General features: G+C 46.4%; 6 protein-coding genes and 2 long non-coding RNA genes across 11 annotated transcripts; 4 read left to right on the top strand and 4 right to left on the bottom strand.

Annotated features, from left to right (window-relative positions):
* The first annotated feature begins 10,663 nt into the window (after window positions 1-10,663).
* LOC123426956 (probable inactive ATP-dependent zinc metalloprotease FTSHI 3, chloroplastic) lies at window positions 10,664-18,359 on the top strand. Of its 2 annotated transcripts, none has more exons than XM_045110877.1 (5): window positions 10,664-11,802; window positions 12,930-13,253; window positions 13,334-13,634; window positions 14,037-14,248; window positions 17,915-18,359. In XM_045110877.1, exons 1-4 carry the CDS (start codon window positions 10,897-10,899, stop codon window positions 14,231-14,233), a joined length of 1,728 nt encoding a protein of 575 aa, XP_044966812.1. In that variant the 5' UTR covers window positions 10,664-10,896; the 3' UTR covers window positions 14,234-14,248; window positions 17,915-18,359. The 2 variants fall into 2 exon arrangements, with proteins under 2 accessions (XP_044966812.1, XP_044966811.1); XM_045110876.1 differs by lacking the exon at window positions 17,915-18,359 and adding an exon at window positions 17,237-17,850 and having other exon boundaries at window positions 10,669-11,802.
* On the top strand, window positions 14,255-17,321 carry LOC123426957. Its single transcript, XM_045110878.1, has one exon. The coding sequence runs from the start codon at window positions 15,068-15,070 to the stop codon at window positions 15,296-15,298; it is 231 nt and encodes a 76-aa protein (XP_044966813.1). The 5' UTR covers window positions 14,255-15,067; the 3' UTR covers window positions 15,299-17,321.
* A 5,527-nt stretch (window positions 18,360-23,886) lies between the features above and the next one.
* Window positions 23,887-24,572, bottom strand: LOC123430391. The gene has a single exon (XM_045114258.1). The coding sequence runs from the start codon at window positions 24,398-24,400 to the stop codon at window positions 24,170-24,172; it is 231 nt and encodes a 76-aa protein (XP_044970193.1). The 5' UTR covers window positions 24,401-24,572; the 3' UTR covers window positions 23,887-24,169.
* A 9,622-nt stretch (window positions 24,573-34,194) lies between these two features.
* Window positions 34,195-37,944, bottom strand: LOC123426954. 2 transcript variants are annotated; one of them, XR_006622343.1, is made up of 5 exons: window positions 37,490-37,944; window positions 36,995-37,109; window positions 36,785-36,921; window positions 36,528-36,651; window positions 34,195-34,832 (listed from the first exon to the last, which is right to left on the bottom strand). It is a non-coding gene; the product is annotated as an uncharacterized LOC123426954 (long non-coding RNA). The 2 variants fall into 2 exon arrangements; XR_006622342.1 differs by having other exon boundaries at window positions 36,528-36,921.
* LOC123426952 (putative serine/threonine-protein kinase) lies at window positions 36,683-38,657 on the top strand. The gene is made up of 7 exons (XM_045110873.1): window positions 36,683-36,769; window positions 36,871-36,984; window positions 37,073-37,192; window positions 37,365-37,583; window positions 37,662-37,777; window positions 37,852-38,115; window positions 38,192-38,657. The coding sequence occupies exons 1-7, from the start codon at window positions 36,760-36,762 to the stop codon at window positions 38,426-38,428; spliced, it is 1,080 nt and encodes a 359-aa protein (XP_044966808.1). The 5' UTR covers window positions 36,683-36,759; the 3' UTR covers window positions 38,429-38,657.
* A 98-nt stretch (window positions 38,658-38,755) lies between these two features.
* Window positions 38,756-41,155, bottom strand: LOC123426953. The gene is made up of 4 exons (XM_045110874.1): window positions 40,456-41,155; window positions 39,936-40,016; window positions 39,688-39,827; window positions 38,756-39,207 (listed from the first exon to the last, which is right to left on the bottom strand). The coding sequence occupies exons 1-4, from the start codon at window positions 40,780-40,782 to the stop codon at window positions 38,952-38,954; spliced, it is 804 nt and encodes a 267-aa protein (XP_044966809.1). The 5' UTR covers window positions 40,783-41,155; the 3' UTR covers window positions 38,756-38,951.
* Window positions 41,156-41,521: 366 nt separating this feature from the next.
* On the bottom strand, window positions 41,522-52,093 carry LOC123426951 (probable RNA-dependent RNA polymerase 2). Its single transcript, XM_045110872.1, has 4 exons — window positions 51,456-52,093; window positions 46,234-48,137; window positions 45,847-45,997; window positions 41,522-42,570 (listed from the first exon to the last, which is right to left on the bottom strand). Exons 1-4 carry the CDS (start codon window positions 52,002-52,004, stop codon window positions 41,791-41,793), a joined length of 3,384 nt encoding a protein of 1,127 aa, XP_044966807.1. The 5' UTR covers window positions 52,005-52,093; the 3' UTR covers window positions 41,522-41,790.
* LOC123426955 lies at window positions 42,519-45,837 on the top strand. 2 transcript variants are annotated; one of them, XR_006622345.1, is made up of 3 exons: window positions 42,519-42,604; window positions 43,160-43,389; window positions 43,451-45,837. It is a non-coding gene; the product is annotated as an uncharacterized LOC123426955 (long non-coding RNA). The 2 variants fall into 2 exon arrangements; XR_006622344.1 differs by having other exon boundaries at window positions 42,579-43,389; window positions 43,451-45,317; window positions 45,407-45,837.
* Window positions 52,094-69,895: the final 17,802 nt, after the last annotated feature.

Genomic DNA, 69,895 nt, shown 5'->3' with positions numbered 1-69,895 from the left:
GGTGTGGTGCCCACCTTCTCGTGGAATGACACACTCGTATTCGTGCCTAACCTCCTCCCATGACAAGAGGTGCCCCACGCTGACACCCTTCACCTTCCAAATGTTGGCATCGGTGATCTCCTCCTTCAACAACGACAACCTTGCGCATGAGGACAACCGTGCTGACCAGCGCCGCCATTTCCACCCCGCGCACGACCGAGAGCATCAACAGGGATAGTGTGTTGTGCTGGCCATGGTTGAGGCTCTGTCAGGCCTGTATCAGTATAAGCTAAAGCTGCAGTACCATTTCAGTCATCACATTACTCATCCGTCGATTTTCGATCCTACGGCGCAAGGGAAGCGTACCGATTCGCGCTTAACCAAAGCATCGTCACCTGCCGATCTCTAGATGGACGGTCACGAACGTTCAAACGGATACTCATAAAAGTTACTGTTTTACTTTAGTTCTGAACCTGCAGTTGTCTCCACCTTTATGCATTTAGACATTACTTAAGTCTAGGATCCGCATGTGGAGAGGCATCTACCAAATTGTATCTGGGCTTGGCCCTTAAGCCGCCATGTTCTGGCTGGGAAACCCTTACTGTTCTTACCCAAAGGTACAATGAAACCCTAGAAATCCTTCCCTGAAATTACCAATTTTCCTGTTTTTCTGTGAAGTTCATCGACAGTCTAGTGAGGACCTGTCAATTGGTATTCAGAGCTAGTTGCATTCCTTGGCGGTGGATTGGACCCCAGATCGGATCTGGGCTCAGATCCTGCACAGCGGCGACGTTTGGCGGTGCACGGCGGCGGAGATCATTCGGTAGCAAGATAGGCTGGAGTAGTGGTTTCTGAAGAACACTTCTTCACTACAAAATCCCACCCAACCCACCCATATAGTGATACTTGTCTCTCTGACGGCACGTGGTGTTGCGTCGGCGAGGTGACGACTGGGACAACGAGGTCTGGCTGCTGGGGCTCCGGTGTAAAATCCCTCCCTAACCGAGTACTTCTTCGGATATGTTCACGAGGTGATGACCAACACAGATCCTGAAGACATGACAGGAGGAACGATAGACACTGATGTTTTGGAGCTGGAATCCCTCCAGTTGGACATCAAGACACTAAGGCAGGAAAGGGAAGAAGATAGAAGGGAATTCTATCGATTCACCGACTCTGTCAACAAAAACTTTGCAAGCATTGAGAGAAACTTTTACAAGATACAAGAGAGCTTGCATAAGTTGGTTCCAGGATAGTCGAGAGAAGAAGGGGAGGAAGAAATTGAGGAAGCCCCAAACTTACCTTCTGGCCAAGGCAGCACTGCTATTCCACGGGGACGACCCAAACAATTGCCAAGCAACCAACTTGCACCTGGAAAACAAGATGCTCCAATAATAGGATATGCTATTCTGGTCGATAGAGCAACTATCAGGGAATTGAACTTGGATGGCACTCCCAAAGGACCCTACAGACACCCCAATCATGCTGCTAACAAGCAAGATTTCCTTACTCCACAATAGCAACAGCAACCTGGCCAAGGGGAAAAGCAACTACTCACAATAGAAGACGTGCTTGTGGAAGAATTCATAAGAGAGAAACACATAATTGCTACAAATGATGTGAGAAGAAACCTCCTTCCACTAAAACCTACAAAGTTAAACATAGCTGAATTTGAGGGACTGTATGTTGATTCCTGGATACAGATAATAGAACAATATTTATCTGCTTCCAGAACACCTATTGAGCAGAGAATAGAGATAGCACTTTCTTACCAAAAAGGTGAAGCAATTCAATGGTGGAGAGGAACTGGGTTTATTGTCACCAACACACCTTGGCACAAATTCTGCTCTGCTATCACACAAAGGTTTGTTGTCACTTCAGTGCATGAAAATGTGAAAACCTTCCATAAGCTAACCCAAGCGTAATCTGTGGCCCAATATATCTCTAAATTTGAGCAACAAATGAACCCGATGAGGCGAGACAACCCAGCAATACCTGACAACTACTACATACGCAACTTCATCTCTGGGTTAAATCCATATATATACAGCCACCTGGAATGTCTTGATCCCACACACATGCCAAAAGCTATGTGGCTAGCTAGAAGAATTGCGAAATCTGTCCCTCCAACTATCCCAGCCAAAACTTATGCTCCCAGCTACAAAAGGACAACATATCATGAACCAACCAAAATTCCTGTGCCTAACAACAACACTGCATCCACTGTCATACAACAAGCTAGAGAGAAAGGCATTTGTTATAAATGCAGAGAGCCTTGGTTTCCTGGTCACAAACAAGTATGAAAATGTACCAAAAATCACAAATCCAAGCTCTCCAAGAGCAAGCTGCTACTCCACACATAATTTACATTGAGGATGCACAGGATGAACTGTCAGAAGGGGAAGAAGTATTACCTGATCAACAAGAACTAAAAATATCCATGCATGCTGTCACTGGAATACCTAATAGCAAGCACCAACACACTTTCACACAACATGTGCAAATTGGAAATGTAGTAGTTGTAGCACTTGTGGATAGTGGCAGTACCACCACCTTCATTTCCCCTAACATGGCCTTGCAGTCTGGTTGTCAGATAACTCCAGTAAAGCAGGTCAAGGTCACTGTAGCTAATGGAGGGCAATTAATCAGTGATTTTTCATGTTTTAACTAATATTTGATTTCAAATTACTACAACTAACATGCTATGATGTAATCCTTGGGGCAGATTGGATGTACAAGCACAGTCGTGTTACTTTTGACTTACCCAACATGACTTTCACAGTCAGTATCTCCTTGAGAATTAATCACATTTATTGATGAAAGCTTGCCCACCCAACCATGCACTCCCATCTTACAAGACATGGAACCTATTGCTTTCCTTAGCAAATCATTGGGTCCCAAAACTGCAAGTTGGTCTACTTATGATAAGGGAGCCTTGGCCACTATTGAAGCTATAAAAAAAGTGGAAGCACTACTTTGCATCATCGTCCATAATTATTAGCACACATCAGCAAAGCTTGAAATACATCCAAGAGCGGAAGTTGACTGAAGGGATTCAACACAAACTTTTGATCAAGCTACTGGGTACAAGTTCAAGGTGGAATACAAGAAAGGCAAAAAAACAAAGTGGCTGATGCACTATCGAGAGTTAAGTATGCACTACAAACACTCCCTACATCTGCTGCAGTCCCTCTGTGGATCAAGGAAGTTGTCAACAGCTACAAAAATGATCCTAAGTGCTCTAAATTCCTGGAAAAACTCTCCATTGCACCCATTGGACACTCCCCATGTACATGAACCAGTGGGTGCTATCCCATAGACAACAGCGCCAGAAATTGACACGTTGACAGAGGTTGGGCTTGCGTTGGTTTTTCCCTTGAAGAGGAAAGGGTGATGCAGCATAGGAGCAGTAAGTATTTCCCTCAGTTTGAGAACCAATGTATCGATCCAGAAGGAGGGTCTCGTCAAGTCCAGAGTACCTGCGCAAACACAGACAAGCTTGCACCCAACGCTTCAAAGGGGTTGTCAATCCCTTCAAGATTGTTTGCAAAATGAGATATGAAGGCGGAGAGTGAAACGAAGTAAAAAGTGTAAGGCTGAAAATATGGTGTGGAGTAGACCCTGTGGGCCATAGTGTTCACTAGAGGCTTCTCTCAAAATAGCAAATATTACGGTGGGTGAACAAATTACTGTCGAGCAATTGATAGAACCGCGCAAAGTCATGACGATATCTAAGGCAATGATCATGCATATAGGCATCACGTCAGAGACAAGTAGACCGATACTTTCTGCATCTACTACTATTACTCCACACATCGACCGCTATCCAGCATGCATCTAGTGTATTGAGTTCATGACGAACAGAGTAACGCTTTAAGCAAGATGACATGATGTAGAGGGATAATCTCAAACCAATGATGAAAACCCCATCTTTTTACCCTTGATGGCAACAACACGATGCGTGCCTGGCTACCCCTTCTGTCACTTGGTGAGGTCACCGCATGGTATGAACCCAAAACCAAGCACTTCTCCCATTTCAAGAATCTAGTTGGCCAGACAAAACCCACAACTCGAAGAGAATTACAAGGATATGAAATCATGCATAAGAGAGATCAGAAGAAACTCAAATAAGATTCATAGATAATCTGATCATAAATCCACAATTCATCGGATCTCGATAAACACACCGCAAAAGAAGATTACATCGGATAGATCTCCATGAAGATCATGGAGAACTTTGTATTGAAGATCCAAGAGAGAGAAGAAGCCACCTAGCTACTAGCTATGGACCCGTAGGTCTATGATGAACTACTCACGCATCATCGGAGAGGTCATGGTGTTGATGAAGAAGCCCTCCGTATCTGAATCCCCCCTCCGGTAGGGCACCAGGACGTGCCCCAGATGGGATCTTGCGGAGACAGAAGCTTGCGGCGGCGGAAAAGTACTTTCGATGATCTCCTAATTTTTTGGGATTTTTAGGAAATTTATAGGCGCAACCCCTAGGTCAGGGGACGCTCAGGGGCCCACAAGCCTGGATGGCACGGCCTCCCCCCTGGTCGCGGGGTGGGGGCTTGTGGGGCCCCTGAGGCTCCCCTGCCTTGGCTCCCAAGCTTTCCGATCTTCTTCCGTTCCAGAAAAAATATTTTCTTAGATTTTCTTCCGTTTGGACTCCGTTTCAAAATCTCCTATGAAAGGGGTCAAAACATGGAAAAAACAGGAACTAGCACTTGACACTGAGTTAATAAGTTAGTCCCAAAAAATATATAAAAGGCATGCAAAACATCCAAAGTTTGACAAGATAATAGCATGAAACCATAAAAAATTATAGATACGTTGGAGACGTATGAGTGGGGTATTGAGATATAAAGGAAAAGTCCTCATTGGCAAAAATACGGAACTTAGGCAGTCCCTACTAAACTCCTTTCACACTTCTGAGCTAGGCGGTCACTGAGGGGATAGAGCCACTTACCACATAATTAAGATATTATTCACTTGGCCTGGCCTGAGAGAAGTATTGAAATCTTTTGTCCAACAATGTCCTATATGTCAGATCGACAAATCTCATCACTCCCCCTCTCCTGGGATGCTCCAACCACTCCGAGTACCTGATTTTGCTTGGACCCACATCTCCATGGACTTTGTTGAGGGTGTGCCAGTTTTTGACAACAAGGACCTTATCCTGGTAGTAGTGGACAGGTTCATCAAATATGCTCACTTCATAGCTTTGAAACACCCCATCTCTGGCAAGGTTGTGGCACAAGCTTTTACTGACCATATTTTCAAACTTCATGGTCTCCCAACAGTAATTATGTCTGACAGAGATAGAATTTTCACCGGTCAGCTGTGGCAACAACTTTTCAATAAAATGAGAGTTAAATTACACTTGAGCACATCCTATCATCCATAGACTGATGACCAAACTGAGAGAGTAAACCAATGCCTTGAAAATTACTTGAGGTGCATGGATTTTGTACAACCAAAGAAATGGCAAAAGTGGCTTTCCATGGCAGAGTGGTGGTAAAACACTAGTTTTCACACTTCACTCAAAATGACACCCTTCGAAGCACATTACGTAAAACCACCTCCCTTAATTGGTGAACTCATGCTACCTCTTGCTGAAGAGGAAACAACTGAAGTTGCACTGGACAGAGATACCATTGCTCAGCAAATCAAAGCAAATTTAGTGAAAGCTCAGGAAAAAATGAAATTATTTGCTGACCAGAAAAGATCCGACAAACATTTCCAAGTGGGATATATGGTTTATGTTAAGCTTCGGCCTTACAGACACACCAGTCTTAGCATTCGCACACATCTCAAACTGTACTCCAAGTACTATGATCCTTTAAGAGTTATGCAGAAGATTGGCCAAGTGGCCTACAAACTTCTCTTGGCACCGGTTTGTCAGTTGAACCCCACCTTCCATGTCAGTCAACTCAAAAAGCACCTAGGCCCTGATGCAGTTCCTAACCCAAACCTTCCCTTACTGGACAATGAGGGCAGAATACTCATACTACCCGAAGCTATACTTGAAAGAAAACTGATACCAAGAGTCCAGGGCAACATCAACATTCCAGTGGTAAAGTGGCACATCAAATGGACCAACCTCCCGATTGAGCAAGATACATGGGAATACGCCGCATTAATCCAAAAAGTGTTCCGAGATTTCCATCCTTGAGGGCAAGTCTGTTCTCAGCAAGGGGAAATTGTGAGGCCTGTATCAGTATAAGCTAAAGTTGCAGTACCGTTTCAGTCATCATATTGTAACTCATCTGTCGATCTTCGATCCTACGGTGCAAGGGCAGCATACCGATTCACGCTTAACCGAAGCATCGTCAGCAGCCGATCTCTAGATGGACGGTCTCGAGCGTTCAAACGGATACTTGTAAAAGTTATTGTTTTACTTTAGTTCTGAACTTGCAGTTGTCTCCACCTTTATGCTTTTAGACATTACTTAAGCCTAGGATCCGCGTGTGGAGAGGCATCTACCAAATTGTATCTGGGCTTGGTCCTTAAGCCGCCATGTTCTAGCTGGCAAACCCTAACTGTTCTTCCACAAAGCTGCAATGAAATCCCAGAAATACTTCCCTGAAATTACCAATTTTCTTGTTTTTCTCTGAAGTTCATCGACGGTCTAGTCAAGACCTGTCAGGCTCGGGGTGGTTCGAGGCAGTGCGGGTGGACGGGGTGGCTATCGTCGGCAATTAGAGGTGCCCTAACATTCGATGATACATGAATGGATTGGCCCGAGGCACTACACACTCGACGCACTACTTCTCCTTGCCCATCGCTTGCCATGCACCACACTGCTTGCGCTCTCACATGACTCTCACAGTTCACACTAGCTTGCCTTGGTACTGCCCACCATATTTGTCCCCTCCCTACTTTTCTTCTTCTTTCTCCTCCACCCAAACGAAGGTTACAAATGTGTTACATGTGACTGGAGCCAATCCGACTTTAATGGGACCCGACATAACGAAATTATCGTCGCCAAGAGTGAGGCTTCATAGGTTGTGATGATTCCGCTTACACCCTGTTTGGATGTAGGAAAAACTAGTTCAGAATTGGAAATCTGGAATTTATGGACTAATTCCGTTGTTTGTGGTGGTTACAGAATTGGCCCATGGAAACGAATCGAATTCAAGCCGTCCACCCCGTGCGAAAAGCTTCCGAGCCTCGCACACCCGAATCGCACGGAAACGCTCTCTACCCTCACCCCTGCGTACCCCTTCGCTCACATGCGGGGCCCGAAGCCCTCCCGCCGCCGCCGCCGCCATCCGACCACCTTCGTCGCCGCCGCATCCGGCCACTTTCGCCCCCCCAACACGCCACCTCCGCCCCCGCATCCGGCGACCTCTGCCGCCGCCGCATCCTGCCACCTCCGTCCCCGCATCCGTCCACCTCCGCCCCCGCGTCCGGCTGCTCCACCCCGAGCCGCCACGTTGCTCCGTCCCGAGCCTCGAGCAAGACCCGAAGCCCCGCCGCCTAGGGTTCGCCCGCCGCCATCCGGCCAACTTCGCCCCCGCATCTAGCTGCTCCGTCAGCGATTCCATGGTTGGCACATCCAAACATGATTTGGAATTAGGTGCTAGCCTTTGATTCCAACAACAAATACCAAGCACATCCCAACAACAAAATTTGAATAGAAGGCCATTTCCTTTCCATCTTGGATTTGGTATTCCAGTCCAATTCAATTTCAAGCCAATTTTTCCTACATCCAAACAAGGGGTTGGTGAGTTTTGGGCGACCAATGTGGATTCCTTGCATATGTACGAAAAAGTGCTTATAGTTATAAGTATGTTTGAAATGTTGTAATATTTGTTAACATGTTTTTGACACCGCAAAGAAAACCTATCACAATGCTTTGTAAACTTATAAATAAATGTTACGTGCGGGGTTTTACGTTGCAATGATTGAATTGAGCTACTTTCACACTTAAGTGAAATCCAACAATCAAGGGAGGTGGTCGATCCACGATTCGTCGATCAGCTAACATAAAAAAAACACAGACACACACAGGTGATAGAGACCTCCGTGCCAGGCCGTGGTTAGTCCAATCACAAACACAGACATTTTAATCAATTCTCTTGTTTGGGAGATAGATCGGAATACCCTATCTACTGCTAATAGCGCCATACCCTTATTTTCTAAATCTTCAAAAAAAATATTTTAGAGTTTCATTTTTTTTCAAAAAATCAGGGTAAATTTACACATATTCATGCCGAATCTGGAAATTTTCGTTCAAAAATATTATGATTTGCATGGTGTGCAAAAAAGACAAAATTTAGGCCCAACAACAAAAACAATTTGGCCCATTTTTATTTACATATTTGTTTTTTTTGTGTACGTCACATATTACAGTATATTGTTCTAAAACTTTTTTTTTGCATCGATGTTGTTCTAAAACTTTTCTCAGACGTGTTAAACATGCATTTGTGTACCTACATTTTTTCAAATCTTTTTGCGCCATATAAGTACGTTTTTTTAAAAGCGAGCTCACTGGAGCCCGGCCTTCATTGGTCATTTGCTCAATATTAGGCTTTTCTACCCTCGAGCGTCTTTATAATGGGCTAGCCAATTGCAAGACTTAGGACATAACAGACTTCGTTTATTACAAGCTTCTCGAAGCATTTAGGATTTTTTTCCCTTTACATGTTTTCTTGCTTTAACTTTCATGAACGTTTTCTTAAATAAGTTGTTTTTTCGAATGGATGAAGTTTTTAAAAATTCAAGAATCGTTTTAAAATTAATGAAATTTTTTCCACAAGAAAAATCATAAATATTTTGTAAATCTTTGAACTTTTTCAAACTAGTGTATTTTTTATTTTCATTTTCATTTACCTATATTCCATGAATTGTTTTCAAATCCTTAAGTTTTTTCAAACCTTCTTCAAATTTGTGCGTTTTTTCAAATTCATGAACAATTAGAAAATTCACAAACTCTTTTTTGAATTCGCGAACAAGTTTCATACTCCTAAACTTTTCCAAATATGTGATTATTCTTTTGAATTCGCGAAATTTGTTTTACACACAATTTAAAAAATATATTGAAAAACCGTTAGTTGTTCTTTTAGACAAGTAGTAGTTGCTGCTCTTTCAAAGTAATAAATGTGGCCTAAAACTACGGGAACAACTTGTTACCGAGCGCTCCCTCGGAAGCCTTTCAGCGATCACTCCCGCGCGCCGCCACTTGGCGCGTTTCTACCCGCCGCCACGTGTCGCGTTCAGAGTGTTCCCTTTGGATTTTATTTTTATTTTTCGCACGCGTTTTCGTCTTTTTTGAATGTTTTTTTCATTTTTTTTGGTATTACGGGTTTTCACCGATCTTTCGTAACCTTTGGATGGAAAAACGCGAAAAAAGTGTTTTCTTCTCTTTTACGCGAAAAACTCGTTTTCTGTTTTTTTTGCGAGAGACACGATTTTGCTTCCGCAAGAGGCACGCCTGTGCCTTTCAGAAAGGAAAAAAAAAACACGTTTTTTGATATTTTTTTTTGAAAGAGCCACAATTTTGCTTCCGCGAAAGGCGCGTTTTTGCCTTCACGAGAGGCACGCCCGTTGCGGTGCCTTCTTTTTCTTTTCTGTTTCTTCATTGGTTGTGTTCGGTTTTCTGTTGTTCTTTGTTTTCACCGGTTTTCTTAGTTTCTTTCATGGTTGGCACTCATTTTTTCTTTCTTTTTATTCGTTTTACGTTGTTTTTTGCTCCGTTTCACTGTTTCTTCTTTTTTCTCATTTTTTTGTTTCTTCCTTGATTTTCAGCGGTTTTGCACTTTTTTTGTTTCATTATCGGTTTTCATTCTTTTGCATTGATTTTATGATATTTTTATTTTGAATTTTTATTGGTTTACTTTGTTGATTTTTATCGATTTCCTTTTGTTCAACACATGTCAACTGTTTTTAGAACACGTACAACTTTTTTTGTAGATATCATAAACATATTTTATATACATATTAAATATTTTTGAAATAGAAGATTTACATTTTAAACTAATATTGTTGATGTCTACTTTTTTCATACATGTTTTATATTTGTTGTATATATTTAATACATATTTATGTTTTTCAAATACAATATTTACTTTTTTGAATACAAAGTCAACATTTTTCAATACACATTGAATTTTTTTAATGACAATAAGCGTTTGTCACACATAATGCACATTTTTCACATGCATCAGGAACATTTTATATACTTTTTTAACATTTTACTAAAAATATATCTGAAAAAATATGTTTTTTGATGTATAATTTTATTTAATTTACGTTGGACATTTTTTATATACACCAAGAGTATTTGTTATACACTTGACGATTTTTAAAATACATGATTGGTATTGTTTTTCATTCACATTGTATTTTTTGTATACGTGACACATATTCTCTCTATAATCATTTAAATTTATCAAATGCTTGATTAAATTTTGAAGATACTTTATTTACAATTTTTTGAATACATGTTCAACTTATGTCATACATATTGTATATTTTTCATATACAAAAGAAATATTTTTTATATGCACATTTAATATTTATCTAATGCTTGATTAACATTTTTGAAAATGTTTTATGCAAAGTTTTTCTTGCAATATACATATTTAGAATATTTGAAAGTATAATAGACAAAAATAGAAAAGAAACAGAGAAAAGGAGGGCTCTGTCCAACCTCATCCGGACTGGATCCATAACAAGCAGAGCAGTAGATAGAAAGCCCACGACCAGCAATTTCCCGGATAAAAATAAATAAATCTGTTCGGCTATGGTCCTCTCCGTCTCCGTCCACGAATCATCACCAGGCCAAGCCGGCAACACGCCACTTCTTCTGGGAGAGGAATTCCCTCGAACACCCCGTGCGCGCATCCCGCGCGACCTCTGTCCGATCGAATGGCGGTAACGAACTGAGCTAGGAGGGAGTACGTGGCTCCAATGGCGTCCCTTCCCCCCTTATCCGCTGCCGCCGCCTCTCTCCTGCGGCACCACGTCTGCTTCAGCCACCCCACTTCTTCCCGGAGCTGCTTCGCCGAGAGCGAGAGCTATGGATGCTGCGGCGGAGTGCCTAACGCCGGGCGCTGCACGAGGCTGCGGCTGCGGCGGAGGAGCCCGGTACGTGCCAAGGTCGGCGAGGTGGAGAAGGACAAGGGCGCCGATTTGGGGCTCCGCACGGACCAGCCCAAGAGCCTGCGGCGGCGCCTGCGGCTCAGGCCGCGGCTGCGGGTGCTGCGGTGGCGTCTCCTGCGGCTTCTGTCGCCGCGGGAGCTCGCCGGCGACGCCGTGGCGGCGTTGCGGCGGGCCATCCGTCGCGTGCCGCCGCCTGCGGTCGCGTCGGTCGTCCTGGGGGCCCTCCTGCTCGCCGCGCGGCTCACGCTGCCCAAAAACCCGGCCCAGGAGGTGGCCTACGCGGACCTCCTGGCGGGGCTGCGCGCGGGCGCCGTGACCGCCGTCGCGTTCGAGGAGGACTCGCGCCGCATCTACTTCAGCAAGGCCGAGGACGCCGGCAGCGGCGAGGACGAGCGCGAGACCGGCAGGGGCGCCGCCGTGCCGAAGTGGCCGTACTACGCGAGGAGGGTGCCGCACGACGAGGGCTTCCTGCTAGGGCTGATGCGGGAGGGCGGGGTGGACTACCGGTCTGCTCCACGGCCGGCGGGGAGGCTGCTGGTGGACATGCTGACCACGCTGCTCACGCTGTGGTTCTCATTGCTGCCGATGATGTGGTTCTTGCAGAGGCAGATGTCGTCTGGGGGCAACGCGGACAAGCGCCGCCGGCCCAGGAAGCAGCAGGTGGGGTTTGACGATGTCCAGGGCGTGGATGAAGCCAAGGAGGAGCTTGTCGAGGTGAATATGGCCTCTCTACTTGATTGTTTTCTGTGATGTTGATGACATTCTCACGAGTAGACAATAGACAGAGTGCATTGACATAGCAATTCAGCAAAATGCCAATCAAGTTTAAGAAAGGAATTAACAAAAATTACACCCATATAACAAGCCCCACCCACACATGGATCTTAGAACGAGGTCTTGCTAATCTTGTTGATTCTCATTTATAGAAATCCAGGTGGACCGAGAGTTCACAATTGCATATGTCAATCACAAATGGTATTATTCTTGCCAGATAAACTTTCCCTGACTTGTGGCAATCTATTGAAACTGCAAATACTAAGGGTATGAGGAGGAACTTTGGAAAATAAGAAATGTCACAAGTAAGATCATGCAATGGCACTTAAGCCTGCTTGCCTTATTGACTTGTTGCTGGACTACAATGTGGTTCCTGTAGGAAATCGTATGTTTGCTCCCTTTTATTTGACAAAGCCTTGTTTCAAGAAAAATGGCACGAGCATGTCTGGAATATGAATACATCATTAAATGTTTAGCAAAACGAACTGCAGGATATGGTACATATGTACACCTGACGACCACGAGAAAAAATCTGTGTCTGACTATGCCATTCGACCCGTTCGTGCGTAAGAAAAAAAATCCAGAAGGAAAACCATGCCATGGCACGTTACGTGTACCCAACACCCGGGACATCTAGATGCAGATTTGGAACCTTGAGGGTACCCCCTGACCCTCCTCAGTTCAACTAAATGAACTAAACTTTCAGAATTTACATCACTTTTGAAAATTTAGTTCATTTGGTTGAACTAAGAGCCGGAGGGTGCCCTAAAGGTTCCAAATTTGCATTCCTACAGGGACACACCTCTTCGATATTTTAAAGGGGTAAAAAACAGCAAAACTGATGCTAAATGGAGTAACCCGGATGAAAATCTGCTGACTGGAGTAATTTGTATCTATGGATTCTGTGGTATTGACTGCTGAAGCTTTTTGATGCTAGGAATTATATTTGTTTTAGCCGATGTCTTGTTTTTAGTTCTTCATGCGGGAGTTAGTTATGTACTTCTATTGACTTCATATCAATACAAGGCTCATAAACTGTTATACACTATGATAATTTCTTAATGTAGATAGTGAGCTGTTTGCGTGGTTCACTGAACTACAAGAAGCTAGGAGCGAGATTACCCAGGGGTGTTCTGCTTGCTGGCCCTCCTGGAACCGGGAAAACTTTGCTGGCGAAGGCAGTTGCAGGAGAGGCTGGAATTCCATTCTTCTCTGTTTCTGCAAGTGAATTTGTTGAAATGTTTGTTGGAAGAGGAGCAGCCCGTGTAAGGGATTTGTTCAAGGAAGCCAAAGAAGCTGCTCCGTCAATCATTTTTATTGACGAACTTGATGCTGTTGGTGGAAGCAGAGGTAGAAGTTTTAATGATGAGAGGGACCAAACCCTAAATCAGGTGTGATTTAGCTCTCTTACTACGTTCTATTTTCTTTGTGAAATCTTATTAACTGACGAACATATTATTTCTTTGTCTAGCTGCTTACAGAAATGGATGGTTTTGACTCGGACGTGAAAGTTATTGTCATGGCTGCTACTAATAGACCTAAGGCTCTGGATTCTGCTCTTTGTCGGCCTGGTCGCTTCTCAAGAAAGGTTTTTGTTGGTGTGCCTGATTTGGAGGGCCGCAGAAAGATTTTGGCTGTTCATCTCAGAAAAGTTCCTTTAGAAGAGGATTCCGAAATAATTTGTGATCTGGTTGCTAATGTGACCCCAGGATTGGTTGGTGCAGATCTAGCAAACATTGTTAATGAGGCTGCTCTACTAGCTGCTCGAAGAGGTAAGTTAAAGTCATCTTATATCATCAGATACATAAGACCTAGAGCAAGTCAATTGGTTCCTTATGCTTAAAGTATCATATTTGTTGCAAGGGAATTTCAGTATCGTTTTATTAAGAAATGGTTGTTCCAAAGTGTAAAACCTGCAATTTCGTGGTCCATGTTCAGTGGAACAGGGCAAGATTTGTGATTCCTCTATAACTGCTAGTGCATTCTTTTGTCAGTTTGACTCCACCATGTTCTAATTTATTACTGAGAAATTATAATTACCTGCATTTCTGTTTTGTCTATTTCCCATGTTTTGGAAAGAGAGTTGTCTTGTAAAATGGTTAAGTTGATGAAATGTATGATAATTAAGAAGTTATATTATTGCAAGATTCTGAGGATGATTGTGTTCTGTCAAGGTGGCGATATTGTGGCTCGGGAGGATATAATGGATGCCATTGAGAGGGAAAAATATGGGGTCAATGGTAGACAAAAGGGTCCTGATTCTGCAAGAGAAGGCCTTACCAAGCTATTTCCATGGTTACCTAAATCTGGAAATAAACCATCAAATCCAGATGATTTTCAAGGACTTATGGGGTATCATACGTTAAGCTAACTGGAGTTTGTCAAGGTATCCGCAAATTTGCCCCTTTTGATGATTTTGTTCATCGGACTTTTCCTTTTAAATCCTATAAGTAGCTTGACAAACTGATGACCTTCTATATATATGCTAAAGGAGCCAAAATACAGTGTTAATTCAAAGTTGTTTCATTTTGGTGTCCTGCTGCTGCCTTACACAGAATACAATCGACTTGCCCCGGGTCTATTTCTATGGGGAAAGGGGTTATCATGATCAAACTTTTTGAGAAGATTTTGAAAAAAAAAACTAGTTCTAACTTGTGGTGCATGATCATGATAATTAGCGGAGACACATGGGCAGATTATAAAAATGTTTACACAGAGAGATTCGAACGTACGTAGGTAGTAGAATGGGTCGAGCGATACGTATATTTTCTCTCTAGGAGGGATCGAGCTCAAAACTACTTTTCCTTGCAAAGACTTTCTTAGTGTTTTACCAACCACAATATCGTGTACGACCGTGCTTTAGCATCTTATCACATCCTGTAATCCGGACGGTTCGATCCCTATCTTGATCGGGTCGCAGAAATCCGGTCCGTCCGGTCTCTATCTCCCTGATAGGGCGCCTTTAGTGGTCGAGAACCTGAAGAACCCTAACCACCAGACTAGGGCTAGCTCTTTCCTGCGCTCACACAGACACGCGCAAGCCACCATGCCATGCCATGCAAGGCTTCTCCAGCCTATAAATAGAGGGTGGCCTCTTCTCACATTCCTTGAGCACAAGCCAGACAGCCACTCTCCAACCACTGATTAGCTAGCTAGCTAATCATCACATACACTAAACTTAATTAACAAGAGGTAGCACCAGTATATGGGAAGGAGGTCGTCGTTCTTCTGCGCCATATTCAGCTTCTCACGGAGGTCGAGGCGGTACGCCTACGTCGACGACGAGGATAGCGACTGGGAGCAGCCGCCGGCGCTGGGGCTGCACAAGGTCAGGTCCAGCGACGAGGACTCCGGGTGGTGGGTCGGCGAGCGCGACGTCGACCAGAAGGCTGCCGACTTCATCGCCAGCTTCCACCAGAGGAGCCTCGTGGCCTGAACACCAGCTGCCGCCACCTATACATGTACGCACATGCCCATCTAGGGAGTACGTCCAGGTTATTGCATACAGGAAATAAGATCGATCTGTCGGGAGCTAGCGCGTATGTGCCTAGCTAGCTTCCCGATGAGCTGGTATTAAGTAGACATATCAACTGTGTTGGTATGCTATGTTATATCTTTGGTGTGCACTGTGTGTAACTACGTAGTAGTACGTTCATAAGTGGTGTGTCGAATAATTGCAGCACAAGAGATGATAAGGAATTTAATGAAACCATGTATGTTTCTATAGCACAAGCTGCTCTCGCTTGTATACATATATGGACAACTGGAAATGCGGAAGTCCAGTGGTTGCTCAGTTTCCTTTCACGTATGTGTAGATCGACACACACATACACGTGCGTGCTTGTGCGTGCTGAGGACATGGACACGTGTGTGCTAAATCAGTCATGCATGCCTCCACGGAAGAGAGCAATACAATTGTTGGTTGCAGTCTGCAAAAGTGTATGTTGTAGATTTATCACTGAAAACATGTTAATTCACATACCACACAGCAATTGCCATCTTTGCAGAAGTGTCAACTGCAATGCTATCCGAAAAATAAAGTAATTGTAATGCACTCTTTGCAACGATAAATACGCCATTGTCCCAAGATTTTGTTATCAACAGCTAGGAGAAATATGAATTCACATCCATGTACACTGTAGATTCTTTTTTTGAGAATATATGTACACCGTAGATTATCATGCTTCAGGCGTATGTCAGGGTAAGCAAAAACATAAAATGGTATAGCAAGGGATTTGGCAGCAATACAACGTCCCATTATCCAAAAAAACGGCTATGGAAGCTGTTATTTCGTTTATCTGGAGTCCTGGACTTCAGAGGACCTATTTATTGATGCTTACTTGGGAAATCAACTTTTAAATTAATCCGCGGGTTGTATATATCGACACTTTATCAACAATAAACTTATCCTTTCAATGATCCTTTCTTTATGCGGGCAAATATTACAATGGACTAATTGAAGTATGTGTAGATTATTCACTCATTTGGTTTGTCATGACACCCATGATGATATTGAAATTTAGAGATTCTCATTTTGAAATACGGCTGTCATGTGTTCTGAGGAAATGGTTTTTTTGTGTGTGTGCATTAGAGGTTAGGTATTGTGTAGAGATCTGGAGGTTTCCAGATCCTGTCCAATGCTAAGTGCATGTTGTAGGTTTGGTTGAGCCTATCACTGAGGATGGTATGCACTATGATTCTTGTCTGTACCTAAAGTTTTTGACAGAGTTGGTGCATGCAACACAAACTGATTAAAGAATTGTTTGATATGTCAAAGTTAATTATTCTTTATTCTCATAGTAGTGCACATCTCTTATTTATCTTAAATGTCCACCTGTAATTCTGTTCATATTGAGATATTGTGAGGCATCGCAGATTGCACCATCCTAATATTTTGTCAACCGAGACATTGCAAGTTTGCAACAAATCAAATGTTCCTGCAACTTTTATACTGATAGGGCAACTAATAATGTTTCAGTCTCTTTCCTTAAAAGAAGTCATGATATTTCATCTGATCGAATCCTATTGAAATTAGTGAATTTCACAGAACTACAGGTTTATTGTACAGACCATCCGAAAACTAGAGGTTTTGAGTAGTCTCATAGAACTAGAGACCTACGGACCAATTATATATCACGAATCTACAGATTTAGAGCCATTTCACACTACAATGTTAGGGTCAATAATATTACAAAACCCGGCCCACATGGCATAATTCAATAGTTGCTACTATATCTATAATTCTGTGATATGATTGATCACAAATTCTGTGGTCCTGTGAAAATATCTTTGGTATTGTTGTATTTTGTACATTAAATATCTGCTCTGTTGAAATTGCAATGTAATTGTTGTTCCTTTTGTTTCTCTTTTGCAGATCCACAGAAGAGATAAGCATCAACTGACATGACATCAAAATCGTCCATGAACAAGGGGACCTGCTGGGTACGATTGCAAGGCAGCAAAATATACAATTCAAGTCTATCTGTGAAGGAGACTGCACTGTGCACTCAGTGGGGCAGTGGACTGGTGCACCATTTGGTGAATTTTGATGCGACTCGACAAGCAGAAAACTGTTACGGATGATAATAGATTAGCATGTGAATGTGCAATACACGGTCCATGAATTTTACCAGTGACTGGGATCAATTTTACGCCCCGTAATTTTGATACAGGCACTTGAACCTTTTTCTGTGCCATAGCTGATAATGTCAATAGAATAGTCTGCACTAGATTACAAGATAGGGTCACACCAATTCTGCTGTACACGAACTTGCCATTTGGCTCACTTTGCACCATCTAAGAGTTCTGCCGCAGTTGGATCCACAACAATGTATAGGATTGCAAGTAGACAGATTGCTCATCAGATCAGCCAATCTTTATGCCTTGCCACATTTCTGGTTATGTCATTTTCAGCTTCTGTTACTCTGTAATTGTCTGTTGTGGATAGATTTGTTAGCTCTCAAATATGATAATTTTCAATTTATTGTATCTCATGGTAGTCCCTTTTCTTCAGCATTTGCTTGCTAATCCTGACAGTTTACTTGAGCATCAGGGTTTCCAGGAGCGAGGATTGGGCGAGAAGGGTGCTTGGCGCAGGAGCTAGTGGATTCTCTGGCAGTTGGTCGGAGAACGACGCTGTCTGCTGCTTGACCCAGGAAAGCAGCCTGCTGTCAGGGACACACATCCATCGCGTCGCAACGCTGACATGATCTTAATAATTGGAAAGCCATGCAAGGGCTGCGGAATCAGGACATATACCCTTTGAGGCTTTGAGTGCCATAGGGGAAGTTTCTTCTGCTCTGAGAAGAAAGGCAGAGGGAGCTTTGGTATGTGGATGCCGACCTGTCATAGACAGGAATCAAGGGCGTGGTTTGCCTTTTGGCGTGCCTTCTTCTGGGCTCCTTGTGCTGTTGTGACCATGTTCTACTCTGGTTCTGCCTCGGATCAAACCGCCGGGCTAGAAAGGAATGAAAACGGGATTTTCCGACTGATTTGTAGCTTTCGCTGTTTTGTTCTTGGCATCTGCAGCTCTCACTGAATTTCATCTTACCTTCCATCCAAGGCGGTTTTCTCTCGCCGCTGTTTTGTGGAACTGCCCGAGTCATGTTCATGGCTTCCTGCTGATCGGCGCATCATCAGAAATTAATAAGGCTGGTAGTTAAGAGGATAGAGTCATCTGGTAGTTTAACAGTCTCCAACCATGCCTGCAAATATGCTTCATGTTAATATATTGAAGCATTTCCCTAGTTGTTTCATGTTTGTGCAAGGAGTATAACTCAGGGGAGCACTAGCTACAGGAATGGCTAACTGGAGAGGCGCGTACAAATTGGAGGTGATGGGTGCGTGCCATGTCACTTCTGCACTCCCAAGTTGCAATGTGCTATGGAATTAGGACGTGACATGATGGTGGCATCAGAGATGAGCACGCTGCAGTATTTCTGCTAGAAAATCGATGAAGGGTATACAGCGTATAAACATATTGGCAGGCACAATAATGAAGATCTTGGTTGGGTATGTTTGGCGTAGAATATCTCCAGGCAAGATGATCATATAGCTACGGTTTCGTATACCGACCGCACATGCGCCGACTACGGTTTCGGTTTCGTATCGCATCGATTACACCGGTAAAAAGGTGGGGAGGGATGAGATCGATGAGAATAAGGAAAAGAGAAAGACAAGTAAGATGATGAAGAATATTGTCGAGACAAGACGAGGAAAGCGTTGCGCGCACTGACTTGTGGCTTTCAGTTGCTAGAGACCTAGATCTCTGGGCGGGCCGATGGAATAGTTTTAGCCTTCTAGTTGAGTTGCTTTCCGGACCCAGCTAAAGAAAGGGCTCGTTCTTCCCCTGTAGACGCCGCTTCAGAGTGAACGTCATCAAATCCTGGATCGATCGCTAGTGCGACTGTCAATAGGCATAGTTAATGACTTAGTTAGCTATACCAAGTAGTAGTAGCTCATGTGCTGATTAATCAATGTGTTTAGCCAGACCAATTAAGCATGCACGTCTTTAATAGTAGTAGAGATTATTTTTTCAGTCACAATATGAGCTAGTTATTATATGTCATCAAAAGTATATCACTGGATTCTTAAGAGGATGTAGTTTTTAAACATATATTTTTGTTAAATATAATACATATTTAGCTAGTAAAATTTTCAATCTAGAACAGCACACGTGCCTTATCTATATCTATATCTAATAATAAAGAGGCTATTGCTTCCGTCGGAAAACCCACCACGTTATTTTTGTAAAAAAAAACCTGTAATTTTTGTTATTCAACCCGTGTTCCATCATTATTTTAATAAATTAAAATGATTATAAAAAGATTAAAAGCGTGTGGTTTTTTTTTCTCCCGTTGCAACGCACGGACCCTTTTGCTAGTTAATCAAAAGGGAGGAAGTAGTAGATATTTAATAACTGAATAGATGTTTAACCATATCGGTGGGAAGGGGCGTGTATCGATGTGACGGATGGAAGCAATGGAAACGAAATCAAGAAATCCCTTTAATAATAGAGATTTAACAACTATGGTTAATAAAAAGCTTCTTATAAAACAGAATTTCGTCCTGCTTTATAGATAAAGTCAATACGATCGACGTGTTGAGACAACCCTCTTATAAAGCAAATCAAAGAAACTACTAGGCGACGCTAGCTCGTCGTGCAAAAGCAAAGGAGTAATAAAACAAAACTATAAGTGTATGCGGTAGCCGGCCAAAAGAGAGCCGCATCTCCTAGATGAAATCACTAGACTTTGTCACAATGCCCCCATTGAATTGCCGCTGCAAAGGACCCGACCCTCTCCCCGCTTGTTGTAGAGAGAGGAGCGTCAACCCTGCTGGCAAGCAGCATAATGGACCGAGATAGTTGATGACACATCACGTATTCAAGAGAGATGGCAAATGAGATTGCCAAATGCCGGATCCGAGGATGCTTTGTGTCACGATCCAAGCCCACCCGAAGGCGATGCCGCACCCCAACTAGAAGGGAAATAAGATCTTTGACAACACCCCCAAGAGGGTAACGCCGCTCCGCCGTTGTCGGCTTCCATATAACAACACGAGTCTTCACTTGAAGCACTCGTAGGATGATGGAGGAAAATCACAGTGGTCCCTTAAAAGGGATATGACATCTGCGGGTGTCGTCAACCCTAGCGCTGAAGTGCTGATCTTTCGCTCAATACCCCTGTCCCGCCTCGCCGGGGACCCTGACCGGTGAGCCCACCACAAGGCCATTGTGACTGATCTGGGCCTCTAAATCTAGGTCAGGGCTCAACCATCACCTCGAGCAGCAACCTTGCTAGGACCATCCACCACTGCCCATCTCACCATCCACGTGACCAAGGGTAGCAGCCAACAACGCGGACACGAGGCTCGATGAAGAGCCACTCATCCTACCGACCTTGCAAGGCTGTCACGTAGGCTTCAAGCTCCCTTGCATCGGTACCCTAGAACATGCCAATGTAACACCTTTACAACAAGGAGACCCAACGTTAATCAACAAGCCTTGGGCACCACAGTAACCTAGATTTGGACCAATTCTGGCCTCAAGCGGTCATAACATAGGGGGATAGGGTGACCACCTCTCATCCTACTTCGAGAGAGCCACCGCACCACTACAATGTCCTCTAAGCTGGGGCACCCCATGCGAGCAACTAAGACTACATCCATGGAGGCAACTCCAGGGTGGCATCGCGAGCAAGGATGCTGGACCGCAGCGTTGGCTACCTACCGGTCTACCCCAGCCCACCGTCAAACATAGGTGTACAACTCACCACCATGATGGGAAACACCAAGAGGGCGCTTCTCTACAACTATCGTCGTGTGCCTAACGGGTTTTCCTGGTAGCCACTCAGGCGCCGACAAAGGAGGAGGGAGCGGCGCCGACAAAGGAGGAGGGAGCGGCTTTGAACCATCGATGTTCGGAATGAAAGCGTAGTGTATGTGCTTCCCCGAGTTATCCGTTGAAATTAACTAATGTGGGGTAAATCATGAATTATGAGTACAAAAAAATCGACGGGTATTTGTAGACATGGAATGCATGGATACTTCCAAAAAAACACGCATGCATGTGAGCTAAATTAATTATCTCTTCTTTTCTTTTAGAAAAGAGTCTCGGAATAATTTGGGCACTAGATTAGCAATAGAAAGAATAACAGAAAGCATCATGCTCATTTTTTGTTACTGAATTTTTACGTACTTAGTTTATAACGAGGTGTGCAAAAACAAGTGAAATAAGGAAATGGTGACTGCACATATGGTGAAAACGTGCAAAAGATGGTTATGTAAACAATATAATCATAATCCACCCCAATACCAAACAAAGTCTTAGAGAGGCAAACACCACAATCCACAGGCATAAAGTGCATCTACAAGGCATGATAATTGATAGCAGCTGGCTCTTTGTCTTACCATGTAGGATAATCACTAACGTGGGAGAGCGAAGAGGGGAAGGAGAAAGAATAGAAGTCTCTTGAACAAGAGAATCTTAAGAGTGGGTTTCACTATATTTTGCATCATTGCATTTAATTCTAGTTTTGTTTTATGTAGAGTGTCATCTTAAGACACATAATTGTATTGTAAATTTTAATGTGAAAAAAATCTTAATAGAATGACTCTCTAATAAGATAATCGTAATATGAAAAAAAGAAAACAAAAAAACATGACGATTGCCGTCGTGCTAAGTCTCCTTTTATATGTACATGCCATTTGCTCCATACATCTCTTATTTACGTGTGGATTCCTGTGTAGAGAATGTACACTTTGATAATCTCATTTTTTGTTACTGAATTAACAGAAAGCATCATGCTCATTTTTTGTTACTGAATTTTTACGTACTTAGTTTATAACGAGGTGTGCAAAAACAAGTGAAATAAGGAAATGGTGACTGCACATATGGTGAAAACGTGCAAAAGATGGTTATGTAAACAATATAATCATAATCCACCCCAATACCAAACAAAGTCTTAGAGAGGCAAACACCACAATCCACAAGCATAAAGTGCATCTACAAGGCATGATAATTGATAGCGCCTGGCTCTTTGTCTTACCATGTAGGATAATCACTAACGTGGGAGAGCGAAGAGGGGAAGGAGAAAGAATAGAAGTCTCTTGAACAAGAGAATCTTAAGAGTGGGTTTCACTATATTTTGCATCATTGCATTTAATTCTAGTTTTGTTTTATGTAGAGTGTCATCTTAAGACACATAATTGTATTGTAAATTTTAATGTGAAAAAAATCTTAATAGAATGACTCTCTAATAAGATAATCGTAATATGAAAAAAAGAAAACAAAAAAACATGACGATTGCCGTCGTGCTAAGTCTCCTTTTATATGTACATGCCATTTGCTCCATACATCTCTTATTTACGTGTGGATTCCTGTGTAGAGAATGTACACTTTGATAATCTCATTTTTTGTTACTGAATTAACAGAAAGCATCATGCTCATTTTTTGTTACTGAATTTTTATGTACTTAGTTTACAACGAGGTGTGCAAAAACAAGTGAAATAAGGAAATGGTGACTGCACATATGGTGAAAACGTGCAAAAGATGGTTATGTAAACAATATAATCATAATCCACCCCAATACCAAACAAAGTCTTAGAGAGGCAAACACCACAATCCACAAGCATAAAGTGCATCTACAAGGCATGATAATTGATAGCAGCTGGCTCTTTGTCTTACCATGTAGGATAATCACTAACGTGGGAGAGCGAAGAGGGGAAGGAGAAAGAATAGAAGTCTCTTGAACAAGAGAATCTTAAGAGTGGGTTTCACTATATTTTGCATCATTGCATTTAATTCTAGTTTTGTTTTATGTAGAGTGTCATCTTAAGACACATAATTGTATTGTAAATTTTAATGTGAAAAAAATCTTAATAGAATGACTCTCTAATAAGATAATCGTAATATGAAAAAAAGAAAACAAAAAAACATGACGATTGCCGTCGTGCTAAGTCTCCTTTTATATGTACATGCCATTTGCTCCATACATCTCTTATTTACGTGTGGATTCCTGTGTAAAGAATGTACACTTTGATAATCTACAGTGTACATATGGACGTGACTTCATATATCTCCGGTTGATCACAGAATCTTGGGACAGAAGTCAGTGGCACATCTATCGTTGCAAAGGGTGCATTTGGACATTTACTAGTATCTGGAAAGATGACAACTGATGTGGTTAACATGTTTGCAGTGACAAATCTACAAGGTACACACCTTTGCTTTGCAGATGGCATGCAACAATTGTATTGCCCTCATCTCGCAAAAAAAAAAGATGTATTGCTCTCTTGCGTGGATGCATGTAGTTCATATGCAAGGGTTTGTCCAACTAAGCAACCACCAACCAACTGAACAGCATCTGCATTTCAAGTTATTGGCATATATCATACTCCCGTTCTACCTAAATAATTATAGTTGGGAGAACTATATATACTAGTTCTCCTCCAACTACAAGTATTTAAATATAAATGGAGTATATGTATACGATCGAGCAGCTTGTGCTATAGAAACACACATGATTTCATTAAACCCCTTGCCATGTCTTGGGCGGCATTATTCGACAGAACACTTACAAAACGTAGATAGTAGTACTTACGCACACGTACTGCACACCGAAGATACATAACATATGATCATACCAACACACTTGTTATGTCTACATGAATACTAGCTCGTCGGGAAGCTAGCTAGGCACGTACGTACGCGCCAGCTCCCGGCAGACGTAGTAATAACCTGGACGTACGCCCTTAGCTGCGCACGTACGTACATATATAGGCGGCGGCGGCAGCTGGGTGGATGGGTTCAGGCGACGAGGCTCCGCTGGTGGAAGCTGGCGATGAAGTCGGCGGCCTTCTGGTCGACGTCGCGCTCGCCGACCCACCACCCGGAGTCGTCGTCGCTGGACCTGACCTTGCGCAGCCCCGGCGCCGGCGGCTGCTCCCAGTCGCTATCCTGGTCGTCGACGTAGGCGTACCGCCTCGACCTCCGCGAGAAGCTGAATATGGCGCAGAAGAACGACGACCTCCTTCCCATATACTGGCGCTACCTCCCTTGTTAATTAAGCTTAGTGTATGTATGTGATGATCAGCTAGATAGATAGCTAATTAACCAGTGGTGGTTGGAGAGTGGCTGTCTGGCTTGTGCTCAAGGAAGGTGAGACGAGGCCACCCCTGTATTTATAGGCCAGAAGAGGCCTTGCATGGCATGGCATGGCATGGCGTGTGTGTGTGTTTGTGCAGGAGAGAGCTAGCCATAGTCTGGTGGTTAGGGTTCTTCCGGTCCTCGACCACCAAAGCCGCCCGATCGGGGAGATCGAGGCCGGACGGTTCGGATTGCGTGATGTGAAAAATATGCTAAAGCACGGTCGTACATGCTCCGTCTGTAGCGCACGATATGGTGGTTGGTGAAACACTGAGACAGTCCTTGCTAGGAAAAGTAGATTTGAGTTCGATCCCTCCGAGACAGAAAATATACGTATCGCTCGATCCATTCTACCTACCTACGTACGTCCGGAATCTCTCTCTGTGTAAACACATCTTTTATAATCTGCCCATGTCTCTTCGTTAAGTATCATCATCAGCACCACAAGTTATCGGTGGTAATACGGGCTGAAACCATCCGCATTCGTCAGGACTCTGTCTGCACGTAATAAACCATTCAATGATGTACTGCATTTATTCGCAAACCAGTTCGTGTCTCTGTTTTCCCGCAAACCAAAAACAAGCCACGAAGACTTCACGAACAGTTCAGACACCAACTACGTTGGACACGACAACCCCAGCCCACCCAGAATTCAGAATTCACATTTGGAGTTGGCCGCACTGTTTCTATGACAACCCCTCCCCCTTCTCAACCCTCTTCTCTACCATCCCGCCGCTCTTCACCCCAATTCCCGCCCTTTTTCGCCGTCACCGCATGGAACCGTAAGAAAAGCTGCCGAAGACGACACTGGTGGAGGATCCAGCCATGGCAGCCGCCCAAAAGATCAACTTGGCGACATGACAAGCCACCGCCTCAAACATAAGGCAAAGGAGGTGACACCGCTCAAAAAGAAGGGCGGCAGGTATGGGGGCGGACATGCAGGGGGCGGGTGTGGACGGACGGGCCTAGGACATTTGAATGTTTAGGGGATGTAGTTGGATGACCGGTTCCCGCATTCATATCCACGGATTTGGCCACTCTCCGACATATATCGTGTTTGTTTGGAGGTTGACGTTGAAGATGCCTTAACATCTTATATTGCGAGTCGGAGGGCTATCAACTATAATAATATATTATATTATAGGGCAGAAAGAGTAGTTTTCTTCTTCTGAAAACCTTTTCCAAAGTTTGATTATGATAACACACATTTTCTATAGAAAACCTGGGCACGTCCAGGGGCGTACCCAGGTACAGCTACCAGGGTCACTGGACACCGTGTAAAAAACTATTTCTTTGATATACTTCATGTATGTGTAGTGTGTGACATCCTAAATTAAATCAAATGATGTGTATTATTTATGTGAGGACACTGGCTTAATTTCTTTCTAAGTCTGCCCCTGGCCACGTCGATTGTATTTTGTGTGGAGTGAGGCACGGCTTCTCAATAGCAAGGTTCATTTTTCTTTGAAAAGGTGGATAACCTCTCGCAATCATATACCCCTCATCTCCTATAATATAAAAATATTTTTGACATTGACATTATGGAATGGAGGAAGTATTATTTATTACTAAAACAACGCCTCGACTATGAACTAAGTTCATCATTTAAGCTTATCTTCAAGTAAAAACATGCTCAAATATCAAGCTACGAGATAGTCCAGAGGAAGGCTCCCACAACACGCGTCACGGGAGGAGACCTAACCGCCGCCGCCGAAGACCCCGCGTCCTCCCCCTTCCTTCCCTCGTCGTCGCTCGAGGGTGTGGTCGGGCAAAGCCCGGTCGGCGGCGGTGGTGGTGGGGCTGCTTCTCCTCTTCGCTTGGCGCCTGGTGGCGTGGGACGCCACGTCAAGGCGGGGGAGGGGGTGTGGCGACTCGCCTCCGATCGATGGCGTAGTCGCCTAGTTGTGATGGTTGCGTGGGCGGCTCCGTGTCTGTGAGTGTGGCCAGGGTGGCGCCGGCGGCCAAGGCTGGGCTTGCCCGGATCTAGCTCTTGGTGCCCTTTCGAGAGGCTGGGGCTCGACGGCGGCCGCGCCTGTGGGGCTCACATGGGAGCTCGGCTGGTGGTGGATGTGGTTGTCGCTGCACCTCATAGTCGGTTCTGTGGAAGTGGTGGTGGATGGCGCCGGATCTAACGCGTGGATCGTGGTGGTCGGTGACGGTGCGTGTCGACCGGATCTGGTCTCTTCTGGCGGGCGACGCTGGTTGGGGCACTGGCCCGACGTGGCTACTTCTCTTATCGTGGGCGAAGGCGCGGGGAGGTCTGGTGCACGGGTGGTGGCCTCCCGATGGCGCGGCACTACATAGTAGCTCGGCGGCTCTGCCCGCGGTAAGAGCCGGGCACTCCGGCGTCAGCTCATCTGTGGTCAGACTGTGTCGACCTTGGCTTCATCTCCTCAGCGTCCGAGCTCTACTTCTATCGAAGGTCTGGCCCTCTCCCAGTGTGGAGGTGGTTGTGCTGCGATGCTCTTGGGCAGAGCCCGTGGCTTGATGCTGCCTGGTGGCCATGGCCGTGTGGGTGGCATGGCAGTCGGGGTGTGGCGATCGGTGGCAGTGAGTCTTGGCCGGGGTGAAAACCTGTTTCATCTTCGGACGGACCGGCGGCGACGAAGCTTGTTCCCTTCTTGAAGGTGTCGTCGCGGCTCTCATCGCCCGTCGTGCTGCTCCAGAGGAAACTCCGATCCTCGGATCGGGCGATGGCGGCACTTCGGTGTCGTCTCCTTCCTGAAGGTGCCGCCTTGAAGCCCACAGTTCGTCGTATGCGGCTTCATTTCTTCGCGGTGACATTTTCCCGGTTGAGCCCCTGGTTGCTCTTGTAGATCAGTGCCGATGTATCATGCCTTGGGTGTGTGTGTATATCAGTTTGTATCAGAATGTTGTTGATCATTGCTTTTATATATATAGCGGGGTGAAAGCCTTTTTCGGTAATATCAAACTACTTTTAGTGTGTTCCATAGAATTAGAAAACACACCTTCACTTGGATGTTGGTGTAGTTGTTCGGTTGATCTTCAATATTGTATTTGAAGCTCCATTCCACACGCTTCTTGTTGATGAAGACTTGAGTAAGTCATCATGCTTGGAGTTGAAGCAAAGTCCCTTATAAAAGTTATACTTGGATGCACTTTCAATGTTCACCATGAAACTCTCAAGTACAATTGCTTCTCATGAAAAATTAGTTGTGACGCCCTCGATTTAATCGTACGCTAATCATACACGCAAATGCGTACGATCAAACCCAAGGACTCACGGGGAGATATCACAACACAACTCTAGACACAAATAAAAAAACATCAGCTTCATATTACAAGCCAGGGGCCTCGAGGGCTAGAATACGAAAGCTCGATAAGCACACGAGTCAGCGGAAGCAACAATATCTGAGTACAGACATAAAACATGGGGTGCCTTAGAGAAGGCTAGCACAAAAGATACAACGATCGAACGAGGCGAGGCCTCCTGCCTGGGAACCTCCTAACTACTCCTGATCATCAGCGGCCTCCACGTAGTAGTAGGCACCGTTCGGGGTAGCAGTCGTCGGCGGCGGGGACCTCCATCTCCTGGGCTCCATCATCTGGTCGCAGCAAACGGATCAAGGGGACAAGGGGGGAGCAAAGCAGCGGTGAGTACTCATCCAAAGTACTCGCAAGTCTTACATCAGAACTATTCTATTTATGCATCAGTATCAAAGAAGGGGGTTATATGTGGACTGACTGCAGCAATGCGAGAATAGAGAGAGAAGGCCTAGTCCTATCGAAGACTAGCATCTTCAGGGTCTTGCAGCAATAGACGAGAGTAGAACAGGGGTAACACATTAATAGTCATATTGTTACAGCAAAATTAAAGTGAGGTCACGCCTAAAGATCCTCCCTCGACTCCCTGCGAGGAAGCAATCCCGAGGCAAACTAATTCCAGTTAAGTAACAATTGTAGTTGTAAAAGATCGGGACACAACTCCAAGTCGTCCTGTAACCGTGGACACGGCTATCCGAATAGTTAATTTTCATCCCTGCAGGGGTGCACCACATGTCCCGTCACGCTCGATAACACTCTGGCCGGACATACTTTTCTGGGTCCTGCCCGGCCTCGGAATATCGACACGTCGCAGCCCCACCTAAGACTAATCAGAGAGGCCAGCCCGCCGGTCTAAATCCTAAGCACAAAGGGTTCATGGGCCCAGTTCCCCTTCACGCTCCTGCACGTGGCGTGGGCGGCCGACGTCAGTCCTAACATCCCTTAATCACAAGCGCGATGCATCTCGGGACCACTCGGGCGCGCGCCGCTACATTGCTGGCATCTGAAAAGCTTCGGCTGATACCGCGACGTCGAGTACCCATAATTCTTCCCGCGTAGCCGGTTAGTGCGAAAAGGTCTCCGACCAACCCAGATCAAATACCCAAATCCATTAGCATTTTAATTAGGCCAGCAACACAGTCTCGCGGGAATCCACCCGTCTTACAACTAATCACCGAAGATCCCAGTAACATGGTCGAGTAACTGTGTGGTTGTAACATCGGGGGAATCCGAGGTATCACCCTCGTTGGATCCCAAACGATGTACCCGTCAAGGTGGGCTTAGAGGAATCACCCTCGGGGGTCCCACACTCGCGGGGTTGCACGACAGAGGCGTCATCGGGAATGGTGAAAGAGGAATCACCCTCGATAACCACGACCGACTAGCTATACTACAGAGATATCATCAGGAGTACTTAGCGAGGTGTCACCCTCAGTACCCGATAGTATCTCTGTAGCGTCGTACAACGAAGGGGGTGAATGTGTTGTGTCGGGTCTGGCTCGTCGATCAGAGATCGAGATTTGAAAACAAGCGGGGCAACTGAGCTACGGGGTCAGAGGGGATGACTGCTCCACCTATACTAAGCAGATTAAAGGTACAGGACTGAAAGTAGCAGTTTATCAAAAACAGGCTATGCATCAGATATAGGAGCTAACTACAACAATAGCAAAATACTAATGCAAGCAGTAGGAAGAAAGACATAGGCGATATAGGAATGATCAAGGGGGGGTTTGCTTGCCTTGCTGCTCTGCGGCAAAGGACTGATCGGCAGGGTCGTAGATGTACCCGGCAGCAGCGTCAGTCTCGGGGTCTACCGGTAAGAAGAGGGGGAAGAAACAATAAATAATAGCACCGATGCAACACAAAGCATGACATGGCAAGATGCAGGCTAGACATGAACTAACGCAGCAACATCCGTCATAGACGGGTCGGAAGAATATGTGACGATATTTTCCGGGTCTCGGGCTACTACCGGTTACACTGGAAACGGAGGAAAATTTCCATGTTTGCTATGCTAGGGACGCGTGACAGACGAACGGACCGTGTATCCGGGTTCGTCTCGCTTTGCTGATCAACTTTCATGTTGAAATTATATTGATCTGACTTACAGATTATTTAATATTAATTTTCAAAGTTTTATTAATTATTTAAGAATTAAAAACAGATTTAAAAGATTTAGTAAAATCCTATTATGACATCATCGCGATGTCATGCTGACATCAACATTTGACCGGTCAACTGACCTGCGGGTTCCGAACGTCATAGGCACAAGTTTTTATTAAGATTAATTATTTATTAATCAGATTAATTCAACGAGGGACCCACATGTCATACTCTAATTATGTTGATTAATTATTTTAACTAATATATCTACTTATTTATTTATTTAAGAAAAACATTATTTTTATAATTTATATTAACTCTCGCGTGGGGCCTCCCTGTCATAGAGAGCGGGTGCATTGGCCCCACCGGTAAGTGACCCAAGGTTATTTTCTCATTTTATTATTAGATACCTAACCGTGCAAATACCGTATTTTTTTAAATATCCATATACGCAAATACATACATGGCATCTCATACATACATACATACATACGCATCTAATACATCATTTGTTTTTATTTCTTTTCTCTCAAAACTCTCATCTCTCTCTCTCTCTGTTAACAGACACAGAACTCTCTGCTAACTCCACCTAGAAGAACCGAAAGTTCAAATCCTCCTACCGGAGTCTACCGTCGACGGATCGAGGTCCCGTTTGCCGGAACGGAACCGGGACGGCGAGGAGATCGACATGGTGGGAGGAGCCCGAGGAGGGGCTCACCGACGGTGACGAGACGGCCCGATGAAGCCGGAGTTCGCACGAAGGTGACGGTGGAGACGGCGTGGTTCCGGTGGTGGAGGGGACGGTGATGATGGTGATGACGCGCCGGCGAGGGGGAGCCGGCCGGATCCGGCGAGGCGGAGATGTCTCCCTGCCCGGTCCCTCCCGGACCGAGCGGGAGAAGGCCGACGGGGGCCGGGGCTCGCCGCGGGAAGAAGGAGGCCGAGGGGGGGGCTGCTCGTCGACGCGGTGGAGGGGGTGGCTCGCCGGCCGGGAGAGGGGAGGGGCCGCCGGGGGAGGAGGAGGCCGTGTAGGGGGGCGCCGGGGTAGGAGGAGGCCGTGAGGGGGGGCCGCCGGGGGAGGATAGGCCGTGGGGAGGGTGGCCGCCGGGGGGGAGGAGGAGGCCGTGGGGAGGGCTGCCGGCGGGAGGAGGAGAGGCCGCCGGCGGGATGGGAGAAGGGCTCGGTGGGGGATCTGGCGTGGGGGAGAGGGGTCGTGGGAGAGAGATGGGGGCGAGGGTCACGGGAGAGATGGGGTTCTCTAGTGGGGGTGGTTGTCGGTGGGGTGGGGGGGGAACCGAGAGGGGAGCATGGGGGAGTGGGGCCCGGTTGGTGGGGGGGTGCTGGCGGCGGCGTGGGAGGAGGGAGTAGCGAGGGGGGGGGGGGGTGGCGGCTCCCTCGCCAGGGGCTAGGGTTTGAGCCAGGGAGGGGGCGCGGGGGCCTGGCCAGTTGGGCCCTTTTTGGCCCAGCTCGGCCAGGGGGGTGGGGTTGTTTTTTTTTTTTTTAATTTGTTTCATTTTGTTTTATTTTGCCTTTTCCCTTTTTTATTATTTTTTTCTTTCTAATTTCTTTCCACTAACTGATTTTTCTTTTTAAATACTTTCTTTTATTATACTTTATTTTATCATTATTATTTTTAATACTTTCCTTTTTATATATATTCTTTTGATACTTAACATGAATTTATAAAGTACTTTCCGTTTGTCTTCAAATTTTGAATCCGGACAAAACTCGAATCAACGCGGGTCTGAGATGGGAATTCGATGACGTGGCATCATTAGCGGGTGATCACGGTAGCTTAATTACAATAATTACTGTAGCAAAAGTCGAGGATGTCACATTAGTGCAAAAGCTCAAAACCTGTTTTGTAAGTTAATAACAATAGGGATTGTAAATTTTCCTTACACAGGCATGACAACAAAATCTGTTTGCTCCAAGGTTATGCAAGATTATTTCTTTAGTTTAGCCTATCGTTAGGGTGGTCCTGTGCCATGACCCATTTGGAACAAAAGAATCCAAAAGTGGGGAAATTGTTGTGCCTTGTAGCTTAAATTTCTGCACGAACCAAAAATAGAGGAAACTTTCACAATAACTGTTTATAGAGCTTGAAAACTAAACAATAAAAACATACAATAGAACATTTAGACATAAAGAGGGAAACCCGCCCATTGTACAGGAATCCAGATATGCTATTCCGTTGTTCCAAGTGGCAGGCGGCGCCTTAGAAACTTTTGGTAAAAGGATTCAGTGAAAGTTTTCCTAAAGGGGGCTATTAGGCCTTTGTTCGAGGTCTACTACAAAGCTGTGGTCCTCTAATTTTGCTGTCCCCAAGCAATCATGTATGTGCAATCGTGCATGATATCCGATCCAATACTAACACTGCAGTCCTTCATTCGGAGCCATGCATGTTTAGCTTTTGTATGCTCCTACACAATTGGGTAAACAATCCGATGCTTTTCATTAGCTATTGCCTTGCACACTATAGATGAGTTGATGGATTCACAAAATCGACACCAAATAGCTACTAGCCTAGCAAGTACTCCCTCCATAAAGAAATATAAGAGGAGTGAATTATAAAAAACCACCACATTTCAGGCATGTGTCGCGGAAAACCACCTAGTCACTAATTTGTTGCAAAAATCATCACGCATTCGGTAATCTTTTTGCAAAAAGCATTGATTGACTGACTTAGCCCGTTTGATCACTTTCTGGCAAGTGGGCCAGATTGTAAGGAGACCATTTTGTGAAAAAATTACAAACACCCTTAGACCTTAAATAGAAAAGCAATCAACCCCTCTCCTCCTATCCTGGCCGTCGTGCTTCTCCGGGCGGCCGTGGCAGTGAGCAGGAACGGTGATCAGCAACGGCGCGGCGCGACCATGAGTATCGAGCAGCAACGGCTCGGCGGCGAGCAGTGCAAGCAGCGGCGGCGCCAGCTTGCTCCTACGCATGGCGTCGGCGGGCACGTCGTCGCGGAGGCTGGACTCGAGCAGCAACATGCCGGTGCAGTGCTTGAGCACCTCGAGGCTCATGCACAAGCCGCCTTGCAGGCGTCCCGCAACCCCGGCTGGACGAGCAACGCATCGCGCCCCTCCTCTGTGCGCCTCTTCTCCCCTCCGGCTCCCTCCTTCCTTTCTCTGATCTCTCGCACCGCCGTCGTGGCTCTGTTTCGACGCCGCCCGCATGCCCCTTGTCGGCGTCAAAACCGGCAGATCTCGGGTATGGGGTCCCGAACAGTAGACCTGGGATCGATGGGTTGCAGGAGAGAAGGGGAGACAGTGTTTACCCAGGTTCGGACCCTCGTAAGGAGGTAAAACCCTACGTCATGCTTGATTATATTGATGTGGAACGATGATTACAGAGTTGATCTACCTCGAGATCGTATGAGCTAAACCCTAGATGATATATCCTGCCTCTACGCATAAGAACCTCTGGTTTATATAGACACCATGGCTCCTACGGTTACATGTTACCGACCTTAGTCGGGGATAGATGGGCCGAACTGGTCCTCCTGACTTGGAGTACACACCTAGACTTCGGAGCTTTCCATCTTGTTTCGAAGTTGTCAGATAATCCGGTCTTCAATGATGCAGCCCATATGGTCAGCCCATAAGAGATAACCCGACTGTCCGAGGACCCCTTAATCCGGAACTCCCTCACCCCTCAACCCTAGCTCGCATCCCTAGCGCTGGACGAGCCGGAACCGGTCGCCTCTGCCCGCCATGGCTGGCCCTTGGCTAGCCGCAGCCCTGTCGCCGTCCTCCCCCCTCTCCCGTCTCTTGCAGAAACCTGCGGCTAGCAGCGGCGGCTGTGGGCAGCCACACCGGCTAGGGGCGAGCCGACGGCCAGGGATGAGGGAGGCTGCCCCGCCCCGCTAGCAAGACTAAGGAGGCCGTCTCGCCGGAGCCTTACGATGACCAGGAAGGAGAAGGGAGACGACGGGGTGGGAGGGGGTTGATTGTTTTTTCATTTTTTTGAATAAGGGTGCCTTAGTCAAATCCAGGGAGCAGTATGTCAATTTTTCACCAAATCATCTCCTTACAATCTGGCCCTACTTGCCAGAAAGTGATCAAACGGGCTAAATCACTCAATCAATATTTTTTGCAAAAAAATTACCGAATGTGCGATGATTTTTGTAGCAAATTAGTAACTAGGTGGTTTTCCGTAACACATGCCCGAAATGTGGTGTTTTTTTGCAATTCACTCAATATAAAAGCGTTTAGATAACTACTTTAGTTATCTAAACCCTCTTATATTTCTTTACGGAAGGAGTAATATCGTATTCTAGCTGAAGTAATAACGAAATGAATCCAGAAGTTTCATAGTATATGTGGTACCTTTTTGTTTTAAGCTTGTTTTCTTGTCTGCCTCCAAAGAAGCTGGCAAGCAGACAAGCAGTGACCTGTGGGCAAGAGTTAGAAAAGGAAAAGAAGAAAAGGCAAAGCTTTTCTTTCTCGGGCGTCACAAACGAAGCGTACAAACCTGAGCACACAATACTAGTTTCTAATCTATCCTAAAAAAAAGTTTCTAATCATCCAGGGATTCATCATATCATATTTTTAAAATAAAAAGCCTTTTTGCAGACTACAAGAGATTGAAGTGGTCAATCACCAGCTTATACCATATGTATGTGCTCACCTTCGTTTTTGTAGCAGCAGTGGCACATCCTTAATCTCTAAGCATGATATGCTGCCATCACCTGTTGAGAGCGCTATTGTTGCTACCACATGGTAGGCAGATGTGCTGTTGCATCACAAAAGGCAAAGGGCGTAACAACTTTGGGGGGTATTGTCTTTGTCCATCGAACATCTCCCATTCATTTCATCGGAGGCTTGTAATGCAATCTGAATCTGCACCTTGCTAGTTGATCAGGGAGAATGCTAGTTCTTTCTTGGAGGCTCCAGTCCAGGCTTGGCCCTTGGCTCTCCTGATGGTCGATCTGTCCGAAAGAAATTGTCAGCATGACATGATACGTGAAACTCAATGAGAACTCTTGCGGTGTGCAGCGGTGGGGCACAAGGTTGTATAGGATTTGTGACACAACTGGCTCTGATAAAAGCGTTATGGAATTTACATGGGTCACAAGAGTTATAAAAGTTACAGTGAAGAGAAAACAAATATCTTCTTCATATTAATACATTCCTTTTATCGGAAAGAGAGAGAGAGAATAGATATTCGCTTCCATCGATCTGCTGGCCAAGAAAATTCATATATTGTATTCACTGGTATCATTTTTAAAGAGGAGTGGACCCAGATCAAGAGGTTCTTATTATCTGGGCTTGAAAGGCCTATGATGTAAACTGGTTACATTATAACATATACATAACTCCAAGAAAGCATCTATCAGGCACAAAGATCTAAACCACTTATATATGCTGCACAACTGTGCTAGTTTTGCGTAGTAAATTTGAGACAAGAAAACCAAAGCAAGGATCTTGTCCTTCTATTTTCACGTAGAAATAATGAGATTGACGCAAAAGGACAAGAAAACAATAGGACATTCATATACAGATTAGACAGTTTGTTGATCTGTTCTCTACAAACTATTGAGTTATTCTTTATAGTAACTGATTGAGTTAGGTAACAAATTGATTGTATTGATTTTTTCCTATGCCTACCCCATGAAAGTGATGTTTCAGGCTTCTTAATTAATTAGACACATTTCACAGGATCCATTTTCAAGCCAAATACTTGTAAAACGCAGTTTGTTTGAGCATCTAACTTCATATGCATAACAAGAGGAACTGCTGAGTAATTAATCTCTCATAAGATGCATTCAAAGGTACATACTGCTAAAGCAACATGCTATCAGATCTGTAAAGGTTTAGGCACTGTTGAAGTTAAAATAGCATGGTATCAAATCTAAAGGGCATAAATACAGCTCAAGCAGCATGGTGCTACACTTGGGTCTAGTTTATGCAAATTTGATGACCTCACGTGACATGTCTTACAAAACAGTTAATTCTTTGTTTTGTGGACCTAAGCAGAATATCCATGCAAACTAAGTGCGGATTGTGCTAAGATGCGGACTCTTACAGCTTGGAGCTTTTGGAGCGGTTCTGTTTTTTTTTACAGTAGCTTTTGAGTGTTTCTGTATTACTACTATAATTGGCAAATTTGACTTGATAATCTTAGCATCTACATGCCCAACGAATTAATCAACACAAGAACAGACTGACCAGTAGTAAAAGCAAACTGATCGCAAAGGACAGAAGTTACTTGGAAAGAACAGGGAGAACATAGTAGTTTACCAAGCATTATACCCCAATGCCATATGTCTTGCTCCAGTTGTTGCTCTTTTGGTGGACGCAACCTTATTGTTTTTTAGTTTGGCTCATATGAAGCCGTCAAAGTAGAATATTGTTTTAGCTCATATAGTATCTAATACCGCTTTGCATAGAGTTGACACATTTGTCTGCTTCTCAGGTTGGGACCAAGGATGGGGACTCCGCTATGCCCGAACCCATATTGGACCTCCGCCATCACGACAACCCATTAGCAAAGAAGCAATCCAAATATTCAAGATATATTTTCTGCAGCCGCAGATACTAACTAACTTGGTATGACAGAGCAAGCAACGTCACAGGACTATGACAAATGGATTAGATTATGTAAAGCAATTGAACCAATGTACCTGACATGAGACTCAGTTGATGCTGTATTCTGGTCCAGACCTGGCCCGATTCCTTGGTCCATATTTTTAAGTGCTTTGGCTTCTTCTGTTATGGCCCTTGGCCGGCAATGGCTTTTCATCATTGCTAATAACGACTGGTTAGAGAGTGGCCATGGTATTAATTTGCTTCCGTTGGAACATTCACAGTGACAGAAAAGCGACCTTGTGTTATTCCCAGACGTTCTACAGCTAAATGCATACAGGTGTGTCTATCTTACCTGCCTCCCCCCTTCCTCTCTACCCGTGACTTGAAATTCTTTGCCTTCTGAGGACTTGAAATTCTTTGCCTTCTGAGAGTATGCAGGATATGGAGTACTGCTTGGGTGCCTCGTCGCAGCGGTGATCATCGGGTTTGCTGTCATTTATTGCCACATCAGGAGAAGAACACGCAAGATCAAAGCATCAAAAAGGGATATTGGTAAACTCACAACTCAGCGGTAAAATTGCAGATGCTGGTAGTTTTACTTGCTAATAGCGGTATGCAATTGGACATCTTTATGTTGCAGAGGTTGGTACGGCGTCTGTTGAGTATGAGGAGGTTACCTGCAAGCAGATGTCAGTCAAAGAGATATACAGTGCAACTGAGAACTTACACCTTTCAAACATCATCGGGCAGGGAATTGCAGGTACATAACAATAGTAGCCAATTCAGGATTAAGATCGTTATCCATGAATCAGATAGAGCCACAGAGAGCAGAACTGGGATACAACATGATAAGTAGAAGGTAATTAGTGACCACATTCAGTAGGCTATTGTAGTTCTAAGAGTTGGATGCACCTTCCTAATGTGATTTACAGGGAAAGTGTACAAAGGAATGCTTGCAAATGGCTGGCCTGTAGCCGTGAAGCACATAATTAAGAATGAACATGCAGAAACCTTCGTAAGGGAAGTTACAAGCCTCTCACATGTCAAGCATCCAAACCTTGTGTCATTAAGAGGTTACTGTGACGGGCAGGAAGAGTGCTTTCTTGTGTATGAGCTGTGCGTCAATGGTAACCTATCAGAATGGCTATTTGGTAAGTACATATTTGAGGAGACGACAGGATGTATTATGTAATATTCTCTATGACTTAAAGTAACAAATTTGATGACAGGGAAGGATAAGAGCCTATCATGGACTCAGAGACTTCAGATCGCACTTGGCAGTGCTTGCGGCCTTTGGTTCCTTCACATATTCCCTGAGGGCTGCATTGTTCACCGAGACATCAAGGTTGGTTACATTATCTGAAAGATTCAAGTACACCTGCAAATTCAAGTAATGCCAATTCATACACGTTATTGTAGCCAACAAATATACTTCTTGGGGTTGATATGGAGCCCAAACTTGCGGATTTTGGACTGTCTAGAGTCATTGACATAGGCGTATCGCACGTGAGCTCTGAAGTTAGAGGAACTTTTGGCTACGTCGACCCAGAGTACCGCCACAACCATAGGGTGAATGCTGCAGGGGATGTATACAGCTTTGGTATGGTGCTCCTGCAGCTCCTGTCAGGAGAACGAGCAATCAATATCATGAACACTGCTAAGCCAATGTCACTGGACAAAATGGTAAGACCATAATTTCTGGAACGAAACGATCAATTGTGTTTAAGCTGATATACATATACATACCTTTTGCTCTCAGGCTTCTATGCTCATCAGAGAGGGAAATGTGTTGGAATTTGCCGATCCTAGGCTCAAGGGCGAATACTCGGTAGACGCATTTGATCTCTGCCTGAAGCTTGCTCTGTCATGCACCGGCCACAAGCAGCAGCGACCATCTATGGAGCAAGTTGTGTCAAGGCTAGAGAAGGCTCTAGAGGTCTCAATGAGAGACGATGATAAGTGCAACAACATCAGCATGGTCGAGTCCTTTGCATAGTGTTTTAAGAGAGGGAAGAGAGTCCCTCCTGTAGTTACTATGCAACTCTTAATGTTCCCATGACCATGTTTAAGCACTGTGGTGTGCTGAGGTGAAAACAATCTGATGCAGTTGTGAGTGATCTACACTAGAAATTAAGCTAAACTCGTAAAATTATTTAATGCCTATGAGTAACTACTGGAGGTAATGTCAACACGCTGAATTTGACACCTGACCTCACATTTTTAGTCCATGCAAATATGCTTTCCTTTTTTACAACAGCAACAACGACAACAATGATGATAGTAGTAGGTAGTACCAACATATTTAGTAACAACAACAACAACATTGTACCGACCTTTCCTGACCTCTTTATTTCCTCAATAAACATATTCTAACCTAAAGGTTTACAAGCTTATACATATATGCCTGGCAATTAGCCAATTGGAAATTAAAATATTTACAACATGAAGTGGAGAAGACTGCTGCCAAAATGGTATTCTGCCGAAACGAGTAGCAAAACACACCGCCATATCAGACATTATCAAAGTGGCAGTCCATCCAATGCTTCATTGTAATCTTTTTGGTTCATCGATAAGACACACAAGCCATGTGGGAGAAAAAGGTAAATTGCAAGAAATATTATCACTCCAAGATCAGCCTCTTCACCAATGGCTGGTTGAGGGGGATTTCGCAGGTATATCTGGCTGGCACACCACATACAGTACAGGGTGGCTATCACCAGGATGAGAAAGAAAGATTGATTTGATTTTTCAGTCACTGACTTTCCATGCTTCACTCTGCCAAAATATAGATTTTGAACATTTAGAGAACCACAGGAGGGATTTGTTTTCGACAAAGCACAGAAGGGATTCGTAACATACAGTAACATTTTGAAGCTCAGCTTGAGGCAACAAGTATAGACCAACAAAGTAATCAGGGTTATGCATAGTGTGCCATTACTTTGTACTCCCTCCGTTCACAAATATAAGATGTTTTGGATATTTCAATGTGGATCACATATGGACTGAAATGAATGATCAAACACACTAAAATGTGTCTACATACATTCGATTCACACAAAAATTAGAACATCTTATATTTGTGAATGGGGGGAGTAGTTCATAGAGAGATTCATGGATTTGAAGAATCCAATGTTAGTGAGGACTTTACAATCCAAAGCATCAGGTAGAATCAATGCTTTCTGTACACTAGAAAATATTTAATAGTTATTATTATATATTTTATACACAATAATGAACATAATGCTGAATTATCACCTGTTAATGTACACAAATCCCCCGATGAGGCAAATGCAAAGAAGGCCCACAACAAACACTGCATCTGGATTGATAGGAGCGCGTCCTTTCCACCAACCAGTGCTCAGTATCCAAGTATACATTGTAGAATGGCCATTTTCCTGTAAAAATATACTAGTATGAGACAAATCTAATCTGAATAGGCATGCAACACTTGACACATGGCGAAAACAATCAAATTGCCTCCATCCAGTTACGACATTGCTGACCTCAAACAAGTGATCCAAGAAGAAGTGGGAGAGCGAGCCGGCTGTGATTAGCAAGAAGCACTGTCTTCTGCTTAATGCTACCTGCACCAACACGGGACATTAAACAAATCAGAAAAATGGGAGATGACTAGAGGCATCTGAGCTCTCACTCTGGAAGCAGCCCATTTCTATAATAGTAGTACTACTACTTTGTGATCCTTCTGCAAATGTTGGTCGAGATTTCTACTATTACTACTACTACTACTAAAGCATTTGCTAGTTGGTGCTCACATTTGTACACTACTAGATCGGAGGAAGACAAGAATTGATATGTATGGAACTGTGGAGTACTGACGAGGCAACAGGGTAACAGGCGTCTTGCTGAATTAAGTAACTAGACTAGACTATACTAGACTAGATTAGAATAACAATCCCGAGGTTTGTTCTCGCCCATGACACAGATTCGCAGCATAGATTTGATTAGCCAAGGAAGGAAGGGGAGATGGAGCGAGCAGTTCGTTCGTTCGTTGGTTGTACCGACCCCGGCGGGCGCGTCGAGGAGGCCGGCGCGGAGCAGCCAGCGGGAGAGCCACGCGTAGAGGCACGCGAGCGGGAGGCCGAGGAGGAGCGGGTAGTAGAAGGGGTGGTGGACGGCGGCCATGGCGAGGTTCCCCGCGGCGGCGGCGGCGGCGGGGAGGAAGGACGCGAGCCACTCGGCGAAGGCGCCGAGGTCCGGGCCGAGGAAGGCGTTGAGGGCGTAGACGGCGCAGTGGTGCGGGCCGAAGCGGCGGCCACCGCCCCCGGCGAGCCGCGAGAGCGCCGCCCCGCCGGACAGCGCGTACAGCAGGTGCGCCCCCGGTCCCGGCATCGCGGTGCGTCGAGTCAGGGCAGGGCAGCCGCCGCGGTGGCGGGCGGGTCAGGGAATGAAGGTGGTTGCGGGCGTGGTGGGAGTTCGGTCAGGTTGGAGACGGCGGCGGCGGCTTGGACTGCGGTTGCCGGTTTGGACTGGCAGCTCTGCAGCTGGGTTGTGCTGTTGGCTTCGCTCTGGTGTGGCGTGCTGCGCCTGCTCGGTTCACTTTGTTCGCCGCGGTCACCGCCCAAGCAACGGTGAATGGTCGGGTGCTGTTTGCGTTTGAGCCGGCTAAAGCATCTGCGGAATAGCGTGAGCACGGGTCAAATGATTTACTGTATTTAGTTTTGAATATGCACATTCGTGCGTATTCAAGAAAATGAACGCGCAAAATGCAGGCACACCTTACCTCTGTGAGCCCGGGTCAAGTGATTGATGCATGTATTACCATGGACTGGTGTGTTCCAAAGGTAGTATAGTCCAATGTGGGGGCTACGCTGCCCCTTACGTAACGGCTTAGCTAATCCTGCACTAGCACCAACTCACCGGCAGCTTCTAGAAAGAAAAGAAAAAAATACTGTTGAAACATCTGAAAGCCATCGTTCCATAATGTAGAATAGCTCAACAGTTTATGTCTAAACATGTCACTGGTTCTATTTATTTATTTGTTAAACGGCACCAAAGGTATAGGCACCACAACAGAACAGAATTGCACACAAAGCTCAAGCTATGATGAGACAGTGACGGAGCATGATTGACCTCCCGCAAAGCCCGACCAAGCACGGTTCATTTCCAGTCACACACATCCAGCAAATCTGTCCGTCCACACGAGCAAGGCAGGCACAGCTCTGCCGCTCAGCTCACAATGGTCTGCACTGCAGTCATGCCCCAGAGTTTTACACTACATACAAACTCATAGCAGCGGCGCAATCACCAGACGGGCTTGCCTGTGACACACTGTGCGGTTACAACTTATTATTACATCTTCTTGCCAACTCCCACTTAATTACTTGGCCGGACGATGAGTCACGCCGCCGCACCGTCCACCTGCTGCCGGTGCCGCCTACTGGACTCCTTGATCGTCAGCAGCTCGTCGCAGATGATCCACGGGAAGCTCCAGAACCGCCTCTTTCCCGGCTGGTGGTGGTCCGGGTGATAGGCCATGTGGTACCACGCCGAGGCCCTCCTCGCCGCCTCCGCCTTCGGGCGGCTCGTGAACCAGCCCCGTACCTCCTTGTGCAGGCCCTCCACCGAGTCGATGATGCGGTCCTTCATCTCAAAGTACCTCTTGTTGTCCTTCTTCAGGTACAGGAGCCTGTTCCGGATGTTGCCCGTCAGTATCTCGTCCTCATGCTCCGTGCCGTAGTAGCTCATCAGGGTGCTCAGCTTCTCCGCGTACAGATCGTAGCACTCCTCCGCGGATACCAGGAACTCCTCAAAGCCAGGGACCTCTAGGTCAGGATCGAACGCGGGGATCGGTTGAGCCGAGGACGAGGGGGCAGGAGCACTCTGCATACGGCTCGCAGCCGCTCGGTACAGCTTGCCGAGAGGTCCGTTGGAGATGTACGTTGGTTTGTCCCACCGTTCCATGAAGTCGGGGTACTCCTTTGGTCTCAGTGACCGGGGCATTTCAGCTGGAGCTCCTGATTTGGCAAAGTCGACCGCCATCGAATGCAAAGCAGCTAGCTGGAGGCACTCAGGGCTCCGGGCTTTCATTGGGTGACGATCCGCATGGACCAAGTGAGCAGTTGAGATTGCACCGAGCGAGTCATTTATCATGTAATCCACAAAGTACTTCTGAATTTCCTGCAGTTCATCAGATGTTTTCGTAAGATTACAGGTATAAACATGTCAGGTGAGAAAAATACAATTGCTTGTCGAGGAAACTACATTTTAAAGCCAAGACCACTTTGAAACTCAATCATGCACAACTGTTTTCATTAGAGGATGGCAAAAGATGACCTTTTTCTGAAATAAGTAGCCACATTTCTACAGAATGTTATTAATTGTGCATGGCTAGCATATATTTGGTTCAAAGCACTGAAATTTTTGTGTTGGCTGTCATTCCATCCTGGCTGAGTTTGATGCTCGTAGCCAGTTCTCTCTGGCTGTTGTGCACTTACCATGTTAGGCATGTACCCAGTTTCTGCCAAAGAAATGTTTAGAAAGATGTGAGGTGCAGGTGCCTCAACATAATAAATCTCTAAAGTTACTAAAAGGGCAGATCGGTGCATGTAGCTCCCGCTTGCGCAGGGTCCGGGGAAGGGAAGGGTCCGACCACTTCTCTAAAGTTACTAAGCTCCCAGGAAATAGAACACCCTCAGTGATCTGTTTTTTTATGTTTCTAGTCCCACTGGTCAGCTGGTGTTGACGCAATCTAAACCACTTTGACTAGGTGCCCTGGATCGCTGCGTTTGGGGGAAACATGCCTCTTTTTCGCCTCTTCATGGGCAGCGTGGGGAGGAGAAAAGGCAGTGGGCAGCTTTGTGGCTTCGCTGGATTGATTGTGTGTGGTGGCTCCGAGGGGCGGTGCTGCTCCAACCGGCCACCACATCGACAACCACAGGAACCACTTGGTAGTGTGGTCACCTCATTCGCGTTGACATCAGTTGTTCATCCCTGAAGGTGAAGTTCCTATCCTTTATCTGATGGTTTGCTATATAGCTCTTAATGGAGTTACATATAGGTTTGTTGGCGCGTCTGCATGTGGCCGCTGATGGGCCTTTGGTCATTCGATTTATTGGGGGTAATCAGTGGAAGATGGACTCTAGCTCGGGCTCAAATGCTGCAGCGAATCAGCCTGAGGCACTTAGCACGCAGGGATAGAGAAAACAGAGAAGCAGGAAAGGAGTGGTCAGCCAGACTTAGTGTTGGAGTTTTCAGGTCACTTGCCTTATAAGTTTTTGATGTGTTCAGTTACGCAATTTCAAAATAGGCTAATATTATCACAAAATTTTCAGCGGTGACCGCTTAGAATATTTGTCAGGCTACAAAGAATTGGAAGATAGGATGCACTTTTCACCAAATTTGGAAAGAGCACAGCTCAGTCTGGCGTTATTGCTTATTGATAACGTCCTGGATTTGGCAAGTGGTCATGTTGTTGTTTAACAAAATAACTTTTCATCAGACCTAACAAAGTTATAGATCAGTCAAAAACTAGACCACTGGGACAAGAAAGAGAGAAACATGGAAAGAAAGAGAGAAAATAAAAGATGTGAAGCCTTCTTATCTCTTATCAGTATGCAAATAGATGAACAATAAGGTACTTGCTTAGTATTGGAACTATCATGCTAATTGTTTCAGGTTTGGAAAGAAAAGCACTGGAGTTAGGAATATAGGTTTCACATCAAAAAAATCGGCTGACATGCATTGCAACTTGCCACTGATTGGTAAACATCATCTCCTCTATTTATTGCTCTCAACGGGTGCACCCTACAAATCAAAGCTATAGTGTTGATGTCGCATTCATAATTCATTCCCTGTTTTTATTGTTTCACAAACATAAATGTCAATTGCTAAGAATTACTTGATCAAATTGCTGTAATATGGGTAGATGAGACATATTTCTGGTGGATACTGCATGTTAGTTCTCTTTTGTAGGTCAGAATAAATGTGGTCATATTTGTATTCTCTTCCGTCGGTTTACAGTCCTTGTGATGATTATAACTGATGTTTTCATAGACATTATTTTAATCTTTTTAACAAGGGGATGTGAAGAGCTTTATCTATATCTATACCAATATAAAAAGACCCTAAGGGGCAGATCCAATTAATCTCAGCCATCAAATAAGGTCAATCCAACGACCCAAATTGCTCCAATGATGAGCGCTCAACATGTTTAACATGCAACAAATATCAACGTCAGCGCTAATCACACAATTAACACAAAAATGGTATCTTACACTTTGCTGCTGCCATTGTGTGACTGGAAGCTGACACATCGGTGTGACACTTCTGCGTCCCAGTGCTCCACAGGGCAGCAGTTTGGTTGGGTGTTTATACTTTAAATTTGTAATCAACACCTTCCATTACAATGGTGAGTTGTGCATACGCAAGCAGTCTACTGTGAGATGCATATTAAAAAAAAATTGCAGGTTGATACGAAAAACACACTTTTCATTTCTGTATGTGCCTTCTCTGACATGCGGAGGATTTGTCTCAAAAGTTTATATGATTGGAGATAATAAAATCTCTACTCTCTGGAACGACCTTTCTTTTATTTATATACTTCCATTTGTGTGTCTGAAAGTATGTGCACTGTGCAAGACATAGCCACTGTCCTTTTGGTTTTGAAAGAATGATATTTCATGAATTGCGTGATTATGCTTTGATAAATGCTCTCGAGGAATCAAGCTTGCTTGAAGATGTAAGTTTATTTGATGGTTTTGTGTCACTTCTGAATTTTTATATTATTATACGCTCAGATACTAAAGGTAACTTTGGATAACTTCCTACTAATACAGTGAATGATGATCTGCCTTGACACTAGAATTTATCAGGAGGTTGCCAATGCCATTGGTTCCACTCGTCTCACTGAAGCTCAATTGGTTCAGGTCGCAAACTTGTTTGCATGTTTTGGTTAATTGGTTTCTTTAGTGGCTATCTTATTCAAGATCATCTTTATTCTAATCAATACTTCCAGGAGGCCAGCTTTGTGGTTCAGTCTACTAGGTCCTACACCGCAGTTTTTCCTTCCCATTTTGTCAACTTCAAAACCTAGCTGATATATCTTGTCAGGTTCTCTGGGAGCCCATTAACCAATAGGCAAGCAATAGAAAGAAGTTGTCCAAAATGAATTATGTTAGCCTGTGATTTGTTTGCATCAGAAGTTTTATTTAAAGAATTCCTTCTTTGATGATTTATAACAGGAAACATGGCATGACAATGGAAACGGTGCGGCGAAGCGCACATTTTCTTCAAGTATTATTGAAATGCTACAGATTGTAAAAAACTGATATTTTGATTATATGTGCAATTGCAAGGATAAAAATTGATATTAGTCAAATAAAACAATCTTCGGTAAAAATTAGCAGCAACAACCTAGGAAGAGAAATTTAAATGAATAAACAATAAGGAATATACCTCAAGTGTAACAACATGATCCATTATGCGTGGCCTTGCTGCAGTGTAGTCCATAGGTGAATCAACCTTCTCCGGAATCAGTTTCTCATCCCAAGTGATAAAATAGAGGTCACCGTCCAAATCGCCCCCGGAGCATTCATTAGGATGAGGCCTGATTAACATCAAAAGATTAAAGTCTATATGGACGAGGCCTATTAAACATCAAAGATTAATTGAAGGAGAAAGCAAGCATTGGCAACATCCATCAATAGGTAAAGATTTAAGTATGTAACATGACTGGATATCAATCTAACATAGAAACGAACACGCTGACAAACACTTCAATAGAGATTTGAGCTCCTCTGAAGGCATTGACATAGCAATATAAACTATAACATACGGTATTACCTTTCTCCTCTTTGGGGGAAGACAACACAATCAACCAGGTTCTTAGAGTACAATCCATGGTCATAGACAGCTTCAAGTACTCTGATGTCACCAGGATGGAGACAAGGGTTTTTCGATACTGCAACTTTTCCAACAACAACTGCTGTTTTATCTTTCCCATTATCTTCAGAAAAATACGGTTGACAATTATCCTTCTGCTCTTTGCTGTTCTTTGTAATTCTGATGTACACTTGACCATATTCTAATTCACCTGTTTCATCCAAACAACCAATAAGAACACGGCCTTTCGGAACATGGATCTTACATCTAGTTCTTATGTCAGTCAGCCTATTATCCTGATGGGCCTTAAGAATCATCAACAGGTAAGGCTCTAAACTTGGTTCATAACCTTGCAGTAAAATTTTCGATGCTGTCTTCGTTTCTGCACTACCAATTTTCCCCAGAACAGAGAGAGCAGCTTCTCTGTTGGTCAGCATTTCATCTAATTCACGCATATCATGTTGTTGCATCAACTCAAATATCTCATCTCTTATCCCCAAAGTTGAAAGGAGAGAGATGATTTCACGATTCATATAGCATGGTTGGGATTTGCTGGTACTTGTAATGTTGAACATTCTGCTCTTTGATTCGAATTTCTTCATACTAGGTCGCAGAGAAAGATTACGAAAGGAATCAGGGTCGACAGCAACAACTCCTTTGTAGCCACCATACCTTATTTGAAAAGCTGAAGGAGGGTTAGTATAGTCTAATCCGATTCGGCAAGCCATTTCTTTAGCAAATCTCTCAGAGATCTTCCCGATACCATCAGAAAATATGTATTTAGTGCCATCAGTTGTGACTTCGATATCTGGAATCTCTTCTACATCCCGTGGTAGGATGTCAAGTGTTTGTCTGGAGGAGCTGAACAGCTGGCCCATTCTAGCCGCACACTTAGATACTGAACGAATTTCTTCAAAGTTGCCCATCCACCTTCTTATATCCTCGGCCTTCAGGGAATCATTAGAAGCAAACATCCAAACAGAACTTCCACGAAGTTGACTTGCTGAGAAGGCCAGGAATTCATACTTCTTCGGACCAATGGAAAATCCTTCTTTCAGGATGGATAAAATACGATAATATAGGCCAGTTTTCAAGGGTTGAGAAAAGAACCCTCGTCCAGTTCTAGCTGAGATAGCATCTGGAAAAAGCTTACTCCAGTCTTCGTCGACAAAAGTAACTCTAGCAAAGTCAGAAGCATACTGTTTGTGATGCTTAACCACATAATTTGAAACTTCTTCCTCAGGTCCCAAGCAGTATATTTTGGAAGGAGTAATGTGAATTCTGTAACACATCATTAGCTTGCCTTCACCTTCAGTCTTACTGGAAAGCAAAGCATCGTGGCTCCTCTTCCTGCTATGAGCCTCCTGCTGGATGAATTGCAAAGGTTCATAGCATGTAAACTCCAACTTGCTCATTTTCTCGAAAATCCTCCTTGAAATATGAACTGGTATTTCCTCAAGGGCTTTAAACAGATCAGCATTAACATGTTTGGCAACTAGCTTCCCCATGTGAACAAGGGAATTGAGACGAAAAAGAACTTCATATGACACTGAACAACCACTTGGGCAGTCAACAAGGGGAACGACTTTGGACGACGAACCAAAAAAATCCATTGAAGAAATGACCAATTCCCCTAATTCTCCTGACAAGGGTAAGCTGTTGAGAATAAATGACACTGGTGCACCTTCATCAAGTACGAGGGCAAGAGTTGAACACTTCCCAAAAGAGTGGTTAGGTGTGAAATCTAATGCTCTGACCCAGGTAAACTTCGCATCCTCCTTGCATGCATGAAAGCGATCATCTGAGAACCTTGAATAAACTGCAGGCCCAGAAATTGTTGTGCATATTCTTGGTGCATACATGAGCTGAAACAAATATTAAATTAACATTAGTCAAGATGATATATATTTTACCAACTTCAGAATTATAGAAAGAATTAAAAGCAGGCAAATGCGTCTAACAATTGGAAATTTCTACCTCACCCTGTGACCGCAACGTCTGACTAATATAATGTACAAAGGAGCAGCTCGACTGGTTCTTCACCTCTAACAATTGGACTTCAGTATATCTTAATACCAAGGTTACTGCCATGGCCAACCAATCTTCAGGTTCGAATCATCGCTCCCCGCGAGCAAAATTTTCAGGTTCGAATCTTACTGGGTGCAGCACAGAGGCTTCTTTGATGTGGTGAATACTTCTTGGTCCAAACCAAGTTATTTGCATAATAGTGCAGCCAGGATTTGCCAGAAAATGAAAAGACTAAGGTACACCCTTAAGAACTGGAGTAAAGGCCTCTCACGTCTCAAAGTGCTGATCCAAAACACTGAATGGGCCGTTAACGAGCTGGATGAGATTGAAAACCTGAGAACACTCACAACCCAAGAATCGAACTTCAGGCGAATTCTAAAAGCTCACCTACTGCAGCTTCTGAACTTTCAGAAGCAACACTGGAGAAAAAGATGCACTGTCAGGGTTATTCGTTTTGGAGAGGAAAATACGAAATTTTCCCACCAGATGGCCACGGAGCAATACTGAAATAACTCCATTGCCATGCTGAAATTACCCGATGGCACTGAAGTTGAGAACCACGCAGGCAAGGAAGGGATACTGTTCAATGCGTTTAAAGAACGATTGGGGGAATCTTCGCCTCCAAATCAGAAATTTGACCTAGGCTCTATCATTACCAAGATAGATGGACCAGAAGAACTTTCTGTCCCATTAACTGAGGTGGAAATTGATGAGGTGATTCGAACCATGCCGGACGACAGAGCTCCAGGGCCGGGTGGGTTTAGTGGTCACTTTATCAAATCATGCTGGAGAACTCAATCTTGAAAGCATAAACACTGGGTTCATCACTCTCATTCCGAAGATTCACTCGCCCCAGACAGCAAATGATTTTTTCCCCATCACACTGCTAAACTGTTGTCTGAAGCTAATAACCAAACTGCTTGCTGATCGGTTACAAAAATGGATTCTAAAAATCATTCACAGGAACCAATACAGATTTTTGAAAGGGAGAATGATACAGGACTGCTTGGCGTGGGCGTTCGAGTATATGTACCAATGTCAAGCCTCATGATTTCGGGCGTTTATTCTGAAACTGGACTTTTCCAAGGCCTTCGACACTATAGAACACCCGGCTATGATTGAGGTCATGAGACACATGGGCTTTGACGAGAAATGATTAGGATGGATCAAATGCATCTTTGGTTCGGGGAAATCCTTGGTACTGCTCAATGGGGTCCCGGGCCGTCAGTTTCGATGCCGCCCGGGGGTGCGACAAGGTGACCCGCTATCACCCTTGATCTTCGTCCCCGCGGCCAACCTGCTGCAAGCTGCTGTCAACGATGCACTCCATGGAGGGGTCATCAAACACCCAATCCCCCCAACGCACACAAAGACTTCCCCTCGATGCAATATGCAGATGACACGATAATTGTGATGCAGGCATGTGAAGAACAAGCAAGAGGCATGAAGAAAATTCTGCTTCATTACGCTGACTCAGTTAGACTTCGGATAAACTTCCAGAAGACTACTCTGGTGCCGATCATCCTAGACGCGGCGTCGCCGGCCGGCTTTGCTGCGATCTTTGGATGTACAGTAGGCTCGATGCCGTTCACGTACCTGGGCCTGCCCATGGGGACCACAAAACCCACAGTTGTCAATCTTATGTCCCTGGTTGACACTGTAGAGAGAAGACTGTCTGCAACAATCTGCATAGCCTCTTATGGATCCAAACAGACCTTGGTAAACTCTGTGCTCACTGCGATCACGGTGTATGCGATGTGCTCCATCCGCCTGCCACCTAAAATTCTTGCTCACTTGGACAAGATCAGAAGACTGTGCCTTTGGAGAAGGAAGAATGAGAATGGGGAGACAGCAAACTCACTGGCATCATGGAAGATGGTGTCTAAGCCGAAAGACCCGGGTGGGTGGGTGGGGGGGGGGGGCTCGGTGTGCTGGATACAGAAACATTAAACACAGCCTTTTTTACTCAAGTTTCTAGACAAACTCTATAATAGACACGATCTGCCATGGGTGACCATGATCTGGGACACATACTATGTGGACAGAATCCCGCACGCCACTGGGCCATGCGGGTCATTCTGGTGGAGAGAAGTAATGTCGATGTCGCCTATCTTCGGAGGAATCTCCACGGTTAAAATAGGGGACGGCTCAAGCACACTATTTTGGAAAGATAAATGGTGTGATGTAATCTTCCAAGAAGAATTCCCAAGAGCGCACTCCTATGCTATATTTGAAGATGCGACTGTCCGTGAAATCCTAAGCGCGCAAAGTGCACAAGCGGTCTTCTTTCTGCCTCTGTCTCAACAGGCAACACAAGAAGCGCGGGATTTGCGGCTGGTGACCGCTGAGTGTCAGATAGACCTAGAGCAGAGATATGTTTGGACATACACATGGGGGCCCAAATATTCATCGTCCAGATATTACAAGTTATGCTTTGAAAATGTCACGTCTGATCAGGTTTTTCGGTGGATTTGGCAGTCGAGTTGTACAGTGAAGGTAAGGGTTTTTGCTTGGCTCCTCTTGTCCGACAGATTAAACACCAAGAACATGCTCAAACGTAGACATTATGTAGTGGGCTCATCGACGGTCAGGACGGACTACTGTGTGCTCTGCCAAACCCAACAAGAAGAAACTCTGGAACATTTGTTCTACATAAACCTGCAGTTTCTCCTACACGTGCTGGACTTCAGTTGGATCGACCTGGGCAACAGAAGGAGATAGGTTTGGATGGATGGCAGCGGCTAAACAAACTTGGTCCAAACCCATGTTCATGGAAGTGTTCACCACAGCAGTGTGGTCGATCTGGAAGGAGAGGAATAACCTGATCTTCAGAGGAGTGACGCCTTCCCACAGATCCTGGTTGTCAAGATTCAGAGAAGATTTCTTGTTGTTGCAACACAGGACAAAACCTGAGCTGCTAGGGTCCATTACTGAATTTGCCAGAGATTGCCTAGGGCTAGCCAAACTACTTTAATCCCCTGTAATCACTTATACCTCTGAACCCTAGTACTCTGTGATTGGGGCAAAAGCCCCACCACACCCTTGTACACTATGTAAATCCTTTTTTGACTAATATATGACTGTAGGAGCCTCTCCTGGAGTCTTCAACGTTCAAAAAGACAAAAAGGAAAAAAAAAACACGGTGAGCAGCTCACCTGAAGCAAGATGCCGCCGGCCCCATCGAAGCTGCACTGGTAGCAGTTCCTGATGTCCTCGAAGAACACCTCGAGCTTGAACATCTGAGAATCGTGATTCAGGTACACGTCCATGCGCCGCTTCCCCGGGATGATCTCCACGCGGACGCTGTCCCAGGAGTCAGCCGCCGCGAATTCGCGCTCGGCGACGCGGTTGCCTACAACGAGGCGGGCGTCGGCCACGCGGAGAGAAAGGTCGGGCGCGCGGGGGAGAAGGTCCGCGGGGGCAGGGGAGACGGAGAGGAGGGAGCCGAGGAAGCGGGGTAGGCGACCGGAGGAGGCGAGTTCTCCGGCGAGAGTTGCGGTGGCGGTGGAATCGAACTGGACGCTCCCATTGCCTCGGCTTAGCCAGCCGCGGCGGGTGGCGGCAATCTCGCAGGCGTAGGCTCCGCCGGCAGCGGCGACGGCGGAATCGAAGAACTGTAGGAGCTCTTTAGCGACGGCGGAGGCCGGGATATTGGAGACTCGCACCGTCGCCGTGGAGACGGGCACCGACGCCGCCGTCGCCATCGGAATTTTGGGGGGAACAGAAGGGTTTGGGGCGTGTTACGGCGGGGTTCCGTTACCCAGGGCTCTTGGGGGTTTGTGTAGTCTGAGCGGGTTTATGTGTCTGAGTGTCTCCCCTGGTCTCAGGAAAATCAGGGGGGAGTTTTGATTAGTGGAGAAACATGTGTGCGTGTAGGATTCCTACTTAGGTCTAGCATTTTTTGAATACTTCATATACTTGAGAGGAAAGTGTTCTGCTGTTCCCTTTGAGTTTGAACCTTTTTTAGTCTTTGTTGCACGATTTTGAACTGTAATTTTAATTTACATTTTTTTCTAGTACTCCCTTCGATCCTATTTAGTCTGCGTCTAAAAGCAAACACGGATACCAAAAAAAGCTCCCGTTGTGATGTTTTGGACTACTTTGTCCATGTATTTGGATGGATTGCACGTGGAGATCACAATCGCTATAAATGTTGCATGCAGCTGATTCCCAAGCCATCTCATGCATTGTGTCCACTGATTGGTTGTCCCTTTTTTTCTCCTTGTTCTGGTTTAAAGAAAGGTGTGTGAGTTGGCGTAGTTAATGCGAGAGTTACTCGCCGGAGCAGTAGAGGAGGGCTATAGTTGAAAAGAATGGGCGAAAGATCTCAGCACGCGGACTATTGCGGATTTTGTTCAAAAATTTAAGCGCAAACTAAATAGCATCAGAGGAAGTACACATAGCAAATAGTAGATGTATACTAGTACTACTAACAACAAAAACAAGAAAACCTTGCCTGACAAAGGCACGTTAGTGGCGGGAAGAAAGGTGAAGGCACGGGAGAGAAAGGCGAGGTGAGCAAGAAAATGAGGGTGACTAAGGCGCGTGGATAGCGCGAAGAAAAGTGAAGACATGCGGGAAAGATCGGGTGAGTATGGAAACGGGGTGAAAATGTCGTGTGTTCAGCGGCGAGGGTTGCAATGGTACTCGACGTGAACTAAATACTTTCATTGCATTGGCTTAGCCATCCGCTTTGCCTTGTAGGCATACCTGACGATGAATCAAAAAAGTTGAGAAGCTCGTCAGCATCGAGGGCAAAGTATTAGAGTCTCAAACGATGATTGCAGAGACGACACTATTATCACCATTAGAAAAGAAGGGCAGAGGGCGCTATGAGTTTGATACTCCATGAAATTAAATAAGAGTAGGCGTTTAGTCTTGGTCACCTATTTTTTTTATCGTTCAAAGAAATCCATAGGTAGAGATTCTTTTTTAAGAAATTCCAAATGATAGCTCCATTCAGATTTACATGGGTAATCCTAAAGTATGCTTGTGTTTCTACAGTATTCAATCCATGTTTTTAACAATAACCATAAGTAGCCTAAAATGTTACCAAAGAGCTTGACATTGAAAAGAGAAAGCCTTTTGTTATAAAATGATTGCCCCTTGAAACATGACGGGAAAGTAAAAGGGCTCATGCACTTCATAGTCAATTATCACACACAATCAATTATTATACAGAGTTCTCACAATTTTACTTTTAAATGGTTAATATGCTATATATTGAGCAAGATGATAGTTTTCTTGGAAATATAATTGTTTCACGAAGCAAGATAATGATGAGATAGTTGAATGTTGATACAAAGACTTAGAGAAGTGAAAACTGATGGGAAACAATTTACGTTGTGATGGTATTTTTTTGTGGAAGGTGTAGATGTCTTGTAACAGCCTGAAACCGACGCTCTGAATGCCTTCCAGTTATTCTCATGATCGTCGCGTTATTTGTTTGTGTGTTGCATTCATCATCGCATCATTCGCATCGTCTACATAGCATCAACACTCTGTTGCCATCATCTTTTCAATACATGCATATATTCATAGTTGTCGTTTCTTTATACTGTCTTTGTCGACCGTTTCGAGACCAAACACACTCGCACGCGCCTGCGGCATTATTAGAATATTGTTTTATAAGTGCGAGTAAATTGTTCTCGGAATGGGTTGAAAGTTGTCGTGCGGTCTTGGTATATTGTAGGTAAATCGTCTGTCAAATTTCATCGCATTCGGAGGTCGTAAGATACCCCAAACGTTAAACTACACTGGCACTATAGCCGGTTTAAATCACAGATGTGTTCGATTTCAAATCTTGTTGCTAGGCTTCCCATATTCCCTCTCTTCTCATGGCTAGTGTCTCTGCATATTGCATAAGCCCTCGCGTGCGACCGATAATTTCCTCAAAACGCCCGTCTGCGACCAGTGGGTCTGGATCAACCCCGAAATAATCCAAACAATTTATGTTTGTCAATTGAACTACCCTGCCTATTTTATCCCGACTGTTTGATATAATCATAGGGTCTAAATCTAGTCTAATTTCCCTATATATATAGTCCATCCACATACCAAATTTGTCAAACCCTAACCCTAGTTTACCCATTCCATCAGTGTGCCGCCACTCGTTTACCCCACCAGTCCAACCATTGCCTCCCCCTCGTCTCGTATTATTTTTACTAAATGGACCCTAGAGGATCTTATGTCATGCACTGACCCCCCCCCCAAAAAAATCTTATTTCATCGCGTGACCCCTCCATTCATGCTTGACCGTCCGACAAGTAACGTACACGTACGCACGCCTTCCTCTTAGGCGGCTTTGACCGGTCACGGTCCATGGTCATTGGTCACGCTGGCAGCGTGTAGCTGCCTTGAAGCGCCGGATGAAATGGCGCTATAAGAATTTTTCTGTCACGCCTTGTAGTTAAGCTTTATCGATCCTTGAAATGTCGGGAGGCTCCCACGCAGGAGGCCTTGCATGTTCGATCCATGTTGATGTTTGTGCTAGTCTTCTTAAGGCGAACTTGTTTGTTTATGTTTGTGCTAGTCTTCTTAAGGTTGACTTGTATGTACTCGAGCTTATGTATTCGAGCCCTCAAGGGCCCTGACTTGTAATAGAAAGCATGAATTATTATTATTATGTGTTTAGAGTTGTGTTGTGATATCTTTCTGTGAGTCACTCATATTAATCGTACGCATTTGTGTGTATGATTAGCGTACGATTAAGACGGGTGAGTCATAACAACAAACACGTCCTTGCGAGCCACATGTCCCTCTAACCGGATCCATCGCCATGATGATGACCCCAAGAGAGAACGCGACGCCGGATAGGGTCGTCATCGTGTGATCTAAACTAGATCAATGGTTTCCCTCAGAGCACGGTGGGAAGGCAAGGTAGGAGCAGCTACATCAATGCCTCCAACAAGGAAGCAATGCCTAAAGGTACCGTTATTGATGATTCCGGCCATATCCAGAGTACGACTTTTGTTGACAGTCTCACCTTCCTAGCCCGAACCCAGGACCCGATTGGCCTACACACCAAAACCACTACCCCTGCCTACACGAACGACCACACCTCCACGACAAGCTAGATGTGCTTTCAAACTTGCATCTGCTTCCCCCACTGGATGGAGGATCTGTAAGGCATCTAGTGCCCCTTAGTGACTTTGGTGGTTTCAAGACTTATAGGTTAAGTATCTAATGTGTTCATGAGTGTACACAGGATCTGTAAGTCACTGAGGAGTTTGAAATATTTGATGAATATCAACCCCTAAAAATGTATATCTTCGGTTGAAGAAATTGGTCTGAAGCTGAAGAATTGAATCGCGAAGAATCTGCGATGAAATTGATATTCCTCATGAAGATATTGAAATTGAGGAATTCGGTGTGTCCTGAAGAAAATCATTCTGAAGACTTAGAAGCATGAAGATTTACTCTTTCAGTTTTGTTTTCTTCACACTTGAGTAATAGGAACACCGTACTGTTAAAGGGGTCGAAGTTACACTTTGGAATAAATTTCCTCATGATGCTCAACCCAATCCTAATCCTACCAAAAGCCTCAAGTGAGGAATACAAGTGACATGAGAACTCTCACAGTTGAGGGTTCCGACCGTTTCGATAGCCACGCCACATCATTGGTCTTATCCACACCAACGGTCATATTATTTAAGGGCATTAGTGTCAAATCATGTCGGGATGCTCCCAGGCTATAAATAGCCGCCCCCCACAACCATTAGCTGGTTGGCTGCTCCGTTAGAAACTGACACTTGTCATAAGAGAAACCCAATTCCTCAGAGTCTTCGAGAGTAATTCATCAGTGAGGAAATACCCTAAACACCAAACCACAAACCTAGAACCAAGTGATTGAGCATCACTGAAGAAGTTGTTCCTGTGTGGGACTAAAGCCTTTGACCTTTGAGGACTGTGCGTCCTCCAGACGGTTAGGCGTCATGGTCTAGAGAAATCCAGCAGTCAATTGTGGATCACCGGGTGACCAAGTTTGTGAGGGTTTGGAAGTCTGCCCTGAAGACTTACCACGAGTGTTGGGCGAGGACTATGTGTTCTTAGCCCAAGGAGAATACGGTAGGGACTGTGTGTCTTTTGGTTTCAATACCAAGCCGCTCCAAACCAGATGTACAACTGTCACAGCAGTTGGAACTGGGTCATCAACTACCGTCTTCGCTGTGAAACGGGTTCTAATTCCTCATCTCCTTACATTCCTCAGATTATGTGTTGATGACTTTCACTGTCACTGTTTGAAGAATTTGCTGAAGACTTTCTCTGAAATTCCTCAACCCCAAATTCTTCACGCTAGTTAATCCTCATCTGTTTTCTGCGTGCCTGCTCACTGTGCAATCTGTTTTCACATTCCTCACACTGAAAAACTGTTGTTGTAAAACTTTGCACTCCTGATCCTTTACTGTTTCCGCTGTAAGTTAGTCATCAGTGAGGAATTTCCTCAGTGATGAAATTCTAAAAATCTCCTATTCACCCCCCTCTAGTCGATATAACGCACTTTCAGGATCCAACCCGCAGCGGTGCCATTCTTCTCCCGTAGGAGGGATGCAACCAAGAATGGGCCATTCATCTCATTGAGGATGCAACGCGTGTAGGCTAATCATCTCCCGACGAAGGATGCAACAACCGCAGCGACACCAATCTTCTCCCTCTAGCCACCACCATCTCGTCATCCCATCCAGAACCGCAACGAACTTGCCAAACCACCATCAGGAGGATGCAACACCGACGTTGGGTGCCATTCATCTCCAGATTCAATGCAATCGTTGCTGACCAAACGAGTCATGAAGCCTTTTCGTGATCTCACAGTGGAGCTCTCAATGAAAGCACCAATGTCGGTGTCCAAACCGGCTGATCTCGAGTAGGGGGTCCGAACTATGGATCTAGAGCCGATGGGCAACATGAGACAATGGGGACGGTGTTTTACCCAGGTTCGGACCCTCTTAATGGAGTTGATGGGGTTATAGTCCTAGGGTAGGGTCATAGGCCTGCCCTGTAAGTCCTACCCAAGGACTACCCCTCATAAGAGACAAGGCCCTTAGTCAGTTCCAACTGAATTAAGGAGTCCCCATCGTCCAGTCGGTAACAGGTCCTCGACCATCCAGTCGGAGACTAGCATTCGGAGAGCATCCAACTAACCGACTGGATGCCACTCGGAACATCGTAACCCCCTGGAGGGACACGGTCGTACGTTTCCCGGTGCATTTATTAGCATTTAGGACGTACATTACCTGTAACGTACGCATTCAATCGCCACTACTCCACCCCTGTACCGGAACCGTTGTGGAGGGCAGCACACTCTATATAAGCCACCCTCCCCCACTGGTGCAGGGGTTAGCAAATCATTGTATTCCATATTCCACTCGACAACAAGCTCCCAGAGCACTGAGACGTAGGGCTATTACCTCGACCGTAGAGGGGCCTGAACTCATACAACCTCGCCGTAGCTGGGACTCTGCCCATCCTTTTCGTACCCTACACATCTACTGTCAGGCTTATACCCACGACAGTTGGCGCCCACCATGGGGCAGGCGTCTAAGAGACTTCCAGCGAGTTTGCGACTACTTCCTTTCGTCATGTCGTCCGGTGGAGATTCGAGCATGGGTCACCAGATCTTCTTCGGCGCTCTCTCCTTCATCGTCGACGATTCGGCGTGGCTTCGGGATGCTCCTCTCGACGTCGAGGCGCTTCCCCGTCGTGGGGCTACACACTTCCGTGCCGGCGCCCGCGGCATTCTTCTTCTCCAGCAGTCGGCTCCGGTGTCGACCTACACCGCCGTCACGCGCCGCAGCAAGCGGTCCCGCCGTCCGCGACTTCAGCGTTGGGTGCAACACGCCCAGACGCGCCAGAACGCGTCTTCACAAGTGGCGATTCTAGAGTCTGTTGTGGTTGCCCCGCTGTCCCAGCACTCGGGTTCGGTTCCGACTGAGTTTCCTTCCGAGTACGCGGGTCGCGGGCCTACAGCAGAAGTACACATGGCCAACTCCCATGAAGATCCCCGTCAAGCTGGCCGGAACGAGCACGAGATCGGCGAAACGTCCGGCGCGTGTCGTCCGCCTCGCCGTTCTGCCAGACGACACACTCAGCGGAGCAACGTGGAGTTGTTCCACACACCCCTCCTCAATTTGGCTGGGGCTGCCAAGATAGCCGATTCCCTCCAGCCGACTGATTCATAGGCTGGTAGGGGAATCGAGCAGATCCGAGCCCTGTTGCACACGGCGCAGCAGCAAAATTCGGCAGTCTCCCAGTCGCATAACAGGATCCATAATAGTTCTGTTCATGCGAATACGCATCGGTCGGTTCACAGCCCTGGTTCCCATCAGCGGCACAGAGGAGGCAGCCGTTCCATAAATCACGAAGATCGCCGCCGTTCACGCACCCCTCCGCGGGGTGGGCCCTACGGACCCCGACATCATGATGATCGGCGTTCAGTCGGTGACACTTACGACCCAAGGCCCGACGCAAGAGGGCATATCGCCCAGCGGAGGGTCGACAGGGGCCGAGCCCACTACGATGGTCACGATATTGACCGTCCGAGTGGAAGCAGGACCATCGTTTCTGGTCCCGAGTGTTTCAGTCGAGCCATCCGTTTGGCTGACATCCCTCCCAACTTCCGATTGGCGACGGGAATTAGCAAGTTTACAAGGGAGTCCAAGCCAGAAACGTGGCTAGATGATTACCGAGTAGCAGTCCAGATCAGAGGAGGAGACGACCATGTCGCCATGAAGCACCTCCCTCTGATGCTCGACGGCTCGGCGCGAGCATGGCTGAACCAGTTGGCCCCCTCAAGCATCTACAGCTGGGCAGATCTGGCCCGAGTGTTCATCAGGACCTTCGAAGGGACGTGCAAGCGCCCTGCTGGCCTCGTGGAGCTCCAGCACTGCGTCCAGAAGCAGAATGAGCCCCTGCGAGACTTCATTCAGTGTTGGACAACTCTCTACCACATGGTGGAGAACGTCACTGAGCATCAAGCAGTCTGCGCCTTCAAGGCATGCGTGCGGTACAGGGATCTGTACCTGAAGTTCGGCCGAACAGGCGACATCTCCATGAGCAAGATGATGGAGATAGCAACACGCTATGCAAATGGCAAAGAGGAAGACCGCATCCGAAGTGGCAAGCACAAAACAGTCGCTGATGGAGATGGGGGCAACGCTCGGAAGTAGAAGCAGAAAGCTCCGACCGCTCCGCAAGCAGAAGTTGCAGCCGTAACCAATGCCAAGTTCAAGGGCAAAGGGAAGGCTCAGTTCACCCCCAAGAAGAAGCAGTTCAATAACCCCATCCTGGACCAGCCATGTTCGATTCATACGAAGATGGATGAAGAGGGCAACCCCATATATGCGAAGCATACCACTCGACAGTGTCACCTCCTGATCCAGGGGTTCGGCGAAGGGCAACCGAGTGAAAAGGACAACGAACAGGATGAAGAGGATAAGGAGGATCCGTTCCCCCAAGTCCATGCAACTCTCATGATTTTTGCTGACATTGAGAGCAAGAGTCGACTGAAGCTGGTGAACAGAGAGGTGAACATGGCCACCCCTACCAACCCCAAGTTCCTCAAATGGTCTCAGACTGCGATCACCTTCGACCAGTCGGATCATCCGGCACATGTACCCGCCCCGGGGAGACAGGCTCTGGTCGTTGACCCGGTGGTGGAAGGAGTCCGACTGCGCAAAGTCCTCATGGACGGCGGCAGCAGCTTGAACATCATGTATGCCGACACACTCAAGGGGATGGGCAACCCGATGTCCAAACTCAGCGAGAGCAGCATGCAGTTCCATGGAGTCGTCCCTGGACGGAAGGCCAAGTCACTCGGCTAGATCGCTTTGGACGTCGTTTTCGGCTCCGACAAGAACTTCCGCAAGGAAAAACTGACGTTCGAAGTGGTCGACTTCCAGAGCGCTTATCACACAATTCTGGGCCGCCCAGCATATGCACGTTTCATAGCCCGTCCATGTTACGTATACCTGAAGCTGAAGATGCCAGGCCCGAAGGGTGTGATCACTATCACAGGCAATCGGCAGCGGGCCGAAGAGTGTTTGCAGCAGGGATCAAGAATCGCCGACCAGCAGATGGCCGTCCTCGAGCTTGACGAGTACAAGAAAACAGTCGACTCCGCCGACCTGATGCGCTCGAAGAAGCCAGCTTCAGAGTCTGCATTCCAGTCGGCGGGAGAGACGAAGAAGGTCAGCATCCACCCGACGGACGACACTGTTGCCCCGACGAACATCTCCACCACCCTCGATCCTAAATAGGAAGCCGAGCTCACCCAATTCCTCCGTGATAACTGGGACATCTTCGCATGGAAACCCTCTGACATGCCAGGTGTACCCAGGGAGTTGGCTGAGCACCGACTGCACGTGGATTCCATCGCTCGGCCCGTCCGAGAGCGCATGCGCCGGTCCGCCGCGCACAAGAGGAAGGCAATCGGGGAAAAGGTAGCCAAGCTGCTGGCAGCCAACTTCATTCGCAAGGTTCACCACTCCGAGTGGCTCGCCAATGTTGTCATGGTGGCCAAGAAGGATAAGTCGCTCCGAATGCGCATCGACTTCAAGCATCTCAATAAGGTCTGCCCGAAAGACCATTTTCTGCTCCCCCGCATAGATCAAATTGTCGATTCGACTACGGGTTGCGAGCGTCTGTCATTTCTTGATGCCTATTCGGGCTATCATCAGATCCGTCTGTATGGTCCCGATGAGTTAAAAACAACCTTCATCACCCCATTCGGGTGCTTCTGCTACATCACTATGCCATTCGGTTTGAAGAATGCAGGAGCTACCTTTATGCGCATGATCCAAAAATGTCTCCTCGACCAGATCGGTCGGAATGTGGAGGCGTATATGGATGATATCGTAGTCAAGTCACGCAAAGGTTCCGACCTGCTAACTGACTTGGCAGAAACATTCGCCAACCTTCGTAGGTACGATATCAAGCTCAACCCCGCCAAATGTTCATTCGGCGTTCCTAGCGGAAAGTTACTTGGTTTCTTCATTTCCGAACGAGGGATCGATGTCAACCCCGAAAAGATCGGGACCATCGTCCAAATGGAGAGGCCGGTCAGAATACACGATGTTCAACGGCTCACAGGTTGCCTAGCGGCTTTGAGCAGGTTCATCAGTCGACTCGGCGAGAAAGCACTTCCTTTGTACCGACTCATGAAGAAATCAGATACTTTCGAGTGGACAGACGAAGCCCAAGTCGCATTCGACGACCTCAAAGTCCTACTTTCCACCCAGTCGGTTCTTACTGCTCCGCTCAGTAAAGAGCCCCTTCTTCTGTATATCGCGGCTACAAATCAAGCCGTCAGTACTGTTCTTACAGTCGAACGAGAAGAAGAAGGCAAAGCATACAAAGTTCAGCGGCCAGTGTACTATGTCTCCGAAGTCCTGACTCCTTCCAAGCAGAGGTATCCCCACTATCAAAAACTTATCTACGGGATCTACATGACTGCGAAGAAGGTGGCCCATTATTTCCAAGACCACTCGGTGTCTGTCGTTTCTGATGCTCCGTTGTCGGAAATTCTCCACAATCGAGACGCGTCAGGCCGAGTGGCGAAGTGGGCGATGGAGATGCTGTACTGCGATATCAAGTTCGAGGCCAAGAAAGATATTAAGTCTCAAGCTCTGGCTGACTTCATAGCAGAATGGGTAGAACAACAGCAACCGACCCACATCTACTCGGCCCATTGGACAATTTCTTCGATGGGTCCAAGATGTTGAATGGCTCCGGCGCTGGCGTTGTGATCATATTGCCAAAGGGCGACAAACTGAAGTACGTGCTACAGATACACTTCGATTCCTCCAACAACGAGGCAGAGTATGAAGCTCTCCTCTACGGATTGCGCATGGCCATCTCACTCGGCGTCCGTCGCTTGATGGTCTACGGCGATTCGGATTTGGTGGTCAATCAAGTGATGAAAGAGTGGGACGTCAGGAACCCCACCATGACCACATACTGCAATGCAGTGAGGAAGCTTGAGAAGAAGTTTGAAGGTCTAGAACTTCACCATGTTCCTAGACCGAAGAACCAAGCAGCTGATGAGTTGGCAAAACTCGGATCCACTCGGAGACCAGTCCCGAGTGACGTTTGCCTCGAGCACCTTCACCTTCCCTCAGTCAAAGAAGATCCTTTTACAGAGGAACCAGTACAACCAAAGAGTTCAACAGATCCGACTGAAGTCGATGTACCTGCTGTGGTTGATCTGGTCATGGAGATTCTTGTTGTCATCCCCGATTGGACTGTGCCGATCATTGCATATATCCTGAGGCAGGAACTACCAGAAGACGAAGTCCAGGCCAGGCAGATAGTCCGCAGGTCGAAGTCATTCACTGTCATTGATGGCCAATTGTACAAGGAAAGTGTTTCAGGCGTTCTTCAACGATGCATCTCCCCAGAGGAGGGACAACTAATCCTGGAAGATATTCACTCAGGAACCTGCGGCCATCACGCCTCTTCGAGAGCAATCGTCGCCAAGGCATTCAGGGCTGGTTTCTTCTGGCTGCAGGCAAACGAGATGGCTAAAGATATGGTCGACCGATGTGAGGGTTGTCAGTTCTACTCCAACAAGTCACACAAGCCAACATCTGCGATGAAGACAATCCCTCTTGTCTGGCCGTTCGCGGTGTGGGGATTAGATACAGTCGGTCCATTTAGGACAGGACAAGGAGGATACACACATCTGTTGGTGGCAGTCGACAAGTTCACGAAATGGATCGAAGCCAATCCCATCAAGAGGCTCGACGCCTCAACAGCCGTCAAGTTTGTCAGGGACATCATCTCCAGATTCGGTGTACCTCACAGCATAATCACGGACAACGGGACAAACTTTGACTCGGACAGATTCAAAGGTTTCTGTACAAGCCAAGGTATCCGAGTGGATTTTGCTTCCGTGGCGCATCCGCAGTCTAATGGACAAGCAGAGCGGGAGAACAGACTTATTCTGCAAGGTTTGAAGCCCCGACTCCTGCGAGAGGTGGGACATGCCACTGGCGCATGGGTCACCGAGCTACCTTCAGTGCTTTGGGGTCTTTGCACAACCCCAAACAGATCTACATGGCGATCACCGTTCTTCCTCGTCTACGGAGTAGAAGCAGTCCTTCCGAGTGACTTACTTCACAATGCTCCACGAGTCGAACTCTTCTCCGAAGCTGAAGCAGAACAAGCAAGGCAAGACGGAGTGGACCTTCTGGAGGAGGAGCACGAGATGGCACTGACTCACTCAACCATTTATCAACAAGATCTGCGGCGTTTTCACGCGCGACACGTCAGGAGTCGTATGTTCCAAGCAGGCGACCTGGTGCTCCGAGTGGATCAGCAAAGACCTCACAAGTTGGCTCCTGCCTGGGAAGAACCCTTCATCATTTCAAAGGTGCTGAACAATGGAGCATACAAACTCTACAACGTCGACAGGGAGATAGACGAGCCGCGAGCATGGAACGGAGACCTCCTGAAGCGCTTCTACACGTGACCGTCGACTGAAGCAATGTAAAGAACAAGTATTGGTGAAATAATATAAAGCAGATTGAGTTTTTTGCAGGTTCAAAGTTCTTCCGCGGTCGCAGACTCCGGTCTCAAAAAAAAAACTTAGCTGCGATCCAGAATCGCCTAAGTATTTACTTTCTCCGAGTGTGCACTTAACATTACACTCGGGGACTTAGCTGCGATCCAGAATCGCCTAAGTATTAACTTTCTCCGAGTGTGCACTTAACGTCACACTCGGAGACTTAGCTGCGATCCAGAATCGCCTAAGTATTAACTTTCTCCGAGTGTGCACTTAACGTCACACTCGGGGACTTAGCTGCGATCCAGAATCGCCTAAGTATTAACTTTCTCCGAGTGTGCACTTAACGTCACACTCGGGGACTTAGTTGCGATCCAGAATCGCCTAAGTATTAACTTTCTCCGAGTGTGCACTTAATGTCACACTCGAGGACTTAGCTGTGATCCAGAATTGCCTAAGTATTAACTTTCTCCGAGTGTGCACTTAACGTCACACTCGGGGACTTAGCTGTGATCCAGAATCGCCTAAGTATTAACTTTCTCCTACTGTGCACTTAACGTCACACTCGGGGACTTAACTGCGATCACGAATCGCCTAAGTATTAACTTTCTCCGACTGTGCACTTAACGTCACACTCTGGGACTTAGCTGCGATCACGAATTGCCTAAGTATTAACTTTCTTCGAGTGTGCACTTAACGCCACACTCGGGGACTTAGATGCGATGCAGAATCGCCTAAGCACCCACACGCCTTCGACTGTATCCTACAGGTACACTCGGGAACTCAACAGACCCTCATTGAGGCTCATGTGGATGTCAAAACAACTGACAACTACATGAGTTGCAGACCCTCATTGAGGCTCATGTGGATGTCAAAACAACTGACAACTACATGGGTTGCAGACCCTCATTGAGACTCATGTGGATGTCAAAACAACTGACAACTACATCAGTACCAACTCGCCCCGAGTGCGACCTGATAGTCGCACTCGACAACCTAGCGGCGATCCTACCGATCCACTCGGTGACAATACAGATCCAATCGGAAATTCCACGGACCCTCAATGAGACTCATGCAGATGTCAAGACAACTGACATGTTCCGAATGTTTGCCTTTGGCTTCACCAAGAAACGCCAAACAAAAACTCGAGTCAAAATTGCAACAGAAGAGCAAAAGGTTCAATTCAAAGTTCAAACAAAGATAGTGTCTCGGTGTGGATCAAGCTTACCCACACCGAAACAAGAATGTGACGGCCAACAGCAGTGGCCAAAGTTTCTTACAAATCAACACTCGGCATACCGAGGATAAAGTTTTCTTACGCGTCGTCTGGAGTGGCGCCAGGACTGGAGGGCTCCACGAAGGTGTCCAGGTCGATTCCGTCGGCGATGCGGGTGGCACTTTCAAGGAAGGTTTCCATGAAGTCTTCGAATCAAAGTTTCTTCGTGTTGGCGACCTTCAACGCTTTCAGCTTCTCCTCGCGCACCTCCTTGCAATGCACTCGGACCAAGGACAGAGCAACATCTGCACCACAACGAGCCGCAGATTTCTTCCATGACTGCACTCGGTTGGGGACCTCCTCCAGTCGACTCATCAAGTTGTCCATCTCTTGCCGCGACTCATCTTCCGGCCAAAGCTCCTTGTCGATCCGGCCGACGACTTCTCTCAGTCGACCGATGAAAGGACCAACTTTGCCCACGCGAATGTGCGCTGCGAGCAGATCTCAATTGGCGTCCTCGCCGAGTGGAACGTTCTCACGAATCTACCGCTCCACATCAGCTGCTTCAGCTTCATCGTCAGCGCAAAAATCTGCAACAATAGGACAAGCAAACAATAAGCGCCGAGTGTGACGCACATACCACAAGCACTCGGAAAAAGTAGGACTTACCAGCCAGACGCGTCATCATCTGCCGAGCCCAGTCACTGACGTATTTCTCCTGCGCTCTGCACCGTTTGTTCAGCACGTCCATTTGTCCCATCAGAGCAGTCCTTTGTTTCCCCATCTTCTCAACTTCCTCAGTCAGCACTTTGTTCGCTTCACGAGCCTGCTCCAACGACTTCTCTCGTTCCGCCAGAACCTCCTTCATACCAGCCATTGCAAGCAGTGCCGCATCCCGCTCACCAGCAAACTGAATCTTCTTCGCCCTCAGAGTCTCATATGATGTCCCCATTTCACAAGTTTTCTGCCAGCCAGCACCAAGAGACAATCAGACAATTCAACAATAAAAGTCTAAGTTCTTCAGACCCCTGCCGACGCAAGCAGTCGACAGCGGTCTCAGGGACTACACCCAGTGGGTTCACTGAGAGTGACCCCACTGGCATGCAACTCAAGCAGGCCCGCCCTATTGAGATTCATGTTACCACCTACGCCTACGAGGCTAATACTACCCGACCTGAGTAAAATTACTCTCGGGGACTCTTACAGTAAGTGCACCCCGACTGCCACAACTGTTTGCAGTCGACCATATTATTTCCAGATCTGACCAAGGCAAAGACAATATGTATAAAGACAACTGCCGGTGCAAGCATTGGACAGAAGTCTCGGGGACTACACCCACTGGGTTCACTCAGAGTGAACCCATTGCAAACATCATCCGATATCCGAGAACACCCAGTGGGTTACAAGAGAAAAGTAAATACTTACTAGCCCACTTACTCGGATATCTTCCCGCAGCTCCAAACTCCGTTGGTACAGGGATGCGATGGAGTCGTATGCCTTCTTGGCTTCTCCCGCCATTAGCTCCGCCTGCACCATGGCCCCCTTGGCCGCTCCCACTTGCTCCTCCGGGAGACGCTGGATGTTGAACTCGACATTCGACGAGCCTGGCATCGTTGGAAGTTCCTGGGGCATCCCAAGACTCGCTCCAGTAGGTTCATCAGCCACCAACGCCGTTTCAATCGACGGCATCGCCTCAGTCGGCAGCACGTTTGCGGCGAGAGCAGCGACTGGCAGGGCAGCCTCAAAAACAGGCTCCGCGGCTTGCTCAGGTCTCCCCTGGTCGCCCTCGTCCACACAAATCGCCCCTGATAGACCGAACGACACGAGATCTCAGAAAAAGATAGAGGCAAGACTTAAGATAGAATTCGCGACGCGATAGTATAACACTCTCGGAGTCACTACAACGCACCTGGCTGGGACGAGACGACGTTGTCCACGTCCATGGGATCATCCTCCTGGCGCGCGGGAGAGGTGGCAGAGGTGGCAGCCCTGTCGAGTGAAATTCATTCGACCTTCAAACAGGAGTTCAACCGAATATCATAAGAGGTTGGAGGAACAGAGCACTTACGTCGAGGTGATAGGAACGACGACCCTTATCCGCGGCAAAGCCTTCTGAGGTTTAGACCCACTCGGTTTGGCCACCTTGGAAGGCTGACCCACGGACTCGACAGCAGCGTCCCTGGCCCTCTTGGTGCTCCGAGCACTCGGAACCACGGGATCAGCAGGGGGAGCACTCGAGGATGCCAGAGGGGCCGAGGGAACCACGGGTTCGTGTCGGTGCTTGGTCCGGTGCTCTGGCAGCGGAGGCGGCGAGTCCTGCTCTTCGTCATCCTCCTCTTCTTCACCAGACTCCTCCTCCGTCTCCCCACTATCAGAGACATACTCGCCGCTCTCCACACTGCCCTCCTGGCTGCCTTCTTCCTCCTCCTCGTCCGGGTTCCCGTTCGAGACATGAGAAAACTAGTTGGTCCACTTCTGCGTGAAATACAGTCGGCGACATCAAACGACAGGCAGAGATTCAAGAAAGCGATAGAACTAAAACAGATACGTGCACTCGACAAAGGGTACTCACCTGGTTCGGAGGAGGATTGTCCGTGCTGAAAGCCCTCACTCGTCGAGACCCTCTGGGGTTCTCACAGGCGCCTGTGATCTGGAGCACCCACGACGCCACCTTCTCCTCGGTCACGCTCAATACGTTGGTCTGAGTGGAGTCTTCGGGCCCCGTGTAGTGCCACATGGCGTGGTCACGAGCCTGCAGTGGTTGTATGCGCCGACCAAGGAAAGTCTCCAGCAAATCCATGCCGGTGACTCCCCTTCTGACGACGTCTACGAGTGCGTCGACCAGAGGCTGGATGTCGATCTTCTCCGCCTTCGTGAGCGTGAGCTGCTTAGGTGGAGCGGGACGATCTAAGCTAAAAGGAGGCAACCCTGTCGAGGCATTCGGGCAGTCAACGTCTTGGCAGTAGAACCACGTCGACTGCCTGTTCCTAACTGACTCACTCAGCTGAAGAGCAGGATAACTACTCTGACTCTTTTTCTGGAAACCTAAGCCTCCGCAGAGTTGGAGAAGATGCGTTTTATCATCCGACTGACTGAGTCGTTTGATTGTTTGAGATCTAGTAGAGAATATATGTTTGAACAACCCCCAATGGGGAGGGCAGCCGATGAAGCACTCGCACATAACTATGAAAGCAGAGAGATGGGCAATAGCATTCGGAGGAAAGTGGTGAAGTTGTGCCCCGAAGTGGTTCATAATGCCCTTGAAGAAAGGATGCGGGGGCAGAAAGAAACCTCGATAGACATGGCTGAGCAGCAGGACGCGCTCCCCCTCCCGGGGCGCCGGCTCGACCTCATTCTCCGCTGGCAACCTCCAAGACTTGTGCACGATCATCCCGTGCTCCACCAGCTGCAGCAGATCCCCCTCCGTCACCGTGGAAGGGAGGAAGTCGCCTTGGATCCACCCCGCCGGCAACGGCCGCTGCCGCCGCTGAGCAGGAGCCGCCGCCTTCCCCTTCTTCTTCCTCGCCTCCATCTTGCTGGTCTGACCCTTGGTCATGGCGGAAGCTATGAATCCGCGGAAGGGAAGGAGGAGTGGAGAGGTTAGGTGCACTGGAGGCGGCGAGGAGGACGAAGCAAAGGCAAAAGATCCGGCGGGCTTAACGAAAAACCCTTGCCGCTGGGATTTAAGTAAGGTTCCGACTGGGACGCTGGCAGGTGGCCCCGAAACCTTATCCCCCGACTGACCGCGGCGATATCAGTGGAGAAGTTGAAGGCGCGAGAATCGAGGCGTCAGGCGCTACTTGAGCGCGCTGGCGTCATCCCCGCTGAGCGCGCGGAAACCGAAATTTGAGGATCCCGGAAAATCCGCTACTGTTAGTTGACTAGTCGCGTCAAGAGATACCCTGGAAGCACTCGGTTTCCGACAGTTTGTTCCACAAAGATTTCCACTCGGATCGTTGGTCAGAGAAGATAAAATGGATCGAGGCAAGAAACGCCAAAGTCACATCCGTTCCAGTCGGATCCAAACTTCAAGCATCGCTTCGTCGTTCCAACCCCAATCCATTCGGGGACTAATTATGGGGTTATAGTCCTAGGGTAGGTTCATAGGCCTGCCCTGTAAGTCCTACCCAAGGACTACCCCTCATAAGGGACAAGGCCCTTAGTCAGTTCCGACTGAATTAAGGAGTCCCCATCGTCCAGTCGGTAACAGGTCCTCGACCATCCAGTCGGAGACTAGCATTCGGAGAGCATCCAACTAACCGACTGGATGCCACTCGGAACATCGTAACCCCCCTGGAGGGAAACGGTCGTACGTTTCCCGGTGCATTTATTAGCATTTAGGACGTACGTTACCTGTAACGTACGCATTCAATCGCCACTACTCCACCCCTGTACCGGAATCGTTGTGGAGGGCAGTGCACTCTATATAAGCCACCCTCCCCCGCCGGTGCAGGGGTTAGCAAATCATTGTATTCCATATTCCACTCGACAACAAGCTCCCAGAGCACTGAGACGTAGGGCTATTACCTCCACCGTAGAGGGGCCTGAACTCATACAACCTCGCCGTAGCTGGGACTCTGCCCATCCTTTTCGTACCCTACACATCTACTGTCAGGCTTATACCCACGACAGGAGGCAAAACTCTATGTTGTGCTCTTGATGTTATTGATGAGATAGTACAGAGTACGGAGTTGATCTACTGCAAGATCAATGTTGTGGTCTAAACCCTAATCATAATGAGTTTGATCTATCATGTGGGATACACACCCGTGGCTTATATAGATGCTAGGGGTGTCTGGGTCTTTACAAAGTCGGTTACAACAGAGAAGGAATATGTTGATGCCTATATTTCCTTTGATTGTACGCCAAGTCTTCGGAAG

This window comes from Hordeum vulgare, chromosome 2H (assembly GCF_904849725.1).
Source record: "Hordeum vulgare subsp. vulgare chromosome 2H, MorexV3_pseudomolecules_assembly, whole genome shotgun sequence".
Lineage (NCBI taxonomy): Eukaryota > Viridiplantae > Streptophyta > Magnoliopsida > Poales > Poaceae > Hordeum > Hordeum vulgare.
The sequence above is the reverse complement of the archived record's forward strand: the minus strand, read 5'-3'. Positions and strand labels throughout refer to the sequence as shown.

What these genes read in the sequence shown, in the direction of transcription:
- LOC123426956 (XM_045110877.1), top strand. Translation starts at nt 10,897, where the DNA reads ATGGCGTCCCTTCCCCCCTTATCCGCTGCCGCCGCCTCTCTCCTGCGG. An exon ending in CCAAGGAGGAGCTTGTCGAG is followed by an intron (nt 11,803 to 12,929) that starts GTGAATATGGCC and finishes TTCTTAATGTAG; the next exon opens with ATAGTGAGCTGTTTGCGTGG. An exon ending in TCTACTAGCTGCTCGAAGAG is followed by an intron (nt 13,635 to 14,036) that starts GTAAGTTAAAGT and finishes TGTTCTGTCAAG; the next exon opens with GTGGCGATATTGTGGCTCGG.
- LOC123426952 (XM_045110873.1), top strand. An exon ending in CATCGGGCAGGGAATTGCAG is followed by an intron (nt 37,193 to 37,364) that starts GTACATAACAAT and finishes TGTGATTTACAG; the next exon opens with GGAAAGTGTACAAAGGAATG. An exon ending in TTGTTCACCGAGACATCAAG is followed by an intron (nt 37,778 to 37,851) that starts GTTGGTTACATT and finishes ACGTTATTGTAG; the next exon opens with CCAACAAATATACTTCTTGG.
- LOC123426951 (XM_045110872.1), bottom strand. Translation starts at nt 52,004, where the DNA reads ATGGCGACGGCGGCGTCGGTGCCCGTCTCCACGGCGACGGTGCGAGTC. An exon ending in TTCCCCCAAAGAGGAGAAAG is followed by an intron (nt 45,998 to 46,233) that starts GTAATACCGTAT and finishes GATGTTAATCAG; the next exon opens with GCCTCATCCTAATGAATGCT. An exon ending in ATCATGTTGTTACACTTGAG is followed by an intron (nt 42,571 to 45,846) that starts GTATATTCCTTA and finishes GATGAACTGCAG; the next exon opens with GAAATTCAGAAGTACTTTGT.
- LOC123426953 (XM_045110874.1), bottom strand. Translation starts at nt 40,782, where the DNA reads ATGCCGGGACCGGGGGCGCACCTGCTGTACGCGCTGTCCGGCGGGGCG. An exon ending in TCTTGGATCACTTGTTTGAG is followed by an intron (nt 39,828 to 39,935) that starts GTCAGCAATGTC and finishes ATATTTTTACAG; the next exon opens with GAAAATGGCCATTCTACAAT. An exon ending in GGATTTGTGTACATTAACAG is followed by an intron (nt 39,208 to 39,687) that starts GTGATAATTCAG and finishes ATATTTTGGCAG; the next exon opens with AGTGAAGCATGGAAAGTCAG.
- LOC123430391 (XM_045114258.1), bottom strand. Translation starts at nt 24,400, where the DNA reads ATGGGAAGGAGGTCGTCGTTCTTCTGCGCCATATTCAGCTTCTCGCGG.
- LOC123426957 (XM_045110878.1), top strand. Translation starts at nt 15,068, where the DNA reads ATGGGAAGGAGGTCGTCGTTCTTCTGCGCCATATTCAGCTTCTCACGG.